This window comes from Lygodium microphyllum, chromosome 11 (genome assembly GCF_053477565.2).
Source record: "Lygodium microphyllum isolate KBCC chromosome 11, Lygodium_microphyllum_v1.1.10, whole genome shotgun sequence".
NCBI classification, from domain to species: domain Eukaryota; kingdom Viridiplantae; phylum Streptophyta; class Polypodiopsida; order Schizaeales; family Lygodiaceae; genus Lygodium; species Lygodium microphyllum.
In genome coordinates this window covers 131,374,345-131,446,433 of record NC_141145.1, presented here as the reverse complement: position 1 = coordinate 131,446,433, position 72,089 = coordinate 131,374,345, and the positions used below count along the sequence as shown (strand labels likewise).

Below are 72,089 nucleotides of genomic sequence, written 5' to 3'. Positions count from 1 at the left end.
CGGCGGCTTCTTCCCTCGTGGTGCCAGTGGATTCATTGCTCAACAGTTCTTGCACTCGCACTAGGCCTTCATATGTGTCTAGCCCGACGCCTAAGCCCACCTTAGGTATACCCTCATTATCCTTGTCACTATAATTACCCATGCATTAGCCTTATGGGTAATCATCATCATCATCATCACCCTTACGATGATTACCCATACATTCATTCATGTCTAACCCTATAGCCTTATCCCAATACAAGTCCATGTGTGAGATTCATGTACTGGAACTTACATAAGAAACATGATCTGCTGAAGACAAGTTAGTCACTTTTACTAACTCGATATACTGATAAGTGATAGATATTATCCCCTTACCTAAATGATGCATTTTCATCTCTCTCTCTCTCTCTCTCTCTCTCTCTCTCTCTCTCTCTCTCTCTCATGTTAAAATGATTTCTAGAGTGGTTCATGTCACGAGCATCCATCATGTAGACTCCTTTGTTTTTCACACAACATAGAAAGTAAACTAGAAGTCTTGCAATTAACTATAAAAAATGTAAGATATGGCATGAATGTGATCTTATAAAGCTAGTAGGATGCAAGATGTTCACACATGCATAAAAGTTCATGAAACAACAAACCTTGAACCCAAGCAATCCTCATGTTAAATTAAAAATGTGGCATTCCTAAAGGGGGTAGATGCAGTGGAAATGCGGAGCAAATATTCTTATCAAGCTCATGACTTCAACTATAGATTTATGCATTAGACCCATCACTGCCCCACATAGCTAGTGGTATCCAATAACTAAAAAGGTTGTTCTTAGTGCACACAATGACATTTTTAAGTAAGAACAATATCCAAGTGATGTAATCACAAGGGCATATGCAAATAAGTGTAACAATGAAAGAGCAGTCAGAATAGGATAATAGGAACGTTCATGCATAGATAAGCATTTACATACTTACATATTCATATACATAAATATATATATACTTGAAATGTCAAGAAAATTACATGTGATGAAAACATTTTAAGACACTATTTATCTTTCAAAAACTTCCAACAAAGGTGGCCATAGTGCTACATGCAACAAGTATGCAAGTGCCATCTCCAATTACATTTTGTCCAACAATGTCAAATATGAGAGATTGTCTACCTTTATCTTGAGAGGTGCTTTGGATAAAGGTTCTCTCGCTTACTCTTGTCATGAGCTATAATCATTTTGCTTCTACTGTTTACTAATTCACATGGCTTTGTCCAAGTAGCTTCACCCTTAGATGTGTGCTTTGGTGCAAATAGAGAGCTCCCTAATACTAGTCTGGTAGTAAAAAAATCGCCACTGTGGCTTTTGTTATACCTTCTTGGATTTTTCATTTTTCTTTGATTATATCTTATCCATGAAATTCCTTTTACAAATCTGCAGTGAATATAAGATAGGATTTGAAAAAAAAAAAGCTTTTTGGCTAAGAAATCATATTTTTAAAGGGGCATCATTGAGGGTGTTTACAAAAAGTTGGTTTAATTTAACAATTTCCTCAAGAACTTTCTCAAAATAGGTTTGAACGCTTCAAACTCTTCATAAAAAATACTTTCACATGTATGAAACACATCCATATAGGCATTATATCAATGGAAGAAAAATTACCAACCCTTTCAAGCACTTGAACTTAGTGGTGTAGAGAAAAAAATAATACCACTTTTATGGCTTTCTTTGTGATGCCATTTTAAAAATCAATAAAAAGCATAAAACAAGATCATTCAAATCATGCCATGTTGCTAGTAGGAGGATGGGGAAATAAAAGGAAGAAGTTCCCCCTATAGGCCAGATTTAATATGTTAACTTTCCAATAAGAAGCTATGAATATGTTAAGACTTACTTGTGCCCTCATTATACTAACCTTCTACAAGATCTAAGATTTAAACTATAAAGTTCCCACTTGGGAGGCTATGAATATGTTAGGAAAGTAGTGGTGCTAGAATGCACATTTTTGTATGTGAGCAAGTGAGATGTAACCCATAAGACAAACAAAGAAAGAGAGCATATCCCAAAACCTTTAGAAGGAGGGCCTTGAGCTCATTATAAATCACTTCATGGAATAAAAATCTAGCCCTACTCATCTAGTAATAAGTACCATTCTTGTTGTCATTTACTTTTCTTTCAATTATGCCCATTATGTTTGATATATTTGTTTTTCCATCTTGTAATAGATCATAATTTTAGGTCCATTATACCATCATGTTATGAGAGCAATGACAAGCTATGGCTAGCTTTGGAAGGACCAAACACTAAATCCTTTAAATTCTTTAATAATCATCTAAATCTTCTCACTTCCTGTAACATGTATAATGGAGAAGTAAATAGAGAATCTCGATCGCTAACAATTGATTTTGGTAAACCATGCACCTTAAAGATTTGATCCTTGATAAAAAAATCTTGCAATGTTAGAAGCCTTATAGTTTGTCTTGATGACTGGAATAAGGTGACTGCCTTTTGTCAGCATGTCTACAATTACCATGATAGAGTTGTATTCTCCTTGAATCATAATACAAAATCCATGTAATGAATTCCCACTTCATCTGGGGGATATCAAGGGGGTGAAGTTGTCCTGGAATCTTAACATGCTTGGCTTTCACTTGTTGACAACTCAGGTATTTAGTGACATACCTTGGTAGATCACCTCTTAATTTCCCCTAATGATAGCTCTTTCTCACTACATTGAGGGTCTTAGCATAGTTAGGATATCCCGAGAATGGAGAATCATGTGCCTCCTAGATTATCTTATTTTTCACATAATGGCTAGAAGGTATGCGTAATCTCTTCTTGAAGTATAGAAGGTCTTCCTCAATAGAGAAATCTCAACACTTAAGTTGTGATTTAGGATATTAGTTCTTTGTCTACACATTTTTCCTTAGTTGTTGATACCTAGGATCCTTTTTAGCTTCTTCCCTTGCTATTTGAATGATGATATTACTTGGCATTAATACCATAGTAGCTAATGATTTTTCTCTAGAGGGTTCTTTTGTGATGAGGATATTAAGGAACCTTGCGACTTAAAGTATTTGCAACTACATTCTCCTTGCTAGGCTTGCATTTTATTTCAAAGTCATATTCATGTAAGACTTAGATCCATCTTTATTTCCTCATGTTTAGATCCTACTAAGTAAAGATCCATTTGAGACTCTTGTGATATGTTACTAAGGAAAATTCCTTGCCAAGTTGATGATGTCTCCATAGCTTGAGAGCATGGATGACAACTAGCAACTCCAAATCATGAGTAGCATAGTTTCTTTCATGGGTTTTCAACTTCCTTGAGGAATAAGTGATGGGATGTTCCTCTTACATGAATACACAACCTAATGTAAGAAAACTTGCATCAGTCATGACCTTGAACTCCTACAGTAAGTTTGGAAGCTTCAATATAGGAGCTATTACAAGGCTCCACTTGAATCTCTCAAAATTGGATCAGTCAATTGGAGTCCACACAATAGAAGCTTGCTCCTTGAGTAGACTGGTAAGAGGTGCAACTATTATAGAATAGTTCTTGATAAACACACTTTACCACCTAGTTAAGGCCAGGTTGCTTCACAATTTCTCAATTGAGTTTGGAGGTGGCCATTCTTATACATCCTTGACTTTGGCTAGATCTAGTGTGATTCCTTTCTTGGATACTATCAATCCAAGGCATTCTATCTTCCCTTTTAAGACCATGGAATTTCTCTTCTCAGCATAAAGCTTATGCATTCTTAAAGTGTCTAATACAATTCTAAGTTGAGCCTTGTGGTCTTCTTCTTCTTTATAGTAAGTTAAGATGTCATTGAAGAATACTAGAACAAACTTATCAAGGTAGGGTCTGACAATATCTTATACCAACCTATTAAAAGGGGTTGGGGTATTAGTTAGCCCAAAAGACATTACAATGAATTCATAATGTCCATAACTTATGTTAAACATAATCTTTGGGATATCTTCCTCTTTGATCCTATTTTGGTAGTAGCTTGAACTAAGGTCAAATTTTGAGAAGATCTTTACCCCTTTAAGTCTGTCATATGAAGCTCAATTGATCCTAGGAATCAAGTATTTATTTTTGACCATCACTTGGTTTAGTCCACGGATGTCTATGCAAATGCAAATGGTACCATCCTCCTTCTTTTGAAATAGAACTAGAGCTCCCCATGGTGTACCCCTGCTCTAGTAGTTTCTTGAGCTATTCCTTTAATTCAATGGCTTCGAACACCATATTAAGGAATTCAAAAAAATTTCAAGTCCCAATTTCAACTAAGCGATAAATATTTGACTACATGGCTAAATCTTGATCCATATTTGAAAGTGAGATTTGAAAAGGTAGCTTATATAGCATTTAGGGTAGACTCCACCTTTAAGTAAGACTACAAGATTTGACCATGTGGTCAAATAATAAAGGTATTGGGGATTCCCAAAGTCCATGGAAATTTCCAAATTCCATAATGTAGTGTTTTAGGAAATTGTTATCTAATAAGGTCTCACAGTCAACTTCCCTTTTTGAAGGAAGCTTAGTCAATTCAGTTGGGAAGACATCTGTATACTCCCTCATCCAAGAAGTTTCTTATTGTGCTTCTTTATCTTGATCAATCTGATTAAGCTCGATCAAGTACATTGGTATACCTTTTCTTAAACCCTAGGAAATGCACAAGGTTTTTACTAATTGGATCTTATCTTTTCTGGCTTTTCCTTGCAAAGTTATTTCAATTCTTTTTGCATTTTGAAATGTGACTTGGCCCTTTCCGCAATGAGTGTGGGCGTCACTAGGAATCAACTAGTCACCATCCGAAGAAGGTACTCATAGGCACCAAGATTCATGACATGGAACCTTATGTTTGTGAGCTTATTGACTAGATTCAACTCTACATTCCTAGTCTAATATAATGACATAATCTCTTTTCCATTAGTTGATTCTATCAAGATTTTAGGTGCTTGAATGATTCCTATGTCTATTTTCTATACAGATTTTGGAGAAATAAAAGAATGAGTACTTCCATAATCCATCAAGACTTGGAAGGGTTTACCTTGATAATTTACCAGTGTCTAAATCATTAATAATTGATGATTGCATCCCTTCTTGTTAAGAGTATAATAAAGCATAAATGCCTTAGTCTAGGGTAGGCTAGGGTTAAGTGTAAAAAGGTGGAGATGTAACATGTGAATGATCGTTTTGCCATTTTCAAACATTACATGCTTGAGGTCTCAAGCTCCCACCATCTAAGAGGGTGAATACTCTTGGCCACCATAGCTTGGGGTGCATACCATGTTGCAGCCACTCATCATTTGATTCTCAGCTAATATCACTTCATGCCTAGCTACCTTGGCTATGGTTTTGGCTATGGTTTCTTGGCATTTTATGTCTATTTCTTGAATTTTTAGTTTAATAGTTTCTTGTGAAAAATAGCTACTTTACATTGGTATCAGAGCACAATGTTGATCTACTGGGAAGGTCATTTTCATGGTGAATCTAGTTACAGTTTAGGCACAGAGTAACTGGAGGACAAGAATTAGTCACAGGATTTGATTCAGTTAAAACCGTGAGTAGTTAAGGTCTTTGCAGTAAACCGTGACTAAATTTGATAGTCTTAAAGAATGTCTAAAGAAATAATGGAAGATTCATGGTCATTTTGGTGGTTCGTAGTCAATTTTGGGCCATTTTGAAGGATCATGGCCTTAACTGAAGCCTAAACAAGGTTTATAGAGGTTAAACTATGGTTACTTTTTGGAACAAGCTTCTCTTTCCTCTTTCCAAGCTTCTTGCTAAAAACTGCCATGGAAATCTCCACTCATTTCTCTCTGCCATGATCATTTCTCTTCAAGCCACCTACTAGAGATGATTCCTGATACCCTGGACAACAAATGGACTACCTATTTGATGGATATTCATCAATATAATCATCAAGTGATGCAGAAGAAGCTCCACAATAGTTTGCGCCAGTTTTTCAGCTTGTTGTTCATCATCTTGATCATCTCACTTTCTCATTTTGAAGCTATGCCCTCTCTTACATGGTCAAATGTAGCCCTAGCATGAAGTATTAGGCATCTCTTACTTGATATTTCACCTTCTTTCAACCCCTTGAAGCTTCCTTCACAACCCTAGTTATGGTTGAAAGTGGATAGCATGAAGATCTCAGCATTTTCTTGAAGTTTTGAGTCAATCTTGGTCTCCATTAGCTTCAAAAAGTAGAAAGCAAGCATCTACAATCGAGATTGAGCAAATATTGGAGCTTCCAAGCAAGATTGAAGCATTTTTCTCATCTCAGATTTGGGAAAAACATGACAACCATCAATTTTCATTAAATATTGCTTCATTGAGGCAATTCATGGGGCTTTTGTTGTTGATAATCTTGGGAAGGTTCAATTAAAGGTATTTCTTAAAGATTGGGCTTACATTGAAGAATTTCTTCAAGATTGAAGGCATTTTCAGCCTCTTAAATATGGCAATATTTGAAAATTCATGGAATCCTTGATTCTGACAAGAATTTACACTCTTCAAAGCTCAAAGGATCTTCTCCAACAAGCTATTTTAGACTTCTATCAAATCAATGGCTTCTCTTGATTGCATTGGAGCAATCTTATTGATCGGGATCTGAAGATTACATGGGCGCAATCATATTGGACAAATCTTTCGTCAAGTTGGTCTTATGATTTGAAATCTTGGTCTGTTGATGGTCGTTTATGCTGAATGTTGATTGGTTGGATTCATCTACTACTCTTCATCAACATTAAAGAGGTAATTCTATTGCTTTCAACTTAATATCTCTTTTCATCCAATTCTTGAACCAATCCCATTGTTCATAAGAGAGATTGAGTTCAAGCAAGCAATGATTGATGTCTTTGTTTCTCCTTTTGGAAAAAGAAAGGCTTCAAAGACAATGGTATGCATGCGCTCAAAGAGGAATGTCCGTTAGTAGAGACTATTCCAACACTTACTTGAATCTCTCCATGTATGTTGAAGGCATTTCAGATTTTGCTAAGCTGAATAAATACATTTTTGGTCTTGACCCTGCCCTGTCATCGGAGGTAGGAGCTCAACAATCACAAACATTACATGAGGCCATACAATTGGCCGAAATATACTCTTGAAGTAAAAGAGAGATGCAAAAAATTTCTAGCAAAGGAGTATGGGCAATAATATTTCTAATCAACCTACAAATATATGGGCAAGTTTTCAACCAATCAAGAGACTCTTTCAAGTAAGAAAACAGGGGTTATAACAGTCAAAATAGTTATAACACCAAAGTGCCAACATTTTCCACCGTTTATGCCTCTAAAGAGGATGGAAATTATGTACAGAAATGGGGGCAAACTTTCAGAAATGTGACTGAGGCAAGAGGTACTTTTTCAAGAGTTGAAAATGCTCCTAAACTGCCCAAAACAGTTCTAAGCAACTTCCTTCCTCACGACAAGCTTAGAGAAATGCATGCAAAAAGGATTATGCTTCAAATGTGGGGAGAAGTGGTCACAAGATCATAAGCTGAAGTGTAAAGCTAAGAACTCAAAAATCAAACATGGTGATCACTCAAGAAGTGGAAGTTGAAGAAGAAGCAGATCAAGAGGGAAATTTACTGTATGTTGATACATACCCAATGGTTGAAGAGATTCATGAAGAAGAGCATGCCACCAACAAAGAATTCTATGATCCCATGGATAGATTTCCATTTGATCCAGGTGGTATTCATGATTCTCATGCTTCCTTGTGTACCATCTCACATGATGCATAGACTAGTTGCAAAGGGAAAAATACACTTAGACTCAAAGGTTTCATTAATGGCAAGATTGCACATATTTTAGTGGATACGGGCAACACTCATAGCTTCGTCAACATCAAATATTTGAATGGGTTGAAGTTGCTACCCATTGATATGGATTCTTCCTTGCAGATACAAGTTGCCAATGGCGCATATGAGTCTAGTAAAGAAGTGTGTCCATGTACTTCAATTGAGCTATCACCCTCTTGCACAATAAAAGTAGACTTGATCACTTTGGATATGGGGCCTATTGACATTGTTATTAGATGTAATTGGTTGAAAAAACTTGGCAAATTCACTTTAGACTTGGAGAAAATGCAAATGGGATTTAATTAGCAAGGACAGCACATAGAGTTGATAGGCATAGACCACAAACAAATAAAACTCATCTCCATGAAGAAATTGCGAAAAGAAATCAATGCCAAGTCATGCATCTTCACTCTTTTGCTTGCACTTTTTCTTGCAAAAGTAGATGAAGGGCAATCAGCAAACCAACCATCTTCTTCTTCAAAGAAAAGGGATCCAAGATTGGAAAAGCTATTGGAGGAATCCAAGGATTTATTTTAGCCACCATCATCTTTACCTCCAAAGCGAGAGGTTGGTCATCCTATTGATTTGTAACCTAACACAAAGCCCATCAACAAATCTCCCTATCACTTGTCCAAGTTTGAAAGGGAAGAAGTGGAGCGGCAAGTCAAAGAATTGCTGCAAATGGGTTTAATTCAGCAAAGTCAATCACAGTTTGCCTCTCCCTTGCCCTTAGTCAAGAAGAAGGATGGATCATTTTGTAGAGATATTTGCAATCACACCTACTTCAGTCCCTTTATAAGAAGAGTTGAGGGCTCAGGACCAGAATCCCATATGCACAGTAGGAGAAAGTACCACCACTCATTTTCTATAAAGCATTGTACTTGCACTCTTTTTCTAATGCAATGATAGTACTCTTTTCTTTCTAGTAAAGTGTTAATGTCACTGTCCACACACAAGATTGTGTGTGTCCAAGTCTCAATCTTGGAACCTAATTCACTTGTGTGACAATTTGTCTTTGTCAAGGTCAATGTATTCATGAGTTTCTTCTTCCTCTTTCAACCTCCATAGCTTCTGCATTTGTCATGCTCTAGATCCAACATATTCTACATGGTATCAGAGCCTAGTTGGGCATGTCCTAGCTCATCTTAGCCTCCTTCTCTGCTGTTATAGATTCTATCCATCATTACTCAGCTCAAGTCCCAGCTGAAGGTCTCATTTTCCACCTCTATCTCCACTTGGTCTTCTTGGTAGCCATAGCTCGCCTGTACCTACCTTGCTTGGAGCCTTCATATCTCTCAAACCAAGCCATATCTCACTGAGATTCCTTCTGAAGATATCTTCCTTTGCTCAAGGCACTTCTTCTTAGCATTTCAAACCAAGACATTGATGATCATCTAGCTCAAAATTGTGTGAATACCAGCTCACTGTCTTGTCTGCACCTGTTTCTGATCGTACAGTTCGTTCAGCTTGTACACGCAACAATGTTGGTCATTAACATAGGGCTTTTGAAGCTATACATCTAAACTCTCTCCCCCTTAGAGGGTTTCTCAAATGGCTACCTTTGTGAGTAGCAATAAGCAAAAGACCAGTCGCTTGTTCCTAAAAACCCTAATATGCCACAGCTCACTTTCATTGAAGCTCTTTTTTACTTCATCCACTCACTGATTCCAATACACTGAAGGTCCTGTCACTCAGATTTGAAGGTCCCAACATCAAATCAAGAAGGGGAAGATTTGGATCTGAAAGATCTTGAAGGATTTTGCACATTTGGAAGATTTAAGGAAGAAACATAGTGTCTATTGACACTCATTTTAGTGCTCTAAGCACTTGTGTTTTTGGACACATCCCAACCAAATCTTCGGATGCTTAAATATGATAACTCTGAAGCTGATTTGCAATTGTTCCCACAAGTTTAACATGGGCAAAGATTCTCCAATTGCTCATTTCAAAGGAGTCGGGTTTCATACCTGGCAGACATGCATCAAACTCATCTTAATGAAGAAGGGCCTCTGGGCCATTACCACTGGAAAAGAAAAGAAGCCTCGTGATGTGGATCTTGCTATCACTTGGCAAAGGAACGATGATAAGGCTTAGGCCATTATCAAACTAGAGCTAGACGACAACTATATCGACCATGTGGATAACTGTGAGACCTCACTGGATACATGGAAAAGACTTGATACTTTGTTCGGTGCACAGTCTAAATCATCAAAGTATGGTCTCCTGATAGAGTTTTTCAGGCTTGAAATGAAGTCCAGCACATCACTTGCCACACATCTAAATTAGATGGAAGGACTTCTAACCCAACTTGCAGGAAGCAACATTAAAATGGAAGAAGATGTTTGCATCGTTGTTCTACTTAAGAGTTTTTCTCCTGAATATAATTATGTATCAACAACTTTAATCAACATGCCAAACCCTGAACTTGTTGATATCTAGATGTCACTGTTAGAGGAGGAAAAGAAGATAAAAACTAAGGAAGAGCCAAGTACCTCTAGAGATGAACATGCATTATATGTTGGCAACAGGTACAAAGCCAAGAAGGATAAGCTCTTCTATGACTTCTGCAAAAGGACCGAACACACCGAGAAGTTCTGCCACACCAAAAAGAGGTCCCAAAAGGCCTATCTAGTTGCAGTTGAAGAAGAAGAAGAAAATGGAGCAAAGGAAGAAGAAGAAGAAGAAGAAGAAGAAGACCACCAGGAGAAGGACAGACCTCATCAATCCTTCTATTCAGATAAAATTTTTTATTTTTGTATTTCCTAGCCCTAATGCCTCAAACATAAACTTGTAAACTCCTCAGTTATCCTTGTATTACAGCCTCTGTACACTTTGTGAGGTCCCTGCTACAACCTCTAGATGTCCATCATGTTTGTGGTACTGTGTGACAATTTGTCTTTGTCAAGGTTAATGTATTCATGAGTTTCTTCTTCCTCTTTCAATCTCCATATCTTCTGCATCTGCCATGCTCTAGATCCAACATATTTTACACATTTCACATGTGTATTGATTATCGGGATTTGAAGAAGTCAACGGTCAAGAATAGGTATCCTATTCCCCTAATTGATGATCTTTTAGATGAACTTAAAGATGGAAAGGTCTTCACCAAAATAGATCTTTGATTGGGTTATCATCAAATTCAAATGAAGGAAGGAGATGAGTTCAAAACAACTTTTAAGACTGAAAGAGGGTTATACCACTTCTTGGTTATGCCATTGGGACTTTCCAATGCACCCGCTACTTTTCAAGCCCTCATGAATAAAATATTGCAGTACTTCTTGTTCAAAAAAATCCTTGTTTTCTTTGATGATATCCTAATCTATAGCAAATCCAAGGATGTGCATTTGAAGCATACGAGAGAGATCTTTGACACATTACGAAGACACACACTCTTTGCGAAGATGATGAAGTGTTCTTTCATGGAAGATAAAGTTGAATACTTAGGTTATGTTGTGGGAGAGCAAGGCATTAGAGTGGACCCCAATAAGGTAAAATGTGTTAAAGAATGGCCTACTCCTATGAATGCAACCTCTTTGAGACGATTCCTTGGGTTATCATCCTTCTATAGGAGGTTCATCAAGAATTATGCTCATGTGGTAGCTCCATTGATGGATAGACTAAAAAAGGAGGCTTTCTTTTGGGACTCCATCGTTGATCAAAGTTTCAATGAGTTGAAATCTCTCTTAATTTCAACACCTATCCTTGTATGTCACCCGAATTTCTCTGAGTTTATCATATGTGCGGATACTAGTGGAAGACGAATTGGGGATGTTTTATGTCAAGATCATGTAGTCATAGCTTATGAGAGCCGAAAGCTTGATGATAAGGAGCGTCAATTACATGTTTATGAGTAATAGATGTTAGCAATATTACATGCTATCAAAAAGTGTCATCATTACATCTATGGTAGTCATTTCAAGGTCAAAAGCGATCATCGTGTGCTGAAATACTTTCTTTCACAAAAAAATTTGTCTCCCAAGCAATGAAGATCGTTAGCTACTCTTCAAGGATATGACTTTGAGATATCTTATATGGCTGGAAAAGACAATGTGGTGGTGGATGCCTTATCAAGAATGTGGGCATGTTCTGTCTCTACCATTTCAACCGTGCATAAGGATTGGATCCATGACATTCAAGAGGAGTATTTGCTTGATGAGCAAGCATCAAAGATGATGAAGGAATTTCAACAAGGCAAAGGAGAAGAGTATCCCAATTTCAAATGGCACAATGGTCTTTTATGGTATCATGGTAGAGCCTTCTTGACACCACAATCTTCTTTCAAAGACCGTATCTTGCATGAGATGCACTCTTCACCTTTAGCAGAATACCATAGGTTGTTCAAAATATTTTACAATATCCATAAGAGTTTCTATTGGAAGGGCATTTGGAGGGATGTCCAGGATTCTGTTATGGAATGTCTTATGTGTCAACAAAATAAAGATTCATCTCTTCTACATGACGGTTGTAGAGGGAGCTCATGCTCAACCGCCAAGACCCACGGACCGCTTATTGTTTCAAGCGTTTCAAGTGAGCTCTAATGGCTATCTCTCACCTAGCCGATGTGTTGTCAATCCTATGAGTGTAGTGAGCTTACCTTGATGCCGAAATGAGTTGCCTCCTCTCTCGCACACGCCGGTAGCTCCGCGATCCTAGATGCTAGCTCAAGCATCCTCAAGCCTCCTCCATCTCCAAGCTCCATCCACCATAGCTGCGTGCACGAGAAAAGATTCACCCTCTTAATCCCTCACTCCCACACACTCACTCCCTCACACTCCCTCTCTCAAGAGCACACACAAGCTAGGAGAAGGGAAGAAGAGAATAAGAAGAGCACTCTTGTTAGCCACACACCAAAAGAATGAGCTTCCATTCACTTTTTGAACTTTATATACAAGCCCTAAAATCCCATGGGCACCCATCCCTTTTTTACATGACCGGCTGTTGTGGCAAGGTCCTTTCTCTATTTCCCTCTTCTAGCCTTATGCTCTAGCCTACACCCATCTAATATTTTACAATTGGCACAGGAGGAAGCCGCTGTTCTTTTACAAGAGTTTTTAGAGCTTTTTGAGGCACCTTTCATTTAAAATTGCGCTTTTTGCCGCAGCTTAGCTTTAGAGGCCGCATGCATATCTTTGCTCTTTTTTCATCTTTTTTTTCACTTTTTCTTTCATTTCTCCGCCATCTTTCTCCTCCATATCGACTTGGGGTTAACATTACTCCCCTCCAAGACAGGTGCCAGTCCCATGGCACTTCTGGCTGCTGTTGGGAAATGGTAGGCAGTTGGCAAATTGTTCGGGTGAGGGTAGGGCCACATGTAGACTCGGGTGCTTGTGGAGGCTTGGTAATGATGTTTGTCGGAGAAGCGAATTGGATGCCAAGTGGATGATGGGGGTCTCCAAAGTTGGTGGTTTGTAGCCTTTTGTAATGTCTGAAAGAAGAAGGTACGGTGCGTTACCTAAGGGGAGTGTCTACCTTATTGTGTGGTGTATCGTACTCGTGCTAGTGGAATGGGGAGGTGGATCTAACCACATGCAAGATTGGGTGACATCCCACACTTGAGGACCCCATTCGTGCAAAGGGAGGTGCAGTGCAAGTAGCTTAGGGTGACAAGTCTAACAATAGGCGAGTGTTACCTCCCTAGGTATGTCCTGCCCTTGATGGGCCCTAAGCCTGAAGTGGGGGATCAAAAGGGCTAGGGGGTTAGGAGTGGATCCGATCGACCAAAGCCACTGGGCACGCCTAACTTGAGGACCCCTAAGTGTAGTGATCATGTTTTATGTGGTGCTAAGTGCTTCTTCAATTGAGTTGTTTTTTCCATGTCCTTGTGTGATATTCTTCTTGCTTTTCCTTTCATGCTTTTCTTTTTCTTATTTTGCTTCTTCTTGGAGAATGGGGTTGGATGGATTTTCTCAAAAATTGCCAGCTTTGCATGTATCCTTTAAGATTCATGCGAATGTGGAGTGAAGTGGCGGAGAGGAAGGGATAATTACATCTAATGAACTGGCTATCGTTCATGTCTTCTAGGAGAGCTAGGCAAAAAGAAGGGAGGAGACTAGCCCTCATCATCAGGCGCGCCATGGCACAACTGTCGATGGTGTTAGGATCAAAGAAGAGGGGAGGCATGCCACGTTCTTGAGGAGTCATGTCCTGCTTAAGCAATAATTTAAGAAGCCTAAGATAATTACATGTAGTTATGAAAGCTGGATCAGGGCAAGAGGAGAAGTCGGCCAGGAAGCGAGTCATGGAGTCATCCAAGATTTCCGAGTTGAAGATGAGGGCATGTTAGAGATGACATTAGAGTTGTAGATAATGGGAAAATCATATCGCCCGTGGAGGGTGGCATCAAAATCCACTCCTACCCTATGAGGGTACACCATAAACGTGGGGTTGTTCCTCTCGTAGGGCAGGGTGTTGTAAAAAGCCATCCAATCAAGCATGCTAATGTCGCACACCTGCCTTCTCCATAGGGGCTGGTAGTTATAACCTTGCACAGAATGTGGCACTTCAAACACTTTATTTTGCCAAAATTCGGCTTCTTCAGTTCCCCAAAGAGTGGGGTTCTTCTCTCTTTCTTCCAGCCACTTCTATCCTATTCAGCTACCAATCCCAATCACCTCCTCCATCACCTTGAGTGGTAAGACCCTCCGCAGGCTGTTGGGCATGAGAAAGCTAAAAGTGAATGGCTCTTTTTCTCTCTCTTGTCGCTCCCAAACTACCAGTTCTACGTAGAATCTTGCGAGAATGTCATCAGGGCATGGTGGGAGGGGCGCGGACGGCTGCACGACTGGCTTGGCCCTTAGCTGCTTTTTGGTTTCTTCTACTAATTTTTTCCTTCTTTCCCTGAGCGTGGCTTGTCTTTCTGCAGATGTGTCAACTGGTTGTTGCTCTTGGGAATGTGGCGAGGGGGCTGTGAGATCACCTCTTCTCTAAACCTTCCCATATCGAATTGAAGTTCAACTTCATCCCCCTATCGATCTCCTTGTTGTGTTCCCTCTTCAAACCCTATCGCATCAATTTCCTGGGGGGTTAGGCCGGCCAGTAAACTTTCATTGATCATCCAGGATCAGCTTAACCTCCGCATGTTGGGGTGGTATCTGCAGCCCTGAGTGCAGTCTCCTTCTTCTGGGTGGGTGGTGTCCATCAGTGTATCTAGGAAGGCCTTTTGCTAGGTATTAAAGGCTACCTGAGCAGCTTCTGCTTTGCTCTCTGCAAGGATCTTCTCTTTCTCTACCAGAGCCAGGTGCAGTGCCAATGTCTTCACCCTTTTTTCATTTTTCCCTGCGCATACCTTGACTCTCTTCTTCATCTCTTCCATGTTCTTACCCTACCTTTGGACCAAGGACACGAGTTTCTACTCTTGGTCCTTTAGCTATTTGCTCATGGTTTCGTGTTCTTTCTTTCCTTGTTCCAGCTTGTCAGTCATGGTTTCGATCTCTTTCTACTGCTACTCTAATTCCTGCTTTCTTTCCTCGTCTCCCTAGCGGTAAACTCAGCCATAAGCTTTTCAATTTGATCAATTTTTGCAGTCAACTCTTCATATTGCACGATTAGGAGCTTGTATTCTCTTTGCATCTTCATGAGTTCCTGTGTTTCATCCCCCAGCCTGCTGCCTCTAGCCCTCTTCCCTGTCATCCTTAGCCTTTAGCTCCTATTTGAGATCAGAGATCTCCCTTTGCTGCATGGCTATTACTCATGTCTTTTCGAGCTGAAATGCAGTCATCAACTCTTTTTCTATTGCCAACTTAGCCACAACTATCTTCCTTCCTCCTTAGCCTTCTTCAATTGAGAGAGCAGCTCAGTGATGTACTTGTCGTAATTAGCTGGTGGCGTCATTGTTGTGTGGATGGGAGTGGTTGAGGCCTCCACTTTCTGGCACTTTGGATTCTGCCTTGACTCGACGTCCATGGCCAGCCTTTTCTACCCTGTGGTTGTGGTCTCAGTGCTCATTCCTTGGGCCAGTTCTTTGTTAATAAAGTACTGCATCCACGCCACAAAGTTTGAGGCATCTGCATTGGTGGGGTTGCTCGGGTGAGGGTTGTTGCTTTGGTAGGAGGCACCAGGAGGGTCGAAATAGGGTGGATGGGAGCCTTGCCTTTGCCCTCAGTGATGGCCGGCGGTAAGATTTTTGGCACTTGCGTGCTGGAACCGGGCCCCTCCTCTCTGGGTGGGCTCATAGCCCCTAGGTCATCTACCCTGCTTTGCTATTCGATTGACCGGCATGTAGCTTCGGCCAAGTCTTCCTCCTCCTTCCTTCTTAGCTCCTCCTCTTCTTCAACAACTCTTATCTCCCTCTCTTTCTTTGTTTTCCTAGAATCTTCTTTCTATCTACTTCATGTTTTTTCTTATTCTCCCTCTCTTTGGCCTCCTTGAGGGATTCCCTCTTTGCCCTCTCTAAATCCTCTTTCTCTTTTTTTTGGCCTTCATCCTACTTCTTCTTTTGTGTCGTCTTTTTAACAAGTTTCAAGTTTGCTATCTTCTTGCTCATCTGTTCCTTCAGTTCTTCCCCTTCTTCTTCACTCTCAGTTCTGTTGGACACCTCTTTGTCCTGGTGAGGGGGCGATCTCTCGGGTGTTTCTCCTTCTCCTTCCTTTGCATCTTAAGCCTATTTTACTGCCTCTTGAATGAGGGTAGTCAAAATGCTTTCGTAGCCAATGAATGAGGCTTTGGATGAGGCCTTCTTTCTTTCTGTGGTCTTGGACGCTGGGGAATCCCCACTGTTGGTTTACTGCCCAAAGATAATACTTTTGCCACCTGGTCAATGGTCTTACGTACATAGCCATTCCAATCAACTTCATCCAAGGTGTGAGCTGCCATATTCTCCAACACATGCATATTGATTTGATGCATCAAGGAGTTGTAGCGTTGGCTGGAGAAAAGTGCATGCACTAGCTTTGATTGTAGATGGGCTTTCGCATCAGGAATTTCATGGATGCTGACACTGTCATTGGTCAGCACTTCTTCCCCCTTCATATTAAGCATGGCATAAAAATCTCTCTTATGCTTTTTCTCTACCTTTGGCTCCAATCCCAATGCCTTCTCCACCAAGGCTAGGTTTAAGTGTACATGCACCTGCTTGGCCTTTTCTCTCCTTTCCACTATCACGGTGCTGCACTCCTGGTCTGGGTTGTACGTCCTAAGGAACTCCACACACTTCGTGTGGTCAGGCTCTTGTGCAAACTTCTCAAGGTACTTTGTGAGGTTGCATTGCTTGACAACTCTCTTGGTTGTTTCCTCCTTGGCCACCACACCCTCTATGTTATGGATGGTTTGAAATTTGAGCTAGTTGTAGGTGCGATTTTCTAGGATGATGGGATATTGCATCCTTTCCTCCTCTGTGAATGGGAGTTGGTGGGCACAGTCTTGCTGCGACATCTTTCGTTCCTGTCATGAACCCAAGTTTTCATTAGTGCTTTCAAAATAATAATTTGCTGGAAAAGAAAGACTCTATGTGTTTATTAAATAAAAGCATTAAAATCCAATGTAGATTCTTCCCTTCAGATCTGACTTTTCCCCCCCCTTTATTTCAAAGTTCTCGTGCCATTTTCCCTATCTCACTCGTTTTTACGCGTTTATGCGTTCGCTTGATTTTCCTTGGTTTTGGTTTGATTCACTTTACTTCCCTCCCCTTCCAGCTTGAGAAGAATCCTTCCAAGGATTGAAAGTTAGGAGGTCAAGGGCATTCTGCAATGTGGTCTAGGATTTACATGCGTAGGAGCCAAGTATAGAAATCCGGATTGTACTCTAACTGACCTTCACGGTCTAGATCAAAGGGTCGAATGCTTACATGTGTGATGTACGTGAGAACATCTGTTAGGAAGTGACTGGAATCCACACGGCTAGCAATATGTAACTCTTCCTCAGTCAATAGAGGCGATCGAGTTAGGTTTGTCCTTTGATGTGCTCTTCCATGGGTCAACCATGAAGAGTGGTTAACACTCTATACGAGGTTGGCGCGATGTAAGTGGAGTCGTACTCCACTGTTTTGATTGCGCGGCACTGCTCAATGTTGGTCATTATTTGGCATCCTTCAACTTCCCATTGCAATCAAAGAGTGTACCAGTGCCTTAAGAACAAGGATTCAGTATCAACAAGTTTTGATAATTCTGCAATTTCTTGGTCAGTAATGGCAGAAGTGGTTTGTTTATCATAGGACATGATGAGACACTATTTGATTGCCTGCTCTTTGGATATCTCGCTGGTGAGCAATTCAGCAGCAGCGGAGTTAGAGGCTTTTTGCGAATGCAAATTCAAACGTCTCCCAAGAACAAGGCATCGTTCGAACTTCATTTGCAAAGGGTTCTTGCAGTAGGCCTAAATCCAACCGATCATAGCTCAAAGCTAACGATATGAAAGTGGCATCAAGTCGTCTAATGTAATCAACCACATTCTCCTCTGTGTCCTCAGCCAGATCGGTGGCTAGTGTTAAGATTGATTTCTACTCATAAGGGGGTCAAAGGCCTGTTGGCAGTTGGGGCTTGATAGAACTAGAGCCTTTGACAACAAATAGTTGTGGTTGCAGGTGTTCTTGAGATTGTGTTTGGACATCTTGAATTAGGGTTGGGGTAGTAGCAGTGACATCTGATGGATTGCTGCCTTCGGTATGGATCAGGGAAGTTTGAGCGGCTCTATTGGGTATTGATTCATGTGACAGTGTTTGTCGTTTGGGCCGATAGGCTTGTTCGACTTTCTTGGGCGTATGTGCGGATGAGCTTGATGGATATGGCTCTTGAAAGCGCTGTGGATTCTGGCTTTGAGGTTTTATGGGGCTTGGTGTGATCAAACTTGAGGGCAGCGTGCGAGTAGTGCCTCCGACCGTGTGGGCCTTAGGGATCCATATCCAAGCATTTCCCTCATATTAGCCTTGCACATGCAAGAGGGGTTTAGGGACCCATCTTGGCTTGATCATGCGTCGATTTCTGTAATTGCGCCTTGGCCTCCTAGGTTTAGAGTTTTTGGTGTTATGAGGATGTGAGCGTCGACTCCTAGGCAGTGGTTGCAGTTGCTTGGGCCTCCATTGAAGCCTAGGCTGTTGGACCTTAGCCTTTGTTGTTGTGAGCGGTGATTCTAGAGATTTGATGGGTGGTGGCCGAGCACTACTCCCCTCCTTAGACTTGGCTACTAACATTTCTACCAGTGGTCTTTGCTGACTTTGACGAGGTCCACAACCCTTGTTAAAGGCTGTAACAGTGCAAACGTTGCCTATGTATCCCCATACACTGCGATTCATAATCAACGTTGCAGTGAGTTTGCTTCTTGAAGGTTCGCCCTAGTAGCGATTCCATGCCTACATCTTCAACGTTTGGCAACACGTAGAAGATCATTGGTACAGTCTCAGACTCGATAGAAATAGTGGCCTTGCACTTGTTGAGAAGTGCATATGAACGGCCCCCATATGGGCTTAATTTGGCATTGGTGGGCTGTAGTGGTGGTTTGCCTAGTTGGGTCCAATGATCGTGAGTTAAGACATTGAAGTCTGCTCCCTTGTCGATCAAGGCATTGAAAGCGCATGTTTGCTTGGCAGTGATCGTGATGTGTAGGTATACAGGTTCTACGGCTTCTTCATCCTCATCATCCATTTCAGTGATTGTGGCTACTCGTACTTTGACAGGGGGTTCTAACATTGGTGGCTCATGCAAAGGATGCATGGGAGGGTAGTACTTCTTGACACATGACTGCCATTGAAGAAGCCTATGCCCTCGCTGTCTAGAATCTCAAGCTCAACGTTGCCAGTTTGGCTGATTGCATGAACTTTGAAAGGTCCAAGACCTCTAAACTTCATTTTCTGCTTATGCCCCTTAACTGAGTACAGGAGTACTAAGTCTCCCTATTCAAAATCGTGTTGTTTGACGTGCTTGTCAAACCAGCTCTTATGCCATTCCTTCTTACATATGAGTGCGTGAGTGGCTAGAAGACGAGTTTCCGAGAGGTGTTCGAGCTCAACTAGGCATTGTGTCCATGCTTCCTTTCCTTCCCATCTCAGGCTAGGAACGAAGAACTCTACAAGGAGAATTGCTTCAGTTCCATAGGTCAATCTAAAGGGAGTCTAGATGACAGCCATTTTATAAGCTATTCAATAAGCCCATAAGGCTACCATCAGCTTGTTATCCCAAATGCTATGTGAAGCAGAAACTACTTTGGTTAGGACGTTTACAAGAATATTATTCGTGGATTCCACATGGCCGTTTGCTTGAGGGTAGTATGGAGAGGATTTTTTATGGATAATTAGAAAGGTGGATAGAAGATGTGCTATCACTTGATTGATGAAGTGTGTGCCCTGGTCACTGACTAGTTCAATGGAAAAGCTAAATCGTGAAATCACCTATTCTCACAAGAACTTGGTAGTCGTTCTAGCATCGTTCTTTTGTGTCGCTCTCACTTGTGCCCATTTCGTTAGGTAGTCTATGGCCACAATGATGTATTTGGCCTGTGACGACTATGCAACTGGGTTGATGGGTCATATGAAGTCAATTCCCCATTTTTCAAAGGGTTGTCGTGCAATGATTGGGATTGTCGTGCAATGATTGGGATCAACTCCGTTTGATCCTTGCGAATCGGGACCTTTGTCTGCTGTCACTTGTCACAATGCTTAACGAATCGTGCTGCATCACGAAACAACGTTGGCCACCATAGTTGAGATTGAAGCACCTTACAGGCTGTCGTGTCTCCGCTAAAGTTCCCACCAGCGATTCCACTATGCGCCTCTGAGAGTAATCGTGCATCTCATGCTCGCACACGCATCTACGTAGTAGTCCATCTTTCCCTAGTCGATATAGCTGGCTTGCTATCAACTGGTAGGGTTGGATCTTGAGGATGAGTCACCTAAGTCTTGCATTTTCTATCAGTCGCTCAGGCAGTCCGTGCTCAAGCACTTGGACTATGTCATTTGCCCAATATGGCATTAGATCAGCCTTAAATAAATCTCTATCACTGGAAAGATTAAAGAGATGGACATCTGGCAATTCATCGGCAATGCCTTCTCCAGCAGCCTCTCCCGTGGGGATGCGTGACATATGGTCAGCCATGTATTGTTGTTTTCCTTTCCATACAACCATGGAGAAGTCGAACTCCAAAAGCAGAAGGAGTCACCGAGCTATGCACCTTGTAGTGCAAGGTTTATTCACTAGATATAGCAAGGCTTGATGGTCCACAAAGAAGGTAAAGGGTGTAGCCAATAGATAATGCCAGAATTTCTTTACAACAAACACCATGGCCAAGCCCTCTCTCTCTATTGTCGAGTAATTCATTTCCATCTCAGTGAGTTGTCTGCTAGCAAAGCTCACTGGATAGTCTAGGTTGTGTTCACCAGGTTGGCACAACATTGTCTCCACAGCAAATTTCGAGGCATCGATATGCACGTGGAAGGTAATGGTCCACCACTCTAGGGCTCGTAGAATCTGTGCTGTGGTTAAAGACTTCTTTAACTCTTCATATGCTCATTGGCATGCTTCAGTCCATTCAAAGACAATTAGCAGCTTGTATAAAGGTCTGGCAATCAATGCGTAATTCAACACAAACCGCCGATAGTGTCTCGTATGGCCTAAGAAGCATTGAACTCCCATATAGTTGATTGGGGGCGGAAGATCAACAATAACCCTAACTTTTGAGAAGTCATTGGAAATGCCGTTCTTTGACACCACATTCCCTAGGATGCATCCATGCTTAACCCAAAACTGGCACTTTAAGGGGTCTAGGGAGAGACGATATAGGCGACACCACTCAAAGACTGCTCAGAGTTTGTCTAAGTGTTCTCTCCAGGTCGAGTGAACACACAAGTCATCTATGAAAACTTCCAGCTCTTTGTGAAGCATGTCTTTAAATATGGCGCACATGAGGCGTTGAAAGGTGGCGGGGGCATCAGTCAACCCGAAGGGCATGATTATGTAAGTAAAGACACCCCACTCAGTGGCGAAGGCATGTCGGTAGGATGAACTTGCACTTGATTGTATCCCGAGAAGTCGTCCAAAAAACTGTAGGCTTCCTTGCTAGCCACTCTTTCAAGCATGTGCTGGGTGTACGACAATGGATAGTTGTCCCTCTTAGTAGTAGCATTCACCTTCTTGTAATTGATGCATACTCTGATTCTTCCGTTCTTCTTCATGATAATGACTATGGGCGATACCCACTCCATGCGCTCAATTTTGTAAATGAATCCTACTCTCATCAGCTTGTCAATCTCTTCCTTGATCGCGTGAGCATGTTTTGGATTCATAGGGTATGATCGCTGCTTGATTAGCGTAGCATTTGGAGTCATGGGTATGTTATGAGTCACTACACTCGGATCTACCCCCTTGAGCTCTTTTAAGGACCAAGCGAATACGTCTATGTACTCTCGCAAGAGAGCGACAATACTCGTTTCCTCTTCCTTATTCAAGTCATCGACAATGAAGACTGGTCAGGGTGTCTCCCCTTCCTAGGCTAGGTTCACCTCCTTGACCTTGGCTGGTCCCTCGATTGGTTCACTTGTTTGCTCTTGAGGTTTGGCACCCAATAGGATCACTATCCTATCCCCTTTCTTGAATTTTGTAAATCTTTTAGGGAGGTTCTGCAGTTTTCTCTATTCTTCCATTTGTGTGTCCCTGGGTTGTTTTATCCTTTCCTCTTTCAACCGTCCGTGCCTCAAGTGGACGAGTAGGTCCCCCCTGGTGCATCTGGTCTTGGCCGGCCTAGGTATCTCTGGGTCGCAATCTGAACTTACCTCCGACTCAGAGTCGAACTCCCCGTCTTCGCTAGAAGAGGTGGTCTCCCCTGGTGCTCGCAACTTAGATGGTGGCTCTGTCCCAAGCACTGGTGTCGTACCGGATCAGGCTAGGCCTGCTTGATCAAAATCTATGGCTCCTACGTGTTCCAACCAGGTGCGATCACAATCGATGCGCATGACCCCTCGCTCTATAATAAAGATACTCTTTTTTTGCGGCTTGCAGTTTTCTCGTATTTGTTCTATTTCCCGTCCCTCAGTGTCATATTCTACGGCATCCATCTCACCCTCGCTTTTGTCACTGAAAGATCGGCAGTCTTCGTATTCGTCTTTGGAGTCCTCTTCGCAGACTGCTCATTGTCTCCTAGGTCTTGGTATATCTCTTGTCTTTGATCAGGGATTAGGGCCTAGTTGTACATGAGGTTCAAGTCATGCACCCTGGTCCATTGCCACTTGGATTCATCTAAGAGATCCTGGAGTGGTTTGAAGTTTGCTGCTGGATTGCCAGCTAGCTTGCCTGTTAAATATTCCAGAATCTCCTAGGGTTCCCTCTTGTTATTTGGCAATTGGAAGGTGACAGGTTTAGGTCTCCCCTGAAGGGTTCCTGCCATCATGCAAACTGGTATGGAGGGTGCGTCTTTAGACTTACCGATTGTCTTGATAGCTTGCTCATATGCCTCATGATCCGAGAATGGTAGGTTGATTGTAGCAAGGACATACATCCAATCTTGCTCGTCCTCTAGGCACAAAATATACTTGATCAAGGGTCCATAGGACTTCTTGACTTGAGCGTTCCCTTTAAGCATCGCAAAGATGGCATCCAAGTCGGCTAGTGAGGTCTTCTAGGTGTCCATCTCTACCTTCACGGCATCCGTTCTATTGCCAAGGAAGATTAAGCCGTTACCCCAATCTTCGATGACTCTGGCATTGCGCATCCACTAGGGTCAGCCTAATAGGATATCATAGTCCATACCCTTCATGACTATAAATTCAACCAAGAATTGGACATATGCGATTTTCACTGGCCAATTTTTTAGCACCTTGAATAGTTTCACTCTCATACCATTTTCTAGTGTGACATTGAACTTAGCAGTCTCAACACGTAGGTTTCCCCAAGTTTGAAGCACTGCGTGGCTAAGCACACTAACCCGAGCTCCCGTGTTTATGATCCCCTTTCTCGTTGTGTCGCCTAGGGCTAGGACTGGTAAGACTACATGCATCTCGGTGCCCTCCCAGAAGGCATTAATGTGCAAGGACTTTGGCACAGAGTGCAATGTCAGAGTCGATATTTGTGTCTCTGCATCATGGTCGTGCAGATCAACATCTTGCTCTCGTGATCCTTCAACCCACTGTTTCGGGTCTTGCCATAGGATGGGATGCTGCTTAAGCAGGTCTCCCAGGCTTAGCATCACAGGGGTGGTCACCAACGTGGTAAGGAGGTCCTTGGCTGCTTGTCTCTCTCCTAATCTAGATTGTCATGGCCATTAGCCGTGATTGATTTGTGGGCTTGCAGCATCAAGACTTGGCCTAAGCGATACTGCTTGTGGTGCGGTCGCATTCCCCAACTTTGGTGCGAGGGGGTGAGACTGGCATGCTTATGCTGGAGAGATCATGGATCTCGTCCTCCAGGATTGGCTCAACGTCTTTTAGGTACTCTTGGGCCTCTTTCACCCATTCCTTGACTTTCTCTATGGCTTCTAGTTGGCGCGTTGGATTCGGGTATTCCCCTACCTTAGCACTTCCCTTTTCAGTCGTCTTAGGGGTTGAAGTTTCTTACTCTGCATCAGGACCTTCTTTGCAGTAGGCAGAGTAGTAGCACTCTTAGTTTTCAGTGCAACCTTAGCTTCAGGCCTCTTCTTTCTCTGCCTACAGCTCTTCTTCCCTATCGATGCTGCATCGAGGTTGCTAGGCCCTGGCAATGATATGCCGGCCTGCTTCATCTAGGCGTGAGTCATGACCCACAATGGGATAGGTGTGGCCTCCCCATCGAGGTTCTTGATACCAAACATCCCCAATGGGACAGATGGCACGTTGGCTAAACTCGAAGATGGTTTTCGCTTTGGGTAGTCGACGAAGAGATGAGTGATCCCGCACTCAATGCACCTTAGGTCAGCTTTGTCTATGTTTTGCTACTCCCTCTTAGGGCAACGTGATGAGACATGTCCTAGGTGACCACAAGTCCAACAGATGATTGGATCTTGCATTTTCCCTCCTAGGCCTCTACCTCGTTCTCTTCCTAATGCCATCACCGATACTGGTCAATAGTCCATAAGGACTGCATTGCCCTCATCGTCGTGCAAGACATAAGTGTATACGTAAGTCTCTTCCTCATTCGGCTCTTCCACATAGTGGACTGGAACGTCACTCGGTGGATGGGTCACATAGGGGCCAGGCGGTCTAGGTATGCCTGTAGGGTTTATGTCCATCCTAGGAACAGTCGGCTTAATGTTGTTAGGTGTAGGAAGGGCCAATGGGGCTCCCCTTCCAAAGACTGCTGCGGCCTATTCGCTAGGTAGGGCTAGCCGTATGGTTGCGAGTACGGAAGTTTTCTTCGTAATCTACAATGCGCGACGTCGTGACCAAACCTACCGCAGTTAGTGCAAGGTCTTGACCTAGGGTCTTGACACTCAGCTGGCAAGTGGTTTCTGCCATAGTACACACACTCGACGTGTGGGCACATTGGTCATCTCAACATGTCTTGCAGCTTGGCTATCTCCATCTTTACATTAGCCAAGTCTTGGTTGGTCTCGGTGGCTTTCCCCTTACCTTGGGTAGTTGGGCCCGATTGTTCGCTAGAGGTTGAAGCTCTCTCTAAGCTCCGCGAGTTGGTTTCTTCTGAGTTTAAGCTCCTGGAGCTTCTCTCTTTTAGCTGGTTGTCAACTCTGATGGCTTCCTCAAAAACCCTAGCTAGCGTGTCTCGCTGCAAGCTTGAGTTGCTTACCAAAGCCTTATACAGTTCCTCATTTCGAATTCCGCTGATGAATATAGTTGAAACTACTCTTTCAGTTGGTCGTTCGTCTATAGGGATTCTCTTGAAGAGACTCCTCATGTGGGTCACGTAATCGCAAATGTCCTCCTTCTCCTTCTGCTTGACATTCATGAGTTGCACTAGCAGATTGCTGGAGTATCTAGGCTCAGCAAATCTCTTGATGAAGAGATTCTTGAGGCCATTGAAGTTGGTTTGCTCTGCGGCATCTAAACTCGTATACCAAGTCCTACCCTTGTCACCTAAGTAGAGCCCGAACGCTTGAGAGCACTGAGTTAGGTTGGTGAGGCCATTGGCTTTGCAGACTTGCTCGAATTACTCTATGAAACTATATGGATCATCATGGGGCTGGTACTTGTCAAGCTGCTTTGCAACAATTGGGATTTTGGACTGGCTCTTGGAGCCTTCGTTTGATCCTAATCCTGCTAGCAGTGATGTCGCTAACACTGCGGCACTTTGCTCTACTGTTGTGTTGTCTAGCAGTCGCTTCATGAGAAGCTTGCTCAGCATTAAGTCTCCTTCCAGGGCTCTCTCATGATCAGTTCGGTTAGGTCCAGCACCTGCTGTACCTCACGCAATTCTGTGCTTTTCCTTTGGCTCCTAGCCTGCTGGTCTCTGTTATACTCTACTATGCTTTGCAGTGCCTTGTGGGCTGGCTTCATCTCCTCTTCTAAGTCTGCAAGCAATCTCTAATGGCTATCTCTTACCCAGCCAACGCGCCGTCGATCCTATGAGTGTAGTGACCTTACCTTGATGCTGAAATGAGTTGCCTCCTCTCTCGCACGCGCTTGTAGCTCCACGATCCTAGATGCTAGCTCAAGCATCCTCAAGCCTCCTCCATCTCCAAGCTCCATCCACCATAGCCGCGTGCGCGAGAAAAGAGAAGAGAAGAGAAAAGAAGAAGAGAAGAGGAGATGGTGAAGAGCTTCACCCTCTTGACCCCTCACTCCCACACACTCACTCCCTCACACTCTCACACTCCCTCTCTCAAGAGCACACACAAGCAAGGAAAAGAGAAGAACATTAGGAGAAATATGGGCTCTCTTTTTTGCCCCTTAAGGGGTTTCTCTCACCTCTCTCTCTCTAAAAAGAGATTCCAAAATAATACTAGAATAAGAGATCTTCTACAATCAAGCAAATCTAGCATTTGTATTTTCAATAGATTTCACCTATTATTTTATTCTCAAACTGTAGAATAAGGTCACTTTTTCTCAAAATCCTCATAACTAAAAAAATACAATCCTATTTTGTGTAAAAACAGAGCCAATAATTAATATACGACTCTTTAATACCCTCATGACTTTTCAACATAAAAATATATTAGAATCATTCTCATTCTTGCTTCTTAAAAGGGTGAAAGTTAAAAAAGTTATAAAATGATGTACACATCATATTTTAAGATAATTTTTTACCCAGAGACACCTTTTTGACTTGAGAGATTCCTTATAAATTTTTATTATTTTTGGACAAGTATATACCCATTTCTGGGAATTTCTTCATTCCCTCTCAAAGCTCTAGTTTTGTCCGAAATTTTGTGTACTCTTCTTCTTTCCTCCAGAATATGGTTTCTTGCATACAAATTCTTCTAAAGCAATACTCAGCACTATCTACAACACTCTCTACCCTGCTACAAGCAATCTTAGGAGTGGTTTTGATAGCATTTGCTGAAATCAAATAATCTCTATCTACCTCACTCTCTACCTGCTACAAGCAATCTCCCTCCTCAGTACTATGCTATAAGATATCTTCCTCTTCAACACTCTATACTGCAAGCAATCAAGTGATAATGGAGGTATCTTTATTTTTTTAATCTATGTGATATTATTATTCTTATAGTTGTTGTTTAATCGTTAAGTGTCAATTCATAGAGAAAGAGAGAGAGAGAGAGAGAGGGAAAGAGGGAGAAGGGAGGGAGGGAAAAGAGAGGATTGTGTGAGATGAACTAGGAAAATAAGTGATAGAGCGATAGAGAGTAAATTAGGGTAGAAGATAAGATGATGTTATTGTTCTCCACTAGCCAAGCTTCTATATAAATGTGTTTAAATACCTTTGATCAATTCTGTGTGTGTGTGTGTGAGGGAGGGAGGAAAAGAGAGAGAAGGGAGGGAGGGAAGAGAGAGGACTGTGTGAGATGAACTAGGAAAATAAGTGATAGAGTAACAGAGAGTAAATTAGGGTAGAAGATAAGATGATATTATTGTTCTCCACTAGCCAAACTTCTGTATAAATGTGTTTAAATACCTTTGATCAATTCTAAGAGAGAGAGAGAGAAAGAGAGAGAGAGAGAGAGTATTTTGGATAGAACAGAAGATAAGATTGGATGTTGATTAGAAGTAGATTAAAAGCTAAGATTATAGAAAGATTAGGGGTTGATTAGGGTCTACCATGACTGAAATCAAGAGAAAGAGACAAGATTCAACTGGATAAAAAAGAACGCAAATATAGTGAATCAAAGAGGTGTAATTGTGTGATTTGAGCCAATCCAGAATTAGTTGCATGCTGCTGGATTGATACTGACATGTTGCTCCCAGATATTTAGATGTTCTTGCTATTGATAAAAAAATTGGCATCGACTCCTTAGCTTACTATTAATCAAAGGGGTGTAATTGTGTAATGTTAAAATTGGCATATATTTTTCTTTACAGGATGTAGGTGCAGGACGTACCAAGAGAAAGAGAGATATTCACTTTCAATTGGAGGATGAATATGCACCAATGTTCAAAAGAACTGCAGAAAGGGATGATGCAATAAGATACAAGATGCAACAAGAAAGAAATGCAGGGAAAAAAAACGTGGACCTTTGGGTTGATGGATGCATTTATCCACCCGATCCAGTCACTCAAAGGCCACCACAATTTGAAGGGCTTACATCATTTGTAAAGTTCGTTTGTGAAGGCAATGAAGGATTGTATGGATACACATGTAGACTTGTCACACAAGGATTAGCAGGGGTTCATCAAGCCTTGAAAAATATGCAGACAAGATTACAAGGGAATATGTAGTCTTTGATGGAAAAGGATAGATTATTGGCTGAGAAGGATAGGGAGAACCAGAGCCTACAACAAGCAATGTCTGTCATTGAAGATGCTATGCAGGCTACACACGTGCAAAATATGGAGTTACAGTCTAAAGTTATGGACGTGGAGAAGAATAATCGAAATATAAAGAGAAATCTCACAAAAACTTTGGATATTGGACCCACTTTGAAAACGAAAGAAGCACGTCAGGGTATCCGATTAGTTAAACCAATTCACCAATTAATCAAAGGAAGTGGATAATATAATAGAAGGATATATGCTCAATCTGCTACAATGAGAAATATGTTCCCTCATGCAGAGAATGATATGATTGCCAAAGTCCTAAGCAAGGATATGGTCAAAAATGCATTGGAAAATCATAAATTTAGGGACATTGTAGATGGTATTGCAAGTGAACATCTTAGGATGTGAGCAACTTGTTTACTACTATAAATGCTCAAGGGTTATGTGACAAGGTGGGAATGAGTGTTGAGTCATATAGTATGCTCTATTAACAATTGGATACATGATTTAAGCAAGTCTTCAAAACTAAGTGAGTAATGCCTATGCCAAAACCATTTCACGTGAAGAAGGCTCGAAAACAACTAAATGAGAAAGTTTTAGAACTAATTGATGAGCCAACACATCTGGAAAATACACACATATTGAAGTATGGTTCCAAAGAAGTTGCATTTGTATTGAATGCATCCAACAACTTTGTATTGGATATATGTAGGGTTCAGATTGCTATGGTCAAGTTCTACAATATGTCTATGGAAGAATGTAGGCTTAAGTTTGTCCTCAAACTTGATGAGAGTGAGATTATTAAGGGGCAAAAACTTGAACGTGTGAGTATAACACTTATGAATTGAGCATTGGATCCCAACATCGACGAAAACCATCCTTTATACTTCAGTGTACAGTCAAAGAATGAAATATGGTGGCTTGTAGCATTTGAAGTACCAAAGGAGGACCATGAAGTAGTTAAAGTTCTTTTTAACCTCACTAATATACCCAGTGTTATTCAACAACAAAATAATGGAGCAATTTTACACATCGAGGGGTTTGGGGACTATCAAGTTGAATGGCATCTTGCAGGTGATTTAAAAACATTGAAGTGTATGTTTGGTTTATCAAATGCAGCGAATGCAAAATTTCCGTGCATATACTGCTTACAAACTAGGAAGAAGGGGAAAGATGGAAAGAAAGAATGGCTTGCTAAGACAGGACAATAAGGTGCTCCAACACGTGATCAAAAAGTCATGAGAAATGGAATGCTAGTTCCAGTGGATCCAAACTGGCGCCCTATTTTGGAAATGCCACTAACAAGGGTTCACTTTTGCACATTGTATTGTTTGGTTAGAATAATTGAGAAGCTAGTATATGAATATATATGCTTTGCATACAAGATGCAACCTGTGTCAGAAGCTGATGCTACATGCAAGAAGGTAGAACAAGTCCTCTTTGAAGTTGGATTGCACGGGGGCCAAGTAGAAATAAAAAAGGACAATAAAAAATCGGGAAAGAGTGGAAATATCCCTTGTATGCCATGCTTTGGTGGACCCAAGGCTAGGAAGTTTATATCTCCATCTCGAGATGAGGAAGGCAATATACTTGTAAAACAACCAGAGAAGTATGAAGCATGGAAAAAGTTGCACCTTGTTATTCCAGATTGGAGCAATGGGGGACAAACGAGGATTGCTAAGGTAGAAGTGTGGATACACCTAGACAGATTAGCAGCTCTCTTACAATAGTTGAGGTTTAGGGATGGTGATGCCAATACATTTAAAGAGACAATTGCTAAATTTCATAAGTCCATAGTGGAGGCATGGACTACAAATAGTATAAACACTACATGGTCAGTATTGTCACCATTACAAAAAAGGATCATCATTTGAAATTATTTTGTGTTTCTAATATCTCTTCTTGTGTAGCATATACTTGAAGCACATGGTCCATACTTTGCAGATCAAGGAAGTTTGGCAGTATGGTCAACTCAAGGTATGGAACAATATCATTGGCAAGCTCACTGTGCTTTTCAAAAGGCAACTGATCATGGAGGTGGCATCAATGATTCCAATTCTATGAGGCAATTATTACAATGGTGGTATAGGAGACTAGAGATATGATACGAGGAAAAAGAAAAGAAGTCCAAAACCTCTCAAGTAGAATTTACAAGTAGGGCAATATATGAAGTGAGAAAAGCAAGATATGAAAACATCACAGCTAGACAACACCATGTAGAATGGTTGGCAACCCAAGAGAGAGATGGCAAGAAATGGAGACCTAGATAAAGATAATAGTTTTGATGCATTTAGAGTCCACGAGAGAGCATAGGTACCCAAGATATGACACATCAATACTCCTATCTTTAACATGAGATGTCTTGCAAATTTTGTTTAAAATTTTGAAGGTTTGTCACTATGCTTTTCAAAGTCGATTTCGAACTATGTTTTTTAATTTTAAAGTTCATTTACACTACAGTAAGCTTAAAAGTTTCGTACTTAAGTCAAGTCTCTCCTTTCATTTTTTCCCATTACTCTTCACTCTACCCCCCCACCTTTCTATCCTTCATTATCACAACCATGGCACGTTTCAAGCTTTCTATCAAGAAGGCGCCTACAAGAGCAAGAGCTCAACACTCTTCTGAATCTAGTGAGCATACTATGAGTGACAAAGGTCCCTTGGTGGCCAACAACGATGGCCCTACTGCAGCTAATAATGGTGGTGCTACTATGTCCAACAATGGTGGCCTTAGTGTGGTCAATAATGATGGTTCGCCATTGTCCAAAAATGGTGGTCCACGTGCTCCAGTTGCTCCACCTCCCACTACTGCTCCAGCTAGTAATACACGTCCTTCAACACATAAGAAATGAAGATGGAAACCAGGCACAATTGCACTACATGAGATAAGGAAATTCCAGAAGAGGGCCAAATTGATTATTCCTAAGGCACCATTCTGTAGGTTGGTGCAAGAAATACTACAAGATCTGTAGTTAGGGCATCATCACAAGTTCTTTTCAAGGAAGCAGGCAAGGAATGTGGGGCGATGGTCAAGCCAAGCCTTGCTTGCTCTCCAAGAAGTAGATGAATGTTACTTGATTGATCTAATGGGTGATTCTCAAGTTTTAGCCATTCATGCTCGACATATCACTATTAAGCCCATTGATATGGTTATTGTCGTAGGATCCACAACAACAAGGATGCATTTAATCTTAATGTCAACAATATGCTTTGAGAAGCTACCTTGTAATTGGATCTATGTTTTTAGCTCAGGTTTGGTTGTAGATTGTAAGGAGCTTAGTTTTGGTTTATCTTTCCGTTAGACCTTCAAGTATTTGATAGTAGTGGTCTACAAAATGGAGCTAAATTTTGCCTAGCTCTAGTGTACTTCATGCAATGCACTATCTACAGTGTATTTCATGGTTTCGTTATACCAAATCTGATATTTGTTATTCTATTTCACCATGATTTGCATTGTGCATATTTCCAAGTTTCTAATTTTGAAAGTAGTTTTGTTAAGGATAAATTCAATGTGCAATCATGCACACATTAGTGATCAATTGTACATGGGCCGATGCACTATATCTTTACTATATTTACAAACCCTGGTTGTAATGGATCCCATGTAAAATGTTATGAATATAAATAACATTTTTTTGGTGCGTCTTATTTTTGTTTATTTACTTGTGATTTGTTTTATTTATGTCTTTGAGTTATCGTTACATGCGTACATATTTCGCACGAACTTGATAAAGCACTACGTGTTAAATTTAGGGTACGAATCATGTTGCATATAAATTTGATAAATACATGTAATATTCAAGTAAAAAACAATAATAAACGATGCGTATGACAAACTACATTGCACACAAATCCAACAAATATTAGTTTTCATTACTTCAAGAGAAGATTACAAATTACATTACATTGGTGATGAGATATCATTTGGCACTAAGTACATCTACTCTCTCCTAGGCTTCTTTGAGCTAGACTCCCCATGGTCAGAACTATTCTTGATCATAGGCAAGAACACATTTTGCCCTATTAGTTCCTACCTAATGACATTGAGGTCTTCAACACCAGCAACCATGCTACGTGCCACCATGGAAAAAAGTGGCCCAGACCTGATACTAGAGAATAAGTAGAGGAGCTTCGAACATCGAAGCAATACTACTTTCTCCAAGCTAGATTTTATTGGGATGGTCTTAAAGGGCCCAGCCTTTGTTAGTGCCCTCAACTTCAAGAAGTTCTCAGAAAAAGTCGAAGAGCATGTCTTATGGAATACAAAAATGTTGCTCACAAGCTGGCCGATATACTCCTTCAATGCCAAGTCCTGCACCCTTCCTTGGCTACTAGATCGACCACCTTGTCTAGATGAAAATTAATCTATATAGACAATGTCCTGCATCACACAAGTTTAGTGTCAGACTCACTGTTTCAAACTCACTATGCATGGAGTGTGGTAAAGATTTAGACATCAGATTTGCGTCAAAATTTACCAGTAGGGCCCCGAGGGCATCTGGAGTATGCACATCAAATTTTTCTAGGATCGGGCCCCCAGAGCTGCCATGGCTGGAGGCTCGCGTCTAGGGGACTTAATCTGCAGATTCTAGGGGGCTGAATCTATAGATTCAGATCCCCAGACGCGAGCCTCCGGCCAGGGCAGCTCTAAGGGACCCGATCTTGGTAAAATTTGATGTGCATACCCTCGATGCCCTAGAGACCCCACTGGTAAATTTTGATGCAAATTCGATAGCATTAATCCGATAACATTACCTTCTCTGCATCATCTGTCTGTTGTTGTAATGGAGCATCAGGTCTACTCCTGCAGCTAGGCCACCCTCGTCTCTCTCTTGGGAAGGTACTACGTAGTCGGGTCGCGGTCCAAAAATACTTTCTTGCAACCGCTCGAACTCCTCATGTGAGATCTCATACTATGGTGCCATATTCTCAATCTCCTCTTGGATGCTCACAATGGCAGAGATGCCATCGACACTCATGCCATCATATGGAGCCACCTCATCAACATGTACTGACACATCTTGTATATCAAAATCTATAAAATCATCAGGTGTATCACGCACCATGATACAATATAGCTCTTCTTTCCTTAGCTTCAAAATTTCTAGTACATCCTGTATAAGTAAATATTCCACCCCCTTGATGATGATAGCATGGAGAGAAGTGAGGGGTGGCTTATTACTTGTCGGCATCTCAATAGGGAAAGGAGGTGGGTGCACAATAGCTAAGCTTTGTGCTGCCTCTAGTCTCGGATTGAGTGTGATCTCTTCAGGCTCCCTCTCAAAATACTCTAGCTGTGGTCGAGAGCGTGTGTCGATGTCTTCCTCACTGTCCTCTTGCACCTTAGTGCACAAAACATATATGGCAAATGCTGCATCGCGCTCGATGAGATCCATCATGGCATGGTCTTGGGATGAGGTGGGTACTGCTCTCGCACGGAGATACTACCCCACATGCACGAGGGATCGATTTATTACCTTTGCATGGCTTGATCCAGCACGTAAACTATATAGGAAATCTATGGGGACCCATCTGAGAGCAGAGTTCGGAATAGAGTAGATGAGAGGATTTGCTGCATCATAAAACGATGCAAGTATACTAGAGCTAGGGTCTACAACAGAAAGGGAGCTCTCTAGACTCAAGGTCGCACAAAACCTAGGGTATATCTAGTCTCCTATGTGTGCGTAGCATGTGGAGCTAATCCATGCGGCGAAGGCGAGAGTGGATGGCACACAAAGAGAGAAGGGAGGAGAGCAGAAGTGTAGGGAAGTAGAGAATGAAAGTGAAAATGAGTTTGGAGTTATAGCTTTTATGTATCCAAGGTTTTAAATAAAGGTTCTTTTTTAACACTAAAGTTTCAAATTAAAACTCTTACCTTAATTTCTTTATTTCAATACTTTAAAGTAACGGTTAAAATTACTCATACAGACAAATGCTTCATTCTACATTATTATATCCTCGAATATACTTGGATCGTTGAGTATATGCAAGTCAAGCTAGAGAAAATATAGAAAATTTTTAAGAAAAGAAATATGAAAGACCTTCAAAATCCCTTGGATCCAATTTAATATTTAATTTTATGAAATAAGTAGAAGAGATGAGCGATAATATATCATTATGCAAAGATAATATTGCATAGGTTATAGAACTCCAACCTGCAATTTAATTATGATTTTAACCAACATGATTGTATTATCGCAGGATCATAGTAAACTAAGATTATCTAAATTGAAAGTACTCAAAAGTTTAAAAAAAGTTTATATTCGTTCTTTATATTAAAAAATTTACAAGGATTCCACTATCTCAAGGATATGTGGAGAAGCACATTGTTTACATGTCATGGATTGCTCACTATGAACCCTGACCTTTCTATTATCTAACTTGAAATAGAAGTTGCAGAGGGGCCCATTGGACATTAATTGGATTTCTTGTCTCAGAAAAGAAATGGGCCAATGGCTCTCTGCACTGACCACAAAAGGATTATGACCATTCCTCAAGATAACCACATCTATGAGAGCTGTATCATGTGTCTCATCTCACGTATCTTGATCCAAGCTGATCCACTCCCCTCGCAAAAGTCACCATCTTCTATATCAAAAGAGAATGCACAGATTTTGTCTAGCGATGAAATACATGTAATAAAAACAAAAATAATGGTGAATAAATGCAAATAACACAACAATTCATCTAAGCAAGACCTATGTCAATCAAATTAAGGCATTCAAAGTAGTAAAAAGGATTTACCTGAATGTGAGATCAGATTGGTTGACCCTGCATTCAATTGTCTCATCAAAATGTGTTCTTTTGACTTGCCAAGACTCACCCAATAGCTGACTCATCCATTCCTCAGATGGACACTTGCATTGATAAGTAATCTTTGTTTTCTTCAGAACATCACATGAACCAAACAAATGTGCAAACAATGAGAATGAAATAAACCAACTAAGATGCACATCTTTGGAGCATGTGGCGGGTTTCATAGCACTATTGATGTCAGATTTTATCTTGAACTTACATGCTCCTGACAACTCCAAGATACTAATCAACCATTCACTAGATAGTGGCTGCAATGGGACATGCTGCAATCTCTGGCTTTCTACTACATACAATGAATTATAAAAAAAGATATTTTGAGTTGCAAGTTGACTTGCAAAGTTATTATCATAGATCAAAGAACCTATGTCTTAATGCCAAACATGTATCTTGCCGCTCAAACATTCCACATTCTGCCATTCATGCAAAGTTGATGGATATAGAGCTGTCAGTAAAACAAGATTGAATTAGAATACTGCAAAGATTTAAAAACAACTCTGATGCAAAAGAATAAACAATTATAAAATTTAAAAACTTACTATTTTGTTTATAATTTGCCACGTAGTTCTTGTCATGTACAGAGATTTGTTTGTGCGTATAAATATGTTGGATCAACACTTTTGTCCCATTGAACACTATTCTGAACTCTAAAATTCTACATTTCCAATGTTTGCTAGGGTTTGCAACATCCTTACGCCTAACCTTGAAACTCCCTCGAGTACTTGGGTGCATCAAAATCCAATCAAACTTATAGTACTTATCACAAATCCAATTACCGACACTATTTTTCCTATTGAAGACCTTCACTACAAGTATATTACTAATGTTTTTCCTCCGTGAAGACATCTATAGTAACCAAATACAAAAGTTACCTATCAACATGTGTATAATTTGCAAATGTTCTCTCCAAATGAAATGAAATTTAAATGGAGCAATTTAAAAAAAACATTGTACCTACAATTCTTTTCACAAAGAAGCCCAAAGATGTTGAACAAGAAGTTGACTTATAACAAGACCATTATTCCTTCACTGACAAATTCCTAGAGTACAAAAACAAAAGAAATATTGAGTCAAAGAATACATATAACTTACATAGCCTTTATCCAAATGAGTTGAAACTTAACCATGGAGCAATAGAAAAAAGTGGCAATATACTCGTGGCTCTCTTTGCAAAGAAGCCCAAAGATGTTGAAGAAGTTGAGTTTTTAAAAAATCATTGTTCTCCACCCTCAAAGACTTTGGGAGTAAAAAAACAAAGGAAAATTCAATATGCATATAGCTTGCATACATTTTGTCCAAACGAGATAAAATTTAACCATAGAGCAGCAAAAAAACAAGACAACAAACGTATAACTTTGTTTACAAAGAAACTGTAAGATGTTGAAGAAGAAGTTGAGTGTTCAAAAGATCATTGTTCTTGACTGTAAGAGACTCCTAGAGTACCAAAACAAAAGAAATTACATGTTAGAGAATGCACATAACTTGCACAGGTTTTGTCAAAATGAGATAAAACTTTAGCATAGAACATCCAAGGAAGAGAACAATATACCTGTAAAGTTTTGTGAAGAAAATCTTAGGGCTTTGGTAGAACAAGCTCTACTCTCATAAAACGTGAGAAACTCACTCTCTGTTTATGTAGAGGAAATGAAATTTCACAGGGTTACAGATAGGGCAAGCAACAATGAGGCTGTAAGATTTCGTCAAGAAAGAAGAAGCAGGGAAAGAGATATGATGAATTTGAGATCCGCCAAAGAAAGAGGGGGAAACTGAAAAGGGGAGAAATGAAAAGTCAAACATAAAAATTTAAGAAAATGAAAATTTGAGTCACAAAGTTTCAGGAAGTGTCAGCATTGTATTCCCCACATTTCCCCTTATTTTATTGCCGAGGAAAGATTTGGGCCAAGATATGGCTAGAAGATTCATGTTACATAAATCTGGAATCCCAGCTCTCTCATTGGTTAGGCCTATATTTCTTTATTCACTCCTTAAGGGGCAAAAAAGAGAGTCCATATTTCTCCTAATGGAAGAGAACTCTTGTTAGCCACACACCAAAAGAATGAGCTTCCATTCACTTTTTGAACTTTATATACAAGCCCTAAAATCCCATGGGCACCCATCCCTTTTTTACATGACCGGCCATTGTGGCAAGGTCCTTTCTCTATTTCCCTCTTCTAGCCTTATGCCTCTAGCCTACACCCATCTAATATTTTACAATTGGCACACGAGGGAGCCTGGCACTCTTTTACAAGACTTTTTAGAGCTTTTTGAGGTGCCTTTCATTTAAAATTGCACTTTTTGCCCCAGCTTAGCTTTAGAGGCCACTTGTATGTCTTTGCTCTTTTTCCATCTCTTTTTCGCTTTTTCCATCATTTCTCCTCCATCTTTCTCCACTATCTCGACTTGGGGTTAACAACGGTTTACTTTAGTCACTCCCTATTCCTCAAGGCAAGTGGACTGATATTATGATGGATTTTATTGTGGAATTGCCTACAAAAAAGCATGGATGGAACAACATTTATGTGGTGTGGACCAGTTGACTAAATTAGCTCATTTCATCCTTAGCAAGCCTCAATTTACAGCAAAGTAAGTGGCAGAACAATTTATGGTATGTATTTTTAAGCTTCATGGTATGCCATTGAAAATAGTATCTGATCGTGATACTAAGATCATGGGCAGTTTTTGGAGGAGTTTACTCACTTCTATGGGAATAATTTTGACTCCTAGTATGGCATATCATCCCCAAACGGATGACCAATTGGAGCATATCAATAAATGGTTGGAAGTCTATCTTCCACATTTTTGCCATGACACTCAAGCTTTGTGGGATCATTGGTTACATCTTGCTGAATTTTGTTATAATAACACTCATCATTTGAGCATTGGTATGTCACCATTTGAAGTGCTTTATGGATACAAAGTGCAAATACCTTTAACTCTCTTTCATGAAGATGAATCCACAAGCCAAGATTGAAATTGAGAAAATGGAAGCTCTTTTACATCAATGCAAAGAAAACATTAGAAAGGCACAAGATGTTATGAAGGCTTATGATGATGAAAAGAGAAGGCCTTTAGAGTTTGAAGAAGGAGATTGGGTATTTCTCAAAGTGCCTAAATCTAGGTATGCTTCTCTCAAGGGCAGTCATAATAAGTTGGCTCATCGTCACTATGGGCCTTATCAAATCCTCAAATGCGTTGGTGAGCTTGCACATAAGCTTGATTTTCATTCTTCAACAAGGATTCATTCTACCTTCCATGTTTCCCAACTCAAGAAATATGTGGGTCCAGCCATAAAGGTTTTAGAGGATTTACCTCCCATAGATGAAGATGGTCTCATCATATATGAGCCTGAAAAGATTATTGGTAAAAGAGAAAGGGTTTTAAGGAACTGTTCACTATTGGAAAACCTTATTACATGGCGAGGTTTTCCCATGGAGGAGTCTACTTGGAAACCATCATCATAACTTGATTTTTTTCCATGGCTTTTGTAGGAAACAAAGTAATATCTGAACAGGACAGTTTGTTGTATTAGTTTTTTGTCATTAAAATAATTGCCCTGCGGTCATTTAAATTGGATATTTATGGCATGGCTAGATACTAGGGATTGTCCTCTACATTTCTATAGCTCATGCATGGTGATTGGACATTTCTTCTTCAAGTTATGGCCATTCTTTTGCAATAGCGTGTTTTGGACAGTTTCCAATAATATACTCAAATTTCATACTTGTATGAGATCTTTTTCAGCTTGGAGTTTCATTTCAGCATGGATCCATTACTTACAAAGCTATCATTGTAATCTTTCCTTGTAAATTGTTCCAATTTAAGCTTTGAGGACAAAGCTCTTTTAGGTCGGGATGGCTTGTAATAAAGCATAAATGCCTTAGTCTAGGGTAGGCTAGGGTTAAGTATAAAAAGGTGGAGATGTAACATGTGAAGGATCTTTTTGGCATTTTCAAACATTACATGTTTTAGGTCTCAACCTCCCACCATCTAAGAGGGTGAATACTCTTGGCCACCATAGCTTGGGGTGTATACCATGCTGCAGCCACTTATCATTTGATTCTTAGCCAACATTGGTAATATCATTTCATGTCTAGCCACCTTGGCTATGTTTTCTATTTCTTGTATTTTTAGCTTAATGGTTTCCTAAGGGAATTAGCTACTTTACAAAGAGCAGCATGAATCATTCCTCTTTCTATTCCAGTCTTCATTGAGGGTTCTTTCTCTTCTATGAGCGCTATTGTGGCAGCTCTTTTGCTTCCTCTTGCCCCTCTATTTTGTCCATGAAATAGCCCTTAGAGAGTTGGTTGTTGATTAGTTTAGGGCACTATATTTTGCAGTGGCCAACTTCATTGCACCCTAGCTGGCAAAGTTCAAAGAAGTCGTTTATGTTGTTAGAGGCATGATAGGAAGGTAGAAGATACCTCCCATGCACAGCTTCCTTTATGAGTTCCCATGTGGCAGCATCTTTTGAGACTCTAGTGTCTCTACACCATTGTTTCCACCAAAGACACACTTCCCCTCTTAGCTTTAGCTTGGCCAACATGGCCGGATTTGAGATACTCATCCTTGCTACTCGAATATAGTCTTCCATAAATTTTATCCAAACTTCCACATCAGTTTCTACATCTTTTCCTTTCCCATCAAGTTCAAGAGGTTTGATTTGCTTAAGAAGGGATTTCTTATCTTGCAATTTGATACGATCAATGATAGACAAAATGTTCAGGATTGAAAAATGCACAAGAACTCATTTAATATGTGTGTGTCAAATCTCTCCATATGTTCACTTAAGATTTTTACTTTTTTCTCTTTTTAAAATTACAATTTTTGTACAAGTTGAAGAGAAATGAAACATCTTTTATTCAATTTATTTACCAATAGCTAGAGATGTTATATCATAGATAGAGTCCTACTAAAGTTTTACCCTCCATGAAATTTGGATTTATGAATGGTGTTGTAAGATGGGGGTACAACAAATACATCTAGGATTTTGTACTTTAAGGGAAGGTCAGGATTACCTTCTTTACAATAATTATTTTGGCAAGAGCCGCCTAAAACAACAACTCAATTGGATAGAAATACTTTGGTCACTTTCTCAATCATAAATGTAACAATTCAGATGGACTTGCTATCCTCCTTTAAAAAGAGTTGGACTAACCCTAGACTCCTAAAAAATAAATATCTTCACATGACCTTTAGATTTTCCATCCATTGCAATCTTTTGAGATTGGTCTAGATATATGGAAGTCAAAAAACATCAATGAAGTGGTATAGCCCATTACACATCCATAGTCTTTTTCGATACAATAGGGAAGGATTACAGAGATAGTCTAAAATATGCATAAATTGGTCTCTCCATCCAAAGTCAAAGGAGTGCATAACTGATGTAAACATAGATTGAAATACAAGAAAATGATTCTAAGCTTCATCATTCTAGTAAAAATTTAATCAAATATTACCAATATGGTAATTCATGAGAATTTCTTTCAAATTCAATTATTATCTAACATTTATAATCTTGCAAATAATGCTAATTAACCTTTTTGCTCTAATACCAGTTATAATATGCCTTCCTAAACAAACCTTAATAACACATATTTTTGTAGCCTATCAAGAAGCAATTGAGACTATTGCCATCTGGAACTCATTTCAATAACAAGACATTTGTAATCTTGAGCACATAAGTATATAAAATAATTATTAGTTAAAATAATTAAATATTAATTAATATATATATACCTAAATATATAATAGTACTAATAATTATAGTATATGTATTGGTTATCCATATATATATATATATATTATATATAAATTAATAGTTAATGATTTATACTTAATCGATATGTTTGTTTATGGATGTGGGTGTGTGGGTATGTGTGTGTATGATACACACACATATACACATTTTGTTCTTTTTGCCTAATCTTGTTTCTCTATGCTTTATGTGTGTGTGTGTGTATACGTGCATGAATATCTATATGTGCGTGTATACAGATGTGTGTGTGTGCGTGTGTGTGTTTAATACATGTGTGTCAATCCGTGTGGGCTCATAAATATGTGTCCTCTCTCCCTCTCATCATTTTTATTTTCTCTCCTTTCTTTTTCTTTCTATTGTATGTCATCTTGCTTCACCTCATATATGTGCATGTATAATGCATGTATACATATGTATATGCACATGTATGTATGTGTGTATGTATGTATGTATGTATAGACATATATTTGTGTGTGTCTACATATGAGCGTGTGTACATATTTGTAAGTGTGTATCCATTCTCTCTCCTCTACTCTCTCTCTCTCTCTCTCTCTCTCCAATTTTTCTCCGATATATATTTACGTCTACATGTGTATGAGTATATCGACATACAAGCATACATGTGTATATATATTTACACGTGTGTGTATGCTATTGTTCCTATCTTTTTATACTCTATGTGCATTTGTATGTGGTTTTAGAGTATGTATACATTGATGAACATGTTCAACCATCGAAATGATTATCCCATCTCATAATGTTCAATAAAAAAAGAAATTCAACACTTTTTCTATAGTGTATGTACATTTGTGGATGTTTTTAGAGTACATACACATTACATGCTTATGTTTAATCATTAAAATATCATTTCATATCATATGTCTGATTTTTTTAAAAATTCATCTCTATCTAGAGAGAAAGCTGCATACAACTTTTCTAAGACTCAACTTTTTCCTTTTCATGATCATATCCTACATTCAATTCATATAATTTCATATCATATGTGAGATTAAAAAAGAATTCCATCTCTCTCTATAGATAGAGAGCCACATTCAATTTTTCAAAGACTCGCCTTTTTCCCTTTTCATGATCATATCCTATATTCAATTGAGAGAGAGAGAGAGAGAGAGAGAGAGAGAGAGAGAGAGAGAGAGAGAGAGAGAGAGAGAGAGAGAGAGAGAGAGAGAGAGAGAGAGAGTGTGTGTGTGTGTGTGTGTGTGTGTGTGTGTAAGTGTGTTCTATTGGATAGGGAAAATAATAGCAAATAAATATAACCCGTAGTCACCCTTCAAGAAAAATCCATCTTTATTTCTTGAATACTAAACTCCTTCTCCTTATGCCACATAGGCTTGGGAGCCTTCTAGTTTGTTCAAGATCCCCAAGGCAAAGCTTTGAATAGTATATAGAATAGAAGAATAGATGTGTATCATGTGGAGCATAAGGGATTTTCAAATAATTTTTTACATTTTTAAAACATATAGAAGGGTGCATATAATGATATTATTCATAAATTAAATTTAAAAAAGTTTATTTTATTCAAAAAAATCATAGATAAGGGTATCTATAAACATACCTTGAACACATGTGATATAAACATATAGTGATCCCCTTGAGGATATGGAGAGTTGAAAGAAATGGGATATCACTTATGGGATCCTAAGTCTGAGAAGGTAGTACACAGTCATGATTCTACTTTTCATGAGGATAAGATGCATAATATGCAACCCATAAAACACTTGAGATCCATAGGGCACTATTCCAAGAGGATGGATAGCCATCACATTAGTATGTACGTCATATTTCATATGATGCTGGGCTTGGATAACAAGCTCATGTTGAGGTAGTAGTGCCATAGCTAGGTGGATAGTCTCATGTTGTATAGGATAGATAGGTGCGATCATAACCGAATGCTCCTCTTGAGCTAGTTTCACATTAGTCTATGAGGGTTTCTAGACCACGAAAAAGATACACTCTGTCTCTAAATTGTCATGGTTACGAACTGTAGTGAGCATTCTTGTTATGTTGATGCTATGACTAGGGATGCTAGTCATAAGTAAAAGAAAGCTATGTAGTTAGAGATGGATTATGTAGTTCTAAGCCCTCTCTTTTTTATAAAAATATGATTCTAGATATAAATGAATATGTATCAATCTATAAATTGTGCTCGTGAATTTATTCCATGTGAGACTTGATTAATCTTTATGTGTAGACCCAAAGCTATTGGTGAATGGTGAAACCTAGAAAGAAAAAGAGAATGGGAGCATTTGTCATTTGCTAAAAAGGAAGGAGGAAACATGTGCTACATCAATTTGTATGCATGGGCTAGTGATCTCTCTCAGTGTTTCTCTGAATGCTTGTAGCATAATGGTCGTAAGGGAAGGATTGTTGGAAATATGGTTTCAAAGAGATATTTGTAAGGGTGTAGTGAGGGCATACAACTTCTACTTGATTGCTAAATTTAGGCTTATCGAGGAAAGCACAAGGTGGAGCCAAGAGATTCAATGGTGGCAAGAATAAGACAAATATAGGAACATAAGTGCAAGTGTATATCACACACACACACACACACCCTGTGTGTGTGTGTGTGTGGGCACGAGCGTGCACGTGGGCGTGTGTGTGTGCGTGTACGTGTGCATGTGCATGTGCGCGTGTGTGTGTAGTCTGACATAAGCAAGCACCTCTCTCCTACATGTTGTAGGAGGCTACAAGCCATTCATTGGATCCATGACACTATAGCCTTCATCAACAATGAGAGGTACACCTATATGTATATGTGTGTGTGTGTGTGCGCGTGCACACACACACACATGCATATGCACTTGTGTATGTATGTGTCATATATATATATATATATATCCACCCCTTTGTCTATTTCACACAATGTAGGAGATATGTTGGGTCTGCATGGCTCTTTGCTTGAACGATGTTGATTTGCTTATAATGATAGGTTCATGGATAGATGATGAGCTTTTGCATGGTTAGGATGTCAATTGATCGTCTGAAAAGTCTTTCAAGGTAATTGCGATGGTATTGTTAGTCTCAATGAGTTTAGTCTTTTAGTTCGAGTAGGACAAGATTTCGAAACACCCATTTCCCTTTGGACAACGTGGCTAGTGGAAATGTAATTCTAAGATATCATTTTATATTATTAGCATCATTCTCTGCAAAAGACACGTCAACGTCACCTTTAGTGGAGAAATACAGACACGCACACTCTCTCTCCCGACATTTCTGGTTTTCTGCCTACATTTCCAACTTAGTAGAACTTCTCTGTGTGTGTATTCATATGTGGTTCGTGTGTCTATGATCGCAATGGCGACGGCAATTAGAGAAGTGGCTCCAGGGTGGGTGGAGGGATCAGCTCCGGAGCAGAGAGTATTCGATGGGAAGGTCTTCCCGAAGATACTGTGCCCAGCAGCATCTGCAGTAGGTGCTGCTGCCGCCGCTGATCATGTAGTCGGCTGCCATGATCCTGATCTGCACGAGTATTATGTGGATCAAGACAAGCATATAAAACGTTCAGCTGAAGATGAAGGAAGAGGAAGAGGAGGAGGAGCAGCAGCTGCAGCAGAAGAAGAAGAAGAAGAGAAGGATCAGGGAAGGCCGATGACGATGGAGAATTATATGGAGAGGCTGGTGCGGCGCAGCAAGGCGTTCCTGGAGGAGCAGCTGTACGAGCACGGGGCGGTGCTGCTACGGGGGTTGCCCTGCATGCGGTCGGCGCGGGACTTCGACGCCCTGGTGAGCCGGTGGCTGGGGTGGGAGGAGGTGGATTACGTGGGGGCCGCCCCCAGGCAGCGCGTGATCGGTCGCGTTCTCACCGCCAACGACTCCAACCCCCACCTCGCCATCCCCTTCCACCACGAGATGATCGAGGTACCTCCCTCCCTGCCTTATCCTACCTATATTTTAATTTTTATCCATAATTCTGATGATGATTATCTAGCGTTCCTAATTATCTAATCTCAATGCTTACTAAGACGAGGTATCCCAGGTTCTTGAAATCGATAAAGACGAATATATATTTGATTTGTTATTTTTTCCTCTCTTTATAGAGAAAAGCTTTGCAACACAACCTTTTTTATCTGTTTTTTGAGAAAAGCTTTGCAAGAAAACCTACAAATAAGGGAAGATGGTTTTTGCCCTCTTTTTTGAGAAAAGCTTTGCAAGAAAGCCTACAAAAAGGGAAGCTGGTTTTTGTATCATCTTTCAAACTATTTTCTTGAAACACTCGCTTGTATTGGCCTATCTCTTCTAGTATTTAATCTAGCAATAGAGTTAGGGAAAGGAAGAACCATATGGCAAAGTCAAATCACCTCCATGCTTCCCCTTTAAGAACCTTTCGTTCATCTTACAAAAAGTAAAATATTTAATTTTTTAAAGAGAAGTTGGTTTTAATATACAAATGGTATAGAAGTAGACTCTCACAACAGAGAGAGAATGGTAGGAGAAGAAGTGACCATTAAACTGCATGAGTGAGTTTAAGTCCTATTTAATTCTAATGATTACCTTTGCCCACATGATAGTGGTTTCCCATGGATTCCTTTACATGGGAGCTTGCCATCGAGCTTCTATAGAGCGTGAGTAGGAAGTCTAAAGGAGATGTCAAGATGTTAGAGTGTAGCATCAACTAGGAAGTCAGCTCAGTCGATGTAGAGGAAAGCTCCAAGATTTCCCACAAGAGGAAGCGAGAGAAGGAGATGACTTTGATGAAGTCAACACCGAATCCACTAAGCTATTATAGAGAGAATACGTTGAAGGCTTATTCACTCAACACTAAGGAAGAGAATGTGTTGCATGTCAAAGCTAATTCACAAACCATCTTAGACTTGTTGGTTAACTTCATTAATAGAAACATGAAGGAAAACCTCAAAGGGCCATCAAAGAGGGTTACTTTGGACATTGACAAGGTATGTGCCATTCTAGTCTTTTTCACAAGTAAGTCCCCTAAATCTATGGATACAACTTCTTCCTTCAATGCCATAATTAAGGATATAGGAGAACTTTAACAAATGTACTATGAAGAACATGGAGTTTTTTAGGTGATTTCAACAAGAAGGAAGTAATGCAAAAGGTCTTTGTCTCCAGATGTGCACTATTTTTGGAGCCTCAACCTAATCTAGGTCATGCCTTGGTAATAAGTCAAGCTAGATAGAGATTGCATTAAAAAAGAAGGTCCAGTATGAGTTGAGATACCTGACCTTCCTACCTAATGGAATCTTCTCCTAGACATTGTGAGAGTTCTTCACAAATTGTTGTATATTCCTCCATCATCAAGTCCTTTTAGGAGTAGGCTGCTCTATACGATAATGAATATGTGTGTGGAGGAACTAGAGTCCCTTGTGGTCAAGACTCTATATGTTAGTAAGCTCTGGTTCAAAACACGCTTAGAGAAAGTTTGTAGGAATGTGCTATAACTATGGCCTCTTGGGCCACTATTAGAGAGAGTATCCAAACACTAACTATGAGATTGAAGAAGCTAAGAAGTCACATGAGAAACCTACTTGGTTTGACATGGTTAAGAGCTATAAGAAATTTAAAAATAAAGCTAAGTAAAATGAGAGGGAGAGCAAAGGATGATGATGGCTAGCAGCTAGTCAATCAATAGAGAGGGAAGATGTCAGTAATAAAACAGAAGTTGAAGCTACCAAAATATACTCGGAACAAGTCTCCCCAAATTAGTAAATTTTGTAATAAAGCCTTAATTCTAGAAGATAGTAGAGACCATGCTCATTCTTTCACCAATATTAATAAAATATCACTTGATCATCTTGATTAAGAGTACTACCCTTGAATTGACACCAAAATAGGGTGACATAAAATGGTCTTAAAATATAGAAGGTAGGGTATCATTAGTGGTTTATAACACAAATTGTTATGCCACTATTGTGTGATCAATCATTACTTGAAGTAGGGAAGCACCATGCTTGGTTTAATGCGAGTGAGAAATAAGTAGAACATTGACCTCTCTTCCTATAGGGCATAGTCTCACACCGACCCTCTCAAATGGTGTTGTGTTTAGATGTACACCCTAGATCTTAAGGAAGATATTGTTCAGTTTCAAACTTAAAAATTGAGAAGCCATTTGACTAATTGAGTCCACCCACCCATAAGACAACTCTTGTCGGGGAAGTTATTCTCCCATTTCCCATGCACACATCTACAATATCTTTAGTTTTCTAATTTCAATCCTAGCATATTTAGTTTAGACATTCAAATTAAGCTTTCTTAATTAACTCTTTAGCACAAGTTCATTTTACATCTCTTGATCACATATATAAAAATAAGTAAAAATAGTCTTCTCAAAACAATCCTTTTATTTTAAATAGGGAAAATACAATGGCCATCAACCTATAGTCATATTCTATCCTCAACTAGATATAAAAATGGCTTTGGGCAAAATTGGCCCTATACAAAAACAAGTCTATCTTGGATAAATTGTTTGATATTGAGGAGAAAAACATTGGATTCGAACTACCGACATCATGCCTTCATCAAACCATCCCCTAACTAGTATAGTGATTTTTGAAACACATTCATGCTCGCAAGCAACTTATATCGTCCTAGATTTGTAAAGGTCTCCCTAGAGCCTTACTAGTTATCATGCTCTCCCTACTAAGAGGCCTACTAGTTCCCACAATTTTGGGTGATCACTCACACCTTGTGGAAAGACTCCTCTATGGTCCTAGTCTAAATGATTGAACCAATTCTTGGTGGAAAAACTCAATGCTATGCCTGGGCATATCCATACTCACTCCTTGTTGTATACTTTGTATGAACTCACTCCATCCATGGCTTTCTTTGGGAAACACAAAGAAAGTAACTACTAGCATTTACTTGAAATATTGCTTACAAACAGTCCTATTTAAATAATTATTTTTAAATTATATATAATAAATCAAACTAACAAAAGCAACTAGTAGTTTCTTTACTTACCGATTGCAAAAGTATACTATGGTCTTCTTAGAAAGTTAAGGGTTTAGCTGATTAAATATTTTGGTTAAACTATAGTAGTTTCCATCTCATGGTTTTAGGTGTCAGACATAATAACCTTCGGCCAGGGAAGTAGCCCAAGTAGACAAGTCCTGCCTAATTTAGCAAGAAATCTGAGGGTATCCCCTGAGCTTCGGACCTTAGCACTTCTTGCCCTTGTTCGGGACACACTAATTAATGACCATCTTGGGCTACTTGCCCGGCCGAAGGTTATTATGTCTAACATTAGGAGAATAAAAAAGGGGACTTCCCTCTAACAAAAATATAAATTATTTAAACTTTACTTGGTAAATTTGGTCTTAGAAGTGGAAAAAGGGACTATAGTTGCAGCTACTTGATCTAGTTTAGTCGTGGCTAGAACTTGCTTCTCTATTATTGCACTTCTTCTCTTTAGGTTCATCGTATCATAATGATCTTGATTGGTTTGTGAAGTAGACTAGACAGTAGTGAACTTGGTTGGGAGATAGTGACAAAGAAGAGTTGTTAGATTGAAGTTGGGGTAGGAGGGAAAGGCCAAGTAGCAAGAGTATCATTGTAGAAGCATGTGTCCAATAACTAAAACCAAGGTAGTGGAGCTCTATTCAAGGTTGATGATGACACAACTCTTCTCCCCTTTATATACTATTGATTGGGTGGGGGGAGGGAGAGGTGTTTCGGCTTTAGCATTTGTAGCTTACATAATTGATGATAATGAGGGAGGGGGTCTATTTTGAGAGGCTGAAGTAATAATAAGCATGTTGACACCTTCTTTGGTATGGCTAGCCTTTAGGCTTGGAAAAAGAAAAAAAGGAAAAAAAATAAGCCTTCAATTTTAATTCGTTTGAAATGAAAAAAGAGTATATCAACACCCAACCATAATGGTTGCACATCAAGGATACATTACTTTGGGTGACATCCCTCTTGTAGCAAAAAAGAGGTATATCATCACCCAATAGCAATTGCATAGTGGGTGGGCATCACATTGGGGACATCCCTCATGTAGATTATGGTCAAGGCAATGACCAAGGAATAGGCCATGGCATACTTGGCAACAAGGCTACAAAGATTTGGTTGGTATCATTCAGTACATGCGAGGAGCAACCATTTTCTTGAAGTATTTTTTTTTTGAAAGAGCAACCATCTTTGTACTATCATCAGCTAAGCACGCTTATGTAAGAGGGTCAGTTTCCATAACCAAGAAAATACCAAATAGAATCAATATATTATGGAAGCCATGATTAAGTTAACCATAGCCAATGATCTAATTATTCAGTTGAAGCAATACATCAAGGGAAATGGTAATGGCCCCTTGCAATGGTGGAGCAAGATACTTACTCTTTAGCTATAGTGGGAGGTACACACAAGGAATCCTCAAGAATAAGATTTGATTAATTGGTAAAAAGATAATGGACATGTGTTCCACACAACTTTATATACCTCCCCTTCTCCTATGACCAAGTCATATGCTTCATTACAAGCCTACCCACCGACCTAAAGAAGCATTGTCCTCAAAGCTTGGAATGGAGATGAGATTTACAAAGCATATACAAAAGACCTTGTAAGGAAGTAGATCTATGTGAATAGAGAAGGCTATAATCCAAAGGATATTCCTCGTGAAATATAATGTTGAAGGAAGTGAAATAGGTACAATTGTTGTGATTGTCCACTCAAGGTAGTCAATAGGAAAAATTGCCATAAGTTGGTGTATATATGGCTAAATCCATCAAACAATGTATCATTAGAAAATAGACACCAAGTAGAAGCTACTTCATCCATAAACAAGGCATTTTGACCAAGCCAGGCCAATTAGTTTCATGACAAAATTTTAATACAACAAGCTACCTTGTTCTAAAATTCACTATTTTTAATGTATAAGCCATGAAAAAGATCAAGATATGAAGATGGCAGTCAAGTAGACTCTTCAATAGGAAAAACCCCACAATTTAATAATATATTCTTGAAATGTTTAGTTTCTCAAAACTTTCTCTCTCTTTTCAATGGCCTTTTCCAACTCATAAATAATAAGACCACCTTTATCGATTGGAGTGAGTTCTTCCAAAATTGTAATGGCTACACACATACTTATTTAATTGAGAGACATGAAAGACATCATGAACACATGTTGAAAAAGGAAATTCAAGCTTATAAGCAAGCTCTCTGAATCTCTTGAGGATTTGGTAAGGGCCATAAAATCTATGAGCAAGATTATTATTGCTTCCCTTTAAAGATTCATACTTAGACTCGGGTACTTTGAGAAAAACCCAATCACCCTCGTCAAATCCAATGGTCTTCATTTATTGTTGACATAAGCCTTCATGATATCTTGAGCTTTGTAGATATTTGCATTGCATTGACTCATCAAAGCTTTCATGTTCTCAAGTTCAATCTTAGCTTGCGAGTTTATATCATCATGGAAAAGAGTAGAAGGTATTTGCACTTTATACCCATAGAGAACTTCAAAGGGAGATATGCCAGTCCTCATATAATGAGTGTTATTGTAACAAAATTTAGTGAAATGTAACCATTATCCCAAGAAGCTTAAGTATTGTGGCAAAAATGGCAAAGATAGGCTCCTAACCACTTATTGATGTGCTCCATTGTACATCCTTTTGGGGGTGATAGGCTATAACTAGGAGTCCCTATCAAAGAGAATAGACTCCACCAAAATTTACCCATAAATTTAGTATCAAGATCAAATACTAGGGCATTCCATAAAGCTTGAACACACTCTCTATAAACTAATAAATCACTTGTTTGACTATAAATTGGACTTTAGTTGGAATAAAATGGCAGATTTTGTTAAACGATCAACAACCACATAAATGTTATTCCAAGCATGCTTCATTGTTTTGGGAGTCCTATAATGAAATCCATGTTTATATTAATTTATTTGCCTTGAGGAATAGGTAATGGCTAAAGTAATCCACCGAGTAGAAGCATGGAATCTTTATTTTATTGACATGAAAGACATTGTACAACATAATCTTTAACATCCCTCCAAATGCCCTTGTAATGAAAACTCTTATGGATAGTCTTAAATGTCTTAAATAGCCCACAGTGACCCACCAAAGTTGAAAAATGCATTTCTTTGCAAAATTTGATTTTTAAAAGACATTTGAAACGTCAAATAAATCTGACCTTTATACCACAACAATCCATCATACCATGTACATTTTGGATACTCTTCATCTCTTCCTTGTAAAATTCTCTCATCATAGTGAATTTGTTTTCATCAAGAGAATACTCTTCTTGTATACCATGGATCCACTATTTGTATAAGGTAGAGAGAAGAAAGTGAGAATGGTAATATTCTTGACAAAGCATTTGCCACAATATCAAAATCATAGCCTCAAAGTGTAGACAATTACCATCATTTTTTAAGAGCTAAAGTAGACTAAGAAAGAAAATATTTCAACACTCAATGATTAATTTTGACCTTAAAATAGCTATCATAAATATAATGATACCACTTTTTCATTGCATGAAGAATGGATAGCATTTTTTACTCATAAACATGGAGTTGATGTTCCTTTTCATCCAGTTTTCTGCTCTCATAGGCAATTACTCTATGATCCTAATATAAAACAACCCCAATACCTCTTCTATTGGCATTCGTACATATAGTGAATTCCTTGGAAAAATATGTACATACTAGAATGGGTGTTGAAACTAACAAGGATTCTAGATCATTAAAGCTTTGGTCCACTATGAAATCCCAAAAGAAAGATGATTTATTCAGCTTGTTAATTAATGAAGCCACAATGTGAGCATGATTTTTAATGAATGACCAATAGAAAGAATATAATTTAAGGAAACCTCTCAAAGACGTAGAAGTATTAGGGGTAGGCCAATTCTTGACACATTCCACATTCTTTGGGTCCACTCTAATCCCACTCTCATGGACTATGTGGCCTGAGTATTCTACTTCATCTTACGTAAAAGAACTCTTGGATTCTTTTGCAAAGAGTTTATGCTTTATTAATGTATCAAACACCTTCCTTACATGCTATAGATGCTCATCCCTAGACTTACCATATATGAGGATATCATTGAACAAGACAAGGGTTGTCTTGAACAAGAATGATTATAAAGTCTTATTCATTAGGGCCTGAAAAGTGGTTGGAACATTTGATAGGCCAAAAGGTATATGTATCCCTCTCTTTCATGCAAATTTGATAATATCCTAAACGAAGGTCATCTTCATAAAAAACTTGGCATCCTTGAGTCATTCAAAAGATCATCAATGTGAGGAATGGGACACCTATTTTTAATAGTAGACTTATTTAGGTACCTATAATCAAATCACATGTGTAATATTCCATCATTTTTCTTTACTAAAAGGTAACTAGCTTGGTTGTATCAAATCCATTTGTATCAACTCTTTAGCTTGCCACTCCACCTCTTCACACTCAAACTTTGACAATATTTAAGGACATTTATTGGTATTAGGGACCAAGTCAATGTGGTGATTAGCCTCTCTCTTAGGTGGCAATAAAGATGGGAACTGAAATATGTCTTTGTATTCCTCTAACAATTGGCTCAATGTTGAAACTTCTTCTTTTGAGTAGATGTGGGCTAATCTTCATCCTCTTTAGAAAGAAGAAGAGTGAACACACAAGACTTAACATTGATATCTCCTTTTTTATTTCTTCATGGGAATGATCTCCATATACTTATGATCCACTCCATGCAAGGTAATTGGTTGTCCATCCTAAGAAAACTCAATTTGCATTGTATTTAAACCTATAGTAAATCTTCCAATTATTTTCAACCAATCACATCTAAGGACTATGTCAATGGGTCCCATTTCCAAGTCTATAAGATTAGCTTGTATAGTACATGATGATGAAAGCTCGATAGGAGTGTATGGGCACAGTTCATGGTTGGCTTCAAAAGCCTTGTTGGCAATTTTTACCCTTAATGGTGCCTCCATATTCTTAGGTACTAGCGTCAATCCTTCAAAATATTTTGTGATCCAACACAAAGCGATATGTGCTACCCATATCCATAATAATATAGAAAACTTTTCCATTTACAAGCCTTTTGAGTTGAAGAGTGTTTTCACCTCTACTACCCATCCATGCATCATGAGATGATATACATAACATAGAAGAACCACCCATGTCAAAGGGAAAACCATGCATAGAATCATAAAAGTCTTCATTTCCAACGACTTTATCTTCATGTGATTCCTCTATTGTAGGTAAGGTTGACATTTAAAAAAGTTCACTCTCATTTACTTCCTCATCCAATCCCTCTTTTATGATCATGTTGATTTTAGCTCCTTTTGACTTGCATTTTGTCAGCCTTTGGTATACATCTCTTTCAACTTGTCATTAGACACATGCTTTCCTTTTAAATTATTGGCTGTAGGTTTTCCTCCAAAATTCATCCTTTTAAATTCTAATCTAAATTCAGTATTAGACCTTGGATTTGTTCCATGTTTTGTGCCATAAACTATAGGGAAAGTTGGAAACTTTCTCTAAGTAATTTGGAACGTGCCCTCTTGTCTAAATGGCTTCCTTTGCTTGCGGCTGAATTGTTGTCACAACCTTGAAGATTAATTTAAAGTATACTTCTCACAATTTTAGGCTTGAAATAAAGATATGTCCCTATGGTACTTTTGGTTGTACCTTTCAACAAGTTAAATTGCTTCATGTATGTTCTTGGGCTACATTGCATCTTTCTCTATAGAAAGATAGAAATTAAACCTATAAATGTACTTACTCAACTTGGCTACATCAATGATTTCTTCTATATACATAGATAGATTCAAGAACATGTTTGAATAATCCCATACAAATATCCCTCTTTACTTCAAGTCATACAATTTTCTTTGCAATTTTTTCTTCTCCATTGGAGATACAAACACATCAGACATTATCCATTTGAATTCATCCCAAGTATCAAACTTTTCCCCAATCTTTTGCGTATATCTCCACCAAGTATGGGCATAACCTTGAAGGTGAAGAGGTGCATAATAAATCTTAGCTTTATTGCTCCTTGGGCAGAGTGTAAAGTATATTTCAAACTTATTAATCCATTTTTCCTGTTTGTAGACAAAGAATTATCTCCCTTGAAGTTGGTAGTGCTAATTTTGTCCTAATATTCACGATCATTGTACACTGATTGATTGGAATTGGGCTGTCCAAATGATTGTTGTCTCCAAGAGTCTTTCTTCTATGAATGTTGCTTATAATAGGGTTTTCCATTTTGATTGTTGCCAAACCCTTGATCAAGTGACTAACCATTGCCATGATTAGAGGGTCTTTTAAGTCATTGATGCTCTCTTGGGAGTTGATCATGCATAGGTCTTCATCCACCATCATGTCTATCATGAAGATTGATCTCCACTCCTTGTGGCATAGTAGCAGGTTGAGTATAGAATGATTAAAAAAAAGAATTTCATCCATGTTTACCTTCATCCACTCTTGCATCTTCTTCATGCCTAGAGCAAATCTTTTGGCTGTATTGAGGTCTAGATTTATTATTGGTTTGATATGTCTCTAAATTTGGAAGACTCTCCCTTTTTAAAGATTGTGGGGTCAAGAAGTGGAGTGAAATATGGGTCTTTTGGGGGTGGAGTACTGCCAACTATAGGCTATGTCTCCTACATTTTTCTTTCCAAATTCTTGATAACAATAATTGGTTCATGAAACTTACTATCCATTGACTTGTTGAGAAAATGTGTTCCTCCAAGAATCCCTTCATTCGTGCTATTCAACTCCTTGGACAATTTGTTGGTAACCATTAGAGCCTTGAGACACATGAAACTTTGCATTCTTTGGATGGCTATGCTAAGCATTAATTGCATTAGTACCATCATCATCATCTTGGTATTGGTTGAGTCCAAGATTAGAACCATTAGGCTCAGATTGGTAGGTCCTGATATCCTCATCGATTATTTTCAAAATTTCGCACTTTATCTTATTCTTGGCCATCTTTAACACAAACTGTCTACAATGACCAACAGTCACAGACATTGCAATAACTTTTGATTGGAATGTCCAAACATAATGATTTCTAGCTTGAGACCTTGGCAACAACAAAGTCCCTTATCCACCTACAGTCATCACTTTGTGTTAGAATCACTTTTACTTATCTTGAAACCAAATTTAGTACCTTGTTCAAAATAGTTCAATCACTAGTTTAGACCCTATTCACACTTATAATACCATCTATAAGTGGTTGCCAAACCCTTTGTTATACTACAATCACCTATAGGGTACCTATATCACCTATAATAAATTTACGAAAGTGATAAAAGTAATTCTAAGTACTTATTCCTACCTTGAATACCCTATAGCTGTCTAAAATATTGTGTTTTGTCCCATTTGCAACCTCCTGTATGACTTGTAATAAGACTAAGGGCAGGCTAGGATCACTATGGGGATGCAAAATAGGACCCAATCCAATGCCATAATACTTTCTTCACTCCTCCACAATGTTGTACTTGCGTGAGGGATAAAACAATGTGACAGGCACCTATAAGCTTTGAGACTTGTGGGGTGTATAAATCTCCTCCCCAAGTTGGGTTGTGCACCACTTCAAGATCTTCGATGTGAGGGAGGTTTGCCTCTCTTTTGTCTCACATCTCACCCGACATCTTCTTTTTCCTCTTGTGTATCTTGATATGGCAATTGCATGCTAGTCTAATCAAATAGTTATGATGTGCATGGGCAGAAATAATTCTTTGATGATTTAATTAAATGCATGTGAAAATAAGAAAAATGGACTAAAATTGAATGAAAAGGATATGGATTTTATCCTTTTGTAGTAGTGACTCACTACATTACAATTTTTTCTCACTTACTAACCTGCATACTTTTCTCATATGACACACTAATGATCAAGCAAATGAGGGTTAGCTTCAATAATAAAATGTTATCAATGAATCAATGTATAATCTCAATGGGACACAATCATTTCATGGATAGGATGGGAAAGAATTACAACATAACCTCAAGCAACCTTGAACTAGTTCTATGTGCTATCCAAGATGAGATTCCATCATAGACCACTCTTAATCCCTCTTTTATTGGTAGGATAAGCTAAGCAAGTGGATAGAAGAGAGATTTAAGAGTATGGGACTCAATGGTACCTCTTGTACCTATCGAAAATAGTTTTTGAGCTCCAATTTATCAAGCCACCACTTAGTCTACCACTTCTCCATAGATGCACTTCTTGTATGTAATCAAGATTGACCAATTTGCCATAAAATAGCATCCGATAAGATCTTTATTGATGAAGAAGAATAAAAAATTTGATACAATTCATGAATAATCTCTACTATCCTATTTTCGAGAGAGTGTAAAATCCAAATATCCCATCATAAATCTTCAATGCTGCCAAGAATGAGTTGCTTGAGCTTCTCCTCACTTCTTGGGAGTAGAATAAATCAAAAGCCCCATGAATAGGACCATAATTAATCAAGATTTTAAAAGAAACTCATGGTACCCTATATTCCAAGAGATCAAGAAAGAAAGAGTACACAAAATCTTAATGATATGGTCCAATGTTGATAGAGGGTTTCATGTTCAAGCTTAGGTTCAATTCTAGGAGCATAGAAATACCAAAAGTCTCTTCCAATCTTCAAATTTTTTCTCAAGAAAGCTTTCTGCTCTATTTTACCATAGTAAGATTTGAGGAAACACTTCAAATTATGAAAAATATTGCTTCAATCCTTGACCATTGATAAATACTGGAGCTTTAGGAGGATTTCCAAGAGGGGATTAAGCTAAAAGGCCTTTCAAATAACAAAGACATGGCCAAAGAATACTTGATGTTTTTCAACTCCATATCTAGGATTTTAAAACTCCAAGAAAACTCAAGGAAAGAAGAAATATTGTCCAATGCCTAAGTAACAACACTATAATAGGGAATTTGGAAACTCCTCATATAGTTTGAAAATTCCCAATAATATAGTTGATATTTGGCCATGTGATCAAATCTTATCCCTTACTTGAAAGTATAGTCTACCCTAATCACTATATAGTTTGTCTTTCCAGGTCCCACTTTGAAGCATGGGTTAAGATTTAGATCGGGGGGTTCACTATATGTATATTCTCTATATAACGTGCATTCATGGCCTATTTATAAATATCCTAATCTGTGAATTTTTCTTGAATAAAACACAACCCTTTTCTATTCAATCTCTAAGTAACCCCTTTATATGACACCCTTCTGTACGTAAAAAATGTATAAAAATGGTATTTTAAAAACCCCTTATTTTGAACTCACGTTATATATACATATATTCATGAGTGACCCCCCCCCCCCCCCCCCCCCCCCCCCCCCGAGAAATTTAGCCACATGAACAAATCTTTACCCCTTATTTGAAAGTGGGACTTGGAAGATTCCCAAATTCTCTAATATGGTGTTTAAAGATGAGATGTAGGCTCAATAGAAAGCTTGTTCAAGCTTGTAAGAAAGCTTTAATAGAGATGAATGAATGTTGGCGAGTATATTTCGGCAAGCTTTAATAGAGATCAATGAATGTTGGCTCAATAGAAAGCTTGTTCAAGCTTGTAAGCAAGCTTTAATAGAGATGAATGAAAGTTGGCCAATGTATTTCAGCAAAATGATAAAGAATTCTTGATTAATAAGCCTTCATTGTTGTTCAACAAACTTACCATTGTTTTGTCAAGCATTTAGAAGCCTTATCAAATCTCAAATCAAGTAGCAAACTAATCATGATGATAGTGGAGAAATTTCAAGATAGCATGTGGCATGTTTTTTGCAAGTTGATCATGCAACATTAATAAAAAAATCTCCACAGATCAGTACTATATTAGCTCCAAATAATGCCAAGAAGGAGGCTCAAGTGGTCTCTAAAATTGAAAGGTTCATGGTTGAGAGATATGAAGAGTAAACTTCCATGGAGATTGAAGGAGCTTGAAGAAGAAGAGGAAAATAAGGGTTTCTTGAGAAATAACCATGATTCTAGTCTTCTCCAAACTCTCTTAGTGCCATTTTGTACAAGTTACACTAAAATTGGTCTCTTGAAAGATCATGGCCTTCTAAAATGGCATCCCAACCACCATTCCTTCCACAACCTTGCCAATGGTCTCTAAAATAATCACGGTTAAGAATGGAAAAGCCTATCTAGTTACAGTTGCGATGTGACTAAACTCTCTTAGTGCCATTTTGTACAAGTTACACTAAAATTGGTCTCTTGAAAGATCATGGCCTTCTAAAATGGCATCCCAACCACCATTCCTTCCACAACCTTGCCAATGGTCTCTAAAATAATCACGGTTAAGAATGGAAAAGCCTATCTAGTTACAGTTGCGATGTGACTAAACCCTATGACCACAATCTAACTATAGTCCAATGTCTTCAATAAGTGCAACTAGATGTTGACATGAAAATGAACTATCTAACAAGATCCAAATCTAATCTCTAATACCAATGTAAGAGAGTCAGTTTACATGACCAAGAAAATATCAAATAGACACAATAAATTATGGAAGCCATGATCAAGATAACCATAGCCAATTATGAGATTATGAAGCTAAAACCATACATCAATATCATATTTTTTCTTTGTAAGGCTAGAATAAACTTATAATAAGGCTAATGGGATCACTATGGGGATGAAAAATAGGACCTAATCCAATGCAATGGTACTATCTTCCCTTCTCCACAACATTATACCTAAGTGAGGGACAAAATGGTAGGACAAGCACCTACAAGTGCTCTAAGACATGGGGGGTGCGCAAATTTCCTCCCCAAGATGTGTTGTGCACTACTTCGGGATCTTTGATGTTAGGGAGGGTCACCTCTCTTTTCTTTCACATCTCACCCAAAATTTGCTTTTTCCTCACAATTATCTTGATATGGCAACTGTATGCTAGTCTAATCAAATAGTTATGATGTGCATGGGTAAAAATAAGTATTCGATCATTTAATTAAATGCAAGTGAAAATAGAAAAAATTACTAAAATTGAATGAAAAGGATATGGATTTTACCCTTTTGCACATCGGCTCACTAGATTACAAAGTTTTTCCACTTACTAACTTGCATACTTTTCTCATATGACACATCGATGATTAACCAAAAAAGGAGGGTTAGCTTCAAGAATAACCCTCCTAATCAATGCATAACCATTGAGGTTATACATCGATGATTAACCAAACAAGGAGGGTTACCAAACTAAGCATTTGCACTAATGGAGGCTTGAATCTTGATTAAAGGTCTTCAATGATAGCTGAAATAGCATATGATAAAAGCTTTATTGGATGAAGAAGAATAAAAAATTTGATGCAATTTCTAAATAATCTCTATTGTCCTCTTTTCAAGAGAGTGAGCTTCTTCTCACCTCCGGGGAGTAGAATAGATCAAAAGCCCCTCGAATAGAACCATAATTGATCAAGATTTTAAAAGAGACTCATGGTACCCTACAGTCCAAGAGATTAAGAAAGAAAGAGTACACTAAATCTTAATGATATGGTTGAATGTCAATAGAGGATTTCATCTTGAAGCTTAGGTTCAATTCCATGAGCATGGATATACTAAAAGTCCCTTCCAATCTTCAAAATTTTGCTCAAGAAAACTTGCAACCCTATTTTACCATAGTAAGATTTGAGGAAAAACTTCAAATTATTGAAAACAATACTTCAATCCTTGACCATTGATGAATGCTAGAGCTTCAGGAGGATTTCCAAGAGGAGAGTAAACTAAAAACCCTTTCAAATAACCAATATTTGGCCAAAGAATACTTGAAACTCCATAGTTTGGGTTTTAAAACTCCAAGAAAACTCAAGGAAAGAAGAGATCTTGTCTAGTGCCTTACTAAAAATAAGATATATGCTCAGTAAAAGCTTGTTCAAGCTTGTAAGAAAGCCTTAATGGAGATGAGTGACTGTGCTAGCATGTGTATTCCAACAATAGGATGAAGCATTCTTGATTAATGGATGAAATCAAGCCTTCACTGTTCTTCAACAAAATTTACCATAACTTTGTCAAGCATTTAGAAGCCTTATTAAACCTCAAATCAAGTAGCAAACTAATCTAATGATGTTGGAGAAATTTCAAGACAGTAGGTGACACATTTTTCACACACTAATCTTGCCATGTCAACAACACAAACCTCCATAGATCAATACTGTATCAACTCCAAAGAACACTGGGAAGAAGGCTCAAGTGGTCTCTAAAAGTGGAAGGTTCATGGTTGAGAGATATGAAGCATAAACTTCCACTGAGGTTGGAGCTTGAAGAAGAAGAGGAAAGTAAGGTTTCTTGAAAAATAACCATAGTTCTAGTCTTCTTCAAACTTTTTGAGTAACATTTTGTCCAAGTTACACCAAAACTGGTCTCTTGAAAGGTATTGACCTAAAATGGCATCTTGACCGCCATTTCTTTTACAACCTTATCAGTACCTTCCAAAATAATCATGGTTAAGAATGGTGAATCGTATGTAGTCATAGTTGTGATGTGACTAAACACTATGACCAAATTCTAAGTGTAGTTCATTGTCGTCAATAACTACAACTAGATGCTGTCATGAAAAGGGACTCTCTAATAATATCGAAGTCTAATCTCCGATACCAATGTAAGAGAGCTAGTTTCCATAACCAAGAAAATTCCAAATAGACTCAAGAAATTATGAAAGCCATGATCAAGATAACCATAGCCATGATGTGATTATTAAGCTGAAGCAATACATCAAGAGAAATGGTAATGGTAGCAAGAAACTCACCCCTTCCAATGGTGGAGCAAGGAACTCACCCCTTAGATATGATGGGAGGTCCACATGAGGAAGCCTCAAGAAAAATATTTGATTAATTGGAAAAAAGATCATGGACATATGTTCCACACATCTTTATATATCCCCCTACCCCTTCACTACCACTAAGTCCTATGCTTTATTATAGCTTAATTGTTTCAAGGCGCTTTCCAACAAGCTAAGCCGAATTGGCATACAATGTCACATTAATCGAGACTATTCTATTCATGATTGAGGCACAATTAAAGCTAATGAAAAAAATATAAGTGTGTTTCATTGCATGGAATTTGGATACACTATATGAGATTATCAAGACGAGAGATTAGCCTTGTAATATAAGATAAACATATAGATTAGTCCTTATTATAGAGAACATATTTCTACATGACATATGACAATGCAATTAAAGAAGAATAAATCTTTCACTTGTGCAACTAAACAAAGAAACATAAACTTCTTATAAGGACTAGTGTGAAGGTTTCACTTAACATCGTTTTATGGTTTACAATCATTGTACATTTGACGTTGCATAATGTGAGGGATGAACAAAAAAAGTTTAAGAAATCATCAAATTGTAGTTCACATATAAATTTTTACTATTGAAAGAATTTATCTATTAGTTCAATTTACTTCTATATAAACCTGATCAATTGTGTATGCTATTACTCAATTTACAACATGTGATTAGTAGCTACTTTAACTATCTCCTTATTTAACCAGAATGCAACATGCTCAAACGAGACCAAAAATTGAGTTTATTAACATGGTGTGTTTTTAACCTTCCTAAAAAGTGTTTGATAGATGAATAGCACTTTATTTCATATCTAACAACATAAAAGATAAAGCAATTGAGGGGTGTACCTAAAAAATGTAAGTATACATGTGGAATCAATAGAAGGGTTTTTGAATTTGATAAAGTTTTTATACATAGATGTGTGTGTGTGTGTGTGTGTGTGTGTGTGTGTGTGTGTGTGTGTGTGTGTGTGTGTGTGTGTGTGTGTGTGTGTGTGTGTGTGTGTGTGTGTGTGTGTGTGTGTGTGTGTGTGTGTGTGTGTGTGTGTGTGTGTGTGTGTGTGTGTGTGTGTGTGTGTGTGTGTGTGTGTGTGTGTGTGTGTGTGTGTGTGTGTGTGTGTGTGTGTGTGTGTGTGTGTGTGTGTGTGTGTGTGTGTGTGTGTGTGTGTGTGTGTGTGTGTGTGTGTGTGTGTGTGTGTGTGTGTGTGTGTGTGTGCGCGTGCGTGCGTGAGCACGCGCATGCGTGCATGCATGCATGTGTGTGTGTAAGGAGCCTTTTATTACAATTTGAAGCAAACCCATAAGTTTCTAAAGGAAAATGGATGATTTTATTACTCTATGCCATGTAAGTAAAGTGAACATCTAATTACCCTTTGAAGAAATATGGTATGTATGGTTTCTCATAGGGACACCTCTTGAGATAATGTAGGGATAAGCCTATCACATGTGTGCAAACATGTCGGAGGTATTTAGCTTACCTAAGAATCTTAGGCTCAAACAGACATCTCCTCTTTAGCAACAATAATGCAATGTATTCAAAGAAACCTGATAATGCAACACTATGTTAATACATTGTTTTTCATCTTCTTAAACTCCAATTGGCCTTTATCATGCCTTGTAATGTGCCCAAAGGTATTGTGTGTCAACATGTATTCATTGAAGATATACTTAAGAAGCCAATACTTGTGGATCCACACATGTACACTTTTTATAAACTAAGTCCCTAGATTCTTAGAAATGTTTCATAAAAGTTCATTTAGAGCACATAAATTGATGCCCTTAAAAAATGACCACTATAAAAATCACCTATTCTTTTATAGGAAGGGCTATCCCTTGGTTGAAAAGACAAAACAATATTTGAACTATGGCACTACATACTCATACATGGGCAACAAAGATTTCTATTTGGTGAAACTTGCCTTCGATTTTGCATTAGACATTAAGAAAATGTCTCTTTTTGACAACTCTCCTTCCTTCCTTCCATTAAGTTATCTATCCATTTGAATGGACACATACATCTGATATGGTTGAGGTCTCCCACAAACTTCTTTCTATGAGGATCCTACCCATGTTGAATGGACATGGCTTTTTTAAAAGAGTTTTTCAAATTTAAGGATAAATTTGAGTCTTTATTTTTCTTTTGTGATACATTCATTGTACAACTCTCTTATTTCGTGTTGAAAGAGTCATGTCGCCATGGATAATCGATCATCTTGAATCATTATTGGGATATCTCTTATAGAACTTGGCACTCTTTTTGTATGAGGTAACACAAAAGATTTTATCAATGTTGCTAATTCTAAACTCTAAGAAGTAAATAACTTGATCTTCATAAGATTTCTATTTTTTGTAATGTTCAGGCCAAGAAAGGTCCTCCACCTAAAATCATTTTTTTTTGTGACATTGAGCCTATTCATGATGGAGAAACCCCCCTAGTTTTAAGTCATAAAATTGAAGAAAAGATGCGAGAGGAGTTTCCTGATTTTGTTCAAAAGCTAGAAGAAAAAGGCGTAGTTCATGTTAAAACATTACAACGAACCAAGGACTCTTCTTCATTTGCTGGTGAAGCTTGGCCAATAGTATTTGGAACCACTAATCTCAAAGAAGCTGAAAAAATGTAAGCTTTTATTAACTCTTCATCCTAAACTTTATATTTCATGCAATACTTTTAGCATGATCTATTATTTAAAGAAATATAATGGTTGATTTGTAAAATGTTTCAGAGCCCATGAAGACTTCAATGCAAGGTTGGTTTGGCTTCCTGATGGCAAGGTCAAATTCATAGGCGGTCCCTACAAGGCAATCAAAGTGTTGGATGAAAAGCGGGGACGAAAACAATGGTTCAATAAGCTATCATATACTGATCTCGAGGTACTAGATGATCTACACACCAAAAAGGTACAAACTATTGACATAGAGAGCATTTCGCAAGATGGGCTTAACCTAATTACATTCAAAGATGGGGAAATATTTCCTAAAGATGCAATGATTCGATACATTGAGCTCTTAAAGGAAATGAGTGTGGATATTCCATGGAAGAAAGGAGATGTGTTGATTGTTGATAACTTAGCTGTGATGCATGGTCGAAAGCCTTGCTCTACTCCACGTAAAATCCTTGTTGCCCTAGCTGGATACTAGCTAGTTTTTCATATCAAATACATGTTATGATGTCTCAAAGATTTCTTGAAGATCAAATCCTTCGACATTTGAGTCAAATATGCATTGCATTGTCACACATAAGAGAGTGATAGGGAAATATTACTTTTTAACAAAGCTTCTAAGTGTATCTCTTTAGTCTTTTGAACTACTCTTGTATAAACTACATGCTTTCAAGATGCAAAGAGGTTGATTGCATCTAGGGAGATTGGTTACTTTTGAAGAACATGAGTTTTTAATGTTGATAAACATTGATATTTAATGGATCTATTATAGTAGTGTAAGCTTCAAAAGGATACTAGAATAATGTCAATTAGGCCTTGTTAAATGATTCTATGCTACCAATTACCAATCAAAATTTAAACCAAGATGATTGCATCTTGATAGTAACCATCATTTGCCCCAAGAGACATAGATTAATGCAACAACTAGGACTCAACTTACATGCATAGCCTAGAGGCAAGAAGTGCTTGATGTAATTGGAATAGTTATTAATCCAAAGAAGTCAACATGCATGCATGTTCTTAATGGAGTATTTGATTGATGAGACTAGATGACTAAATCTATAGGGACTTCCTAGACAATTAACATATTTAATTGATATAAATTGTGCTCATTTTAGGATTGTACAACTTCATTTGTTAACTTTCTCTATTGGATCACATGATATAGGATATAGGTAAGATGAGCATTTTCTTAATTTCAAATGGTAATGGTTGGTTGAAGTCATTTCCATATCTTATCCTTCACATAATGCTCCATTATAATGAAAATAAGGTCTCCAAATCACCTTTAAGCATACCAAATTTGCCTTGTAAATCTTTAGATGCCTAGTCTCTTTCCATTGGCAAACTTTATCATGGTTTGGCTAAGCCTTTTCCTCCCCACGATCATTACAAAAAGTACATAGCTTTGAAAAAGATACATATAAGATAGTTCTTTCAAGGAGGTCATGTCAATGGGAGGAACTAATATATCTAAAGTTCTAACATGTAGCCTCCTATGAAGATCCAACTAGGGAGAGATCAAATATAAAGAGAAAAATCCCAAGCTACAAAGAGAGAAACAAACATATTCGCTAAAAATTATAGGGAAATATATTTGCCTTGGAGATGATTAGCTCACCAACCATAATTGTGGAGAGCTTGGGAGACTTAATCCTTTCTCTTGTTTAGTCTAGCATTTTCTGAAAGGTTTAGTGATTTATATGGCCTTCACTTATAAATTTTTCAACATTTAGTGGGCTTGTACATTCTCTACCAATTTCATCATTAGAGCTAACTTTAGGGAAAAATTTTTGACTTTGCATCATAGCAAAATTTCCTTTGTTGGCCACCCAATGTGCACTCGTCACAATTTCAATCCATGCATTTTCATCTAATGCATTATATGCATTTTGGATTATCATGATACCTACTAGATCCCATGCATAATTTGAAGAATGTTGTTGATCCTATGTGGAAGCATCTTATAGGTGAGGGACATAGAAATAATGTGAGTTGACTTGTCAACCCATACCACAAAGCATTTAAGAGTGATGGCTCTTATGAAGAAGCCATGGACTTTTACGAGAGATGAGCTTGAAATAGTACTTGCTTGCATTAAGTCCTCTCAAACATCCACTTGCGCTAGGTGGATCTTGGAGACAAGTCTTAATTTCAAAAACAACATTAGCAAGTTTGAAGATGCATGACTACATAACTTGCTACAGCATGTATTGCCCTTAGTAGTTCAAGCTTGTTTGAGTCCAAGAATTTGAAGCATCAATATATAGATTGGGAAAATTAGAAAAGTTAGTGACATGATTTTTGGTGTAATATCTCTAGTATTCTCTTAATTGGCACAATATAAGATTGATCAATGATTCTCACACTACACAGTTCTCAAATTGCGTAATATTCCCCCCCCCCCCCATTTGCATAGAAACCCTCCTATAATTTTAAAATTAATGCAAAATGTTTTACTTCCCCCTGTCGATGCCGAACAGGTGGTGGGGAGGGGAACAAGTGGAAGATGACGGGAAGAAGAAGTGAAGACAAAGATAATGATGATGTTAATGAAGGGGAGGCCATGTGGCCTACCACCCCTCCTAGCCCTCTTGACCAGTTCGTGGCTAACTGGGAGGCCTAGAACTCCCGCCACCATGCACCACCACTACCACTCCACTTCCTCCCACCTTCCTCCCCCCCCCCCCCCCCCCCCAAGGTTGCGATTCATCACTTCTTTCTTTCCCCCATTGCAAGGAGAAGGGAGAATGGCACATTGCATGGCAAGGGGAGAGAGAGAGAGAGAGAGAGAGAGAGAGAGAGAGAGAGAGAGAGAGAGAGAGAGGGTTTTAGAAGATTCCTTCTTTTCCCCTCCTTAGAGGGTGTCCACATGCATTCTTCCTTTTCCTTTTTCTCGCGAACTTATTCCCCATCCTGCGAGCTTATTCCCTACCCTGCAAGCTTGTTTTACCCCCAATCACCCCTCTACATGAGCAAGAGGCTACTGAAATTCCTACGAGGATTGCGCCTAGAAGAAAGGAAGATCAAGAATGGCCCCCAAGCAAAGAATGTTGCATGTGGGTGGCAATCCCACAACTAGCAATGAAGCTTCGGGCGAGGGCATCACTATCAATCCAACTACGCTTGCACGCCTGATGGATTGAATGGTAAGCAACCTAGCCTAAAGGAAATTCATCCTGGAAACTCTAGATCTTTGCCCAAGCTCTTGCTAATGTCACAAACTGATAGCCCATGATAGATTGGGATCTTGATGATGTGTGTAGTTAGTACAAATAATGGTCATAAGGATTAAAACTAAGTTACCTTGAGATCCGTTTGATAACTACCATTTTCATCAATCCAATTCAGAGTAAGGCTAGATACAAACAATAACTCTAGGCCTCAAAGGCAAGTGAAGAGCTCAAGGATTAGGAAACCCTAAGTCAAAGGAAAGACCGATACTGCTATACTTGTTGGGAAGAAGGTTGGGTTGTCGATAAATGTAAGTGATCAATAGATCTTACATATTGTATAGTTGTATGAGACCTTAACATATGCCTTAGTTGAAGGAAGGGAGTGTTAAGTAAAAATTTTGCACAATATCACTCTTGGATCCCAAGGGGGAGAAGTTATCGCATCTATTCTTGCATTGTTTAGAAAAATACAATTGGTTTTGTTGGTTGATCAGACAACATCCTAAATGCTTTTACATTCAGCTGTTTGTTGGATTGTCATTTGGATGATTATTCCAAGTACTTGTGATTGATGGTAAATTCATGGTGGGGGCCTGTGATGACAAAGTGCCATGGGGGTAAAGGAATGTTTTCCTGGAAGATGATATTAGGGCTGACTGCCTTGACTGTGCTTGATTCTTAAATGATTTAATTAAGGAAAGGTTCTTTGCACAAGTGGATCACCTCCATGATCACATCGCCCCGAAAAGGGCACTACTACTCGATTCACAGGCCAAAGGTCGAGTGGTGGAAAGGCCAACCACAGGAATAATGTTTCACTCCTAGGCAGCTTGCGGGTCAAGTGGAGCTCTAAACACCCCTTGCCAAGTCCGGAATGGAGTTGAAAGACCTCCATGGCCCCAATGTCTGTGGCATTGGAATATCCTATTCTAGATCAAGGATGGAAAATTGTGGTGCCATGTGATTTTGACCAGTTACTTCTGCAGGGCAAAAGGGACATGTAATTTCTCCTGTATGGGCAGGGGACAAAGATTAACTTGAAGATAAGTTAAGGAACTTATTTGAACTTGTTTGTCAAAGGATTCTGGCTCTGTTTTCATGTCTGTGCTGTAAATTACACAAACAAATCATGTTTCCTAAAAGGCATAAATAAGGAAGCTAATTTTAAATGTCACACATAATTGTAGTAGGACCTAATTAAATAACTAAAGAACATCTATTGAGGGAAGCGGGTAGGCAGAACCCCTGACGAATCTGCCTTATGGCAGGGTGATCCTAGAGAATTGGGAGGCTTCTCACAAGGTTTTACCAACGCTTAGAAATTGTTCGGTTAGAACCCCGATCTCATGGATTTTTAGGGAACCAGAATGAGACTATGCCCTATGGGTAGAGAGGTTGAGTGGCGTATCCCTCTCATTTCCCATTCTCTTTGAACCAAGTGCGGCATGGATCTGCTTCGACTTGGGTATCTTTGCATAAAGTAGGATGTCCAGGACCCGATGCTAGAATGCTGTCAGGAGACCTTGACCACTAGAAACCTAAAATTTAGGTCGATCTAATGGATTCGGCTATGAACGTTCTGTTGCGAGGTGGACTCGAGAAACCCTAGGCGACAAACCCCGTAACATTCCATGGGAGTGCTGGGCAGCATCGCTTAGATTCGTCTGGACCGCTAAAAATGTGCCTAGACAACGGGCACATTACAAATTGGATAGCTTCATTGCTTTAAAAGATGTTGATCCAACATGCTTTCCCCAAATTCATGCCAACTCCATCTAGTTTTATGTCCCATGAAGGAGCTAACTAGGGCCTTCTTTGAAATTCAAGTTCATTATCCAATTCACTTATAGATGAGATGGGGCTTGCAGGAGTACCAAGTTCTCAATGGATGTTCTTCTTTGAGTGATGATGAAGGTAGTGAATGAGTTTTCCCTTCAAAACACCCACCCAAAGATTTTTAATAGCCCAAGGATGGCTTATACCACAAACAATGTACCACACCAATAAATACATAGCTCAAATAGATTTGGTCACATAAAATGTGGATAATTGTAGAGTCTAAAAGGTTCTAAGTGAGATTCCATGTGGAAAAGATACATTAAGCTTTCTTTTGACACACATACTCAAATTGATATAAACAATGTGAAATTTGTGTCTAAATGGATAATCCTTTATGATGAGGCTAGAAAAACACATGCGGAATAGTCATCATCCAAAGGCAAGAAGAGAAGCAACTATTATCCTCCTTGAGAGTGGATATATATGACATTGGAAGAAGGGGCACATAGTAGTATGTTTGTCAGCTATGATGATTTGAGACTGGCTCATCAAAGCAATGACAATGTGAGACTAATGTAACTCTTATTTATTATGTGTATATATTCTAATTATTTTTTGTTTGATTACTTATGCATCACTTTTTTTTAAAATGTGAATGCTACTTTTCATAGTTCCATGTGGGCCTGTGGTTGATATCTACGAGTTTTAAGTATTGACTAGCATTATGTCACCATAAACGTATGCATCTACGAGTTTTAAGTATTGACTAGCATTATGTCACCATGGACTCATGTTGTAGCTTGTTTTGAGTAAGAATACCAATTGACTATATGCAATGTGGATATAATGCTTACAAATTTGGGCTAAGCGAGTGCTTTAGAGTAGATTTTAGAGGTGGGATACAAAATCTTCAAGCAAGTTCTTTTGAAGGTAAAATGATCTAGAATAGATTATTGTGGTCTCAAAGCTATACACAGACTAGAGAATAATGGCTTTTACACTCTAGTTCTCATGTTAAGCCATAGGTATTTCTAGTCCATTTGTGAGTAGGCTTTGCTTGATATCCATGTCAGCAACACATATCCATGTCAATAATATGTGGCATGTGTGAATTTACATTTTCTAAGAACTAATTGAAGAAAGAGAAATTTTGATGCAAGAAGCAAACAATGATGTAAAATGTATAGATATGATAAGCAATGAAGAAGATGCAACTAGATTGTATGAATACATAATGGATATAACCTAATAGAGACTTGGAGTAGTCAAGCAAAACTCCTAGTTCCACATGTAATAGTATCTAGTCACCATTTAAAAAGTTCTATGGATGTAGCTAAATGTGGAACTCTCTACTTTGTAGAGGAAACATTAGAAGGTAACCTAACAACGATCTAACACCGTCCATTTAAGATACTCTCTTCATAACCAATCAGAGACGAGAGTAGCTAACATTGCACTTGGTTTAAATTGGAGAGTATGAAATGAGGTAGAGCTAAGCATCAACTCCTTTGTTTAAGCATAGTCACACATTTTTTCCTAAAATAGTGTTAACTTGTGTTATATCCTATCAAAGGAATGAGATCAGAATTTCAGAGCCGAAATTAAAGCACAAAAGTTTATGGTTCAAATGGTATTCCTATGGAGTTATATTGAATGAAATGTTGAATCACAATCCACATAAGCTTCATAAATTTTAAAATAAATAAAACCAAAAATTAATATTAAAATAAATATAAAAATATAAAAATAGTTTTTTAATTCAAAAATTAATTTTATGCATAAAAATTTACAATATATCATGTTTATGTGCATTGATATATAGTGAAGATAAAGTAGGGGGATTTACCTCAGTCTACCTCCATCTTTATGTGAAAGTGTGTATTTATCATTTTTCTACATGGAAAAAATGACATGAAATACTCTCTTAAACTGGTGTATGATTGCAAAACCTAACGGATAGAAAGAACGGAGTTGTGGAAAGTTAAGTATAAATTAAATTCTACTTTCCATGCATATTATGATATATAAGACTCACTTCATTTAATTTTAAAGGAACAATAGCACAGATTAGTCCGGTATTGCTTCTAAGTGACGTAGCACTTTGTGAGAGAGAAAATCATGGAAAGATTGTATTTGCACAACATGTTGGCTGATTTGTGGTTAATTTGTTTCAGCACTATATGGCATTACACCTTGCATTTGCATTCCTATACATGGTATCAAGAAAGAGAAAGTCTCCTGGATGCATTGCAATTAGTTGTTAAAACTATTGACCACCAATTCTAAGTGTGAGGATTCCTTGAGTAGGATAGCGTGATTTTCTTTGGGGACTAATTATGTGAGGAAATAAAACTATCACATGGAATGAGTAGTTTAAAAAAAGAATGGATAATGTTACAATTGTGTTTTATGTTTGAGACGATGCATCTTTTGGGGCCAATCCCTAGGGTGTAGGAGAACCATAGGAGCCATAGAGATTAGCTGGAAAGTACTCTATATGTGTGTGCAATTGTAATGTTCCCATTACTTAGTTTATTTTAATAAACAATGTGTGCATATATTCCAAAAAATTGATTTATATTGAAAATGAAATGGTAAAGATTGCACATTTTTAAAACTAGCTCTAACTATGAAGATAATTGAAGGAAGGCTTGGAAAACCCTCCCAAGACAAGCTTATTAAAACTATGTTTATAGTATAGAACAAAAAAAAGAACTAGCCTAGTGGTGGATAGTCACTTGGCAATTAAGTGCACTTGGGTGATAACATTGCCAAGATGGGTGACCTCTTGGGAAGCTTTTTCTACAAGCTAGTGGAAGCTTCTCGTGTGCAGCCAACGGTGCCAACAAAGCCTTCTAGCCCATTGCTAAGTATGCCAAGGCCAAGATGACAAGGTCTATGCCTTGGTCGCTGCCTGGGAGTGATGCATGTGCCCAACGACGCGACATGCGATGCTCGTCATATCTCCATGCTACGTTCTAAAAATAGAGCCCCTCTCTGACATCATCAATGATATCATCAAAAACACTAAAAGCAAGCATTCTCTCTTTATATCCCCCCCCGATTACTATATAAACAAGGATAGAGTGTCATGACAAAAAAAAGAAACCCATGCAGAAGTCTCTTTGTTGTTGATGCGACGAAGCTTTGCTGCAATTAGCCGAGTCTCTCTCTCTCCACACCTACCCAGAAGCGCTACTTAAGTCCATCAAGCTTCTTCCATGGATCCTAAGAGATGTCGAGATGCTGAGCAAGGTCATGCTCGGAGATCTCCCCAATGCGAGGAAGTAGTCATTGCTGAAGTGCAAGCAGAAGCAACCCCCGAATCCATTCAACCCAAAGGACTGATTATTCCACAACAAACTGAGGTTGCAATCAGAACCCGTAATCATGATGGATGGACGAACAGAGATAATCAAGTTTAGTACATAAGAAAAGGATCACTTTTAAGCTATTAACTCTACAACTTTCTAATTTTTCTATTTTATGTTATTACTTTTTTGTATCTTATGATAAAATGAGAGATAAGTTAGTAATGTTAGAAAATCCCATAGGATAAGTTTGTTACATAGATTACGATTAGTTAGAACACACTTAAACTTGCAAAAATATGTTAGTATTATCAATTGCTTTTTAGAAAAGAATACGGGAATTGATGAAGGGGATGGATTCTATGCATCGCATACATTGAC

General features: G+C 38.7%; 2 protein-coding genes across 3 annotated transcripts in view; both read left to right on the top strand.

Annotated features, from left to right (window-relative positions):
- Positions 1 to 391, top strand: part of LOC148029389 (desiccation-related protein PCC13-62-like) — a 5,190-nt gene extending 4,799 nt beyond the window's left edge. The window contains exon 3 of the mRNA XM_087688695.1: positions 1 to 391. This exon is cut by the window's left edge and continues 314 nt beyond it. Within this exon, the coding sequence (XP_087544821.1) occupies positions 1 to 64 (64 nt within the window). The 3' untranslated portion in view covers positions 65 to 391.
- A 43,904-nt stretch (positions 392 to 44,295) lies between these two features.
- Positions 44,296 to 64,200, top strand: LOC148029388 (clavaminate synthase-like protein At3g21360). 2 transcript variants are annotated; one of them, XM_087688200.1, is made up of 3 exons: positions 44,296 to 44,946; positions 63,191 to 63,399; positions 63,506 to 64,200. In XM_087688200.1, the coding sequence occupies exons 1-3, from the start codon at positions 44,374 to 44,376 to the stop codon at positions 63,918 to 63,920; spliced, it is 1,197 nt and encodes a 398-aa protein (XP_087544326.1). In that variant the 5' UTR covers positions 44,296 to 44,373; the 3' UTR covers positions 63,921 to 64,200. The 2 variants fall into 2 exon arrangements, with proteins under 2 accessions (XP_087544326.1, XP_087544327.1); XM_087688201.1 differs by having other exon boundaries at positions 44,302 to 44,946; positions 63,143 to 63,399.
- The last annotated feature ends 7,889 nt before the right edge of the window (positions 64,201 to 72,089 follow it).

What these genes read in the sequence shown, in the direction of transcription:
- LOC148029388 (XM_087688201.1), top strand. Translation starts at nt 44,374, where the DNA reads ATGATCGCAATGGCGACGGCAATTAGAGAAGTGGCTCCAGGGTGGGTG. An exon ending in TCCACCACGAGATGATCGAG is followed by an intron (nt 44,947 to 63,142) that starts GTACCTCCCTCC and finishes TGTAATGTTCAG; the next exon opens with GCCAAGAAAGGTCCTCCACC. An exon ending in CTCAAAGAAGCTGAAAAAAT is followed by an intron (nt 63,400 to 63,505) that starts GTAAGCTTTTAT and finishes AAAATGTTTCAG; the next exon opens with AGCCCATGAAGACTTCAATG.